Below are 72,089 nucleotides of genomic sequence, written 5' to 3'. Positions count from 1 at the left end.
TCCTAGCAAAGTGGATCCTAGCAAACCAGCAAACTGGATCTAACAACACATCTCAAGAATTATCCACCATGACCAAGTAGGTTTCATATGCAGGATGCAGGGTTGGTTCAACATTTGCAAACCATAAATGTAATTCAATACATTAACAGATGCAACATCAGGAACCACACGGTTATATCATTAGATGCAAAAATAGGCTCTTGACAAAATTCAGCATCCCTTTTTGATAAAACCCTTGAACACATAGACAAAGAAGAAACATTCTTCAAAACAGTAAGAGCCATCTATGATAAAACCACAGCCAACTTATTGCTCAATGGACAGAAGTTAGAAACATTTCCCCTGAAAACGGAAACAAGACAAGGTTGCCCACTCTCATCTCTCTTGTTTAAAATAGTGCTGGAAATCCTAGCCAGATCGGGCAAGAGAAGGAAATCAGGGGTATCCAAACAGGTAAAGAGGAAGTCAAGCTATCCCTCTTTGTGGAATGTATGATCCTATCCTATACCTTGAAAATTCAAGGGAGTTGGTCAACAATTTTCTTACACTGATAAATGACTTTGGTAAAGTCTCAGGGCACAAAATCAATGTGCAAAAGATAGTTGCATTTCTCTACACCAGCAATAAACAGGCAGATAACCAAATAAAAAACATACTCCAATTCACAATGCTCGCAGAAAATGAGATGCTTTGGCATTTTTCTAACCAAAAAAGTGAAAGACCCTTACAACAAGAACTACAAAACACTGCTCAAAGAAATCAAAGGTGACACAATCAAATGGAAAAGCATTCCATGTTGATGGACTAAAAAAAATATCGTCCAGATGTCCATCCTACCCAAGTCAATCTACAGATTCAGCACAATACCCATCAAATTACCAACGTCATTCTTCTCAGACCTGAAAATGACAATACAGAAATTCATATGGAAACAAAAAAGAGTACGAATAGCTAAAACAATTCTCAGGGGAGAAAAAAAGTAGGAGCTATCATACTTTCATAGTTTACTATTAGGATACAATAATCCTAATAGGATACAATAATCAAAATAGCCTGGCACTGGTACAATAAAAAAGATATAGACCAATGGAACAAGACAGAGATTCTGGAAGCAAAAACTTGATCTCTCAACTAACTCATCTTTGGCAATGCCATCAATAACAATCACTGGGAAGATGAGATCTTATTTAGTAAATGGTGCTGGGAAAACTGGCTGACCACATGCATAAGAATGAAACCAGATCCCTAGATGTTTCAGTATACTTTTGTAGACCGTGGTTTAGTAAACTACAGCCCATAGACCAATTTTAACCTACACTGTTTTGTAAATACATTTTGCTGGAAAAAGTTGCAGTCATTTGATTATTTTCTATGACAGATTTCACACTGCATTTGCAGAGTTGAGCAGTTGTAAGAGAGACATATGGTTTGTTATTTAAATATTATAAAATATGATTATAAAACATTTACTATTTGTCTCTTGTAAAAAAAAAAAAAGGTCAATCCCTACTCTAGATGTTAAAAACCCATTAATGGCTAAATCTAGAATGTTTTGTGGTTTATTGTGTTCAGGATATATTATTCAATAATATCACTTTAAAAAAATTAAGCTAAAAAGTTAAGAACAATTTTATATTTGTTTATAGATATTTAAACATAAGTTAAATTATAAATTATAGTTGCATTAGGCAGTGTTTAACTAGAATATTGGAACTATGAAAAATGCTATGTGTTAATACTGTAAGAAAGGGATTGGCAGTAGTCAGAAACTGCCAGGGGAGGGGGGTGGGATTGGCAGCTGAGTAAAACTTCCAGGGAAGGTAGGGGCACACCTCATCAACAAGGGTATCTGCATAATGAACATTTGTATACCTAATCCTGAACTGTACCCACATCTTAAAAAAAAAAAGTTATGTGTTATAAGGTTTTCTTTACTGCAAAAAGCTTTATTTTCCATTTGGTCCAGGGCTTGGGAGAGGGCTCTAGGGTGGTTAAAAAGCTGCCTAGTGACTGGAGGGGGAGTCAGAAGCCCTAATACTTTGAGAGGGGTCCCTCAGAGGCCACCAGGCTTCTAATCGTGCTTGAGGATGAACATTTCAAAGAGATACTTGCCCAGCCCAGGCTTGGCCTGGCCAGCCTACAAAGGTTAGTCAGGTGTTCTCCCATCTTCTTAATAGGTTTCACTTCCTCATCCAAGAAGTGGTTCTCCAGGAAGTCACAGAGATGGGGATCTGTGTTGAAAGATCCCAGGGCATGATGACCCAAAAGGGCTTGGTTCAGGTTCTTCTCCAAGATCATGGCAACTTCCATCATGTCCAGGGTTTTATCCCACTTATAAATGTGGAAGGAATTGGCTAAGAGAAAGTCCGAAAGATGAGAATTGGAAAATAAAGTCAACGACTTTATTGAGTTACTAGAAGATAAATGTCAACAACCACTTGAGTCACTAAAGTAATTGGGCAGATATGAGTTATAAAAATATCTTAAAAGCTGTTCATGATTGGGAACAGTGACTCAGTCTGTAATCCCAGCACTTTAGGAGGTCTAAGCGAGTGGATTACCTGAGCCTGCAAGTTCGGGACCAACCTGAGCAACTTGGCAAGACTTTGTCTCTACAATTAAAAAAAAAAAAAAAAAATTAGCCGGGTGTGATAGTATGCACCTGTAGTTACAGCTGCTTAGAAGGCTGAGACGGAAGGATCATCAGAGCCCAGTTGGTTGATAGATAGTTGGTCGATAGATAGGTTGATGCTGGGGTGGTCGTGAGTGTGCCATGACACTCCAGTCTGGGTGACAGAATGAAACTCCAAATCAAAAAAAAAAAAAAGGAAAAGAGAAAAGTCTTGTTATTTACGTCTTTCAACTCCTGTCTTGTTTCCTATTTTGATTAGACATGGAAGAAGATTATAAGAAAAGATAGTTTCCAGTTTTACCCAAGTTAATGACTGTTATGCTTACAGATTCTGTGAGCAATACATGTAGACAAGCTACAAAAGGGAAGATTTTTCTCTGCTTTACTTAGCATCTTATGTGGCGGCTTGAAGGCCAGTAGAAGGAATCATCTCAAAACAGATTGACTTACAAGCACCAGAAAAAATTAAAGTGTTAAAGACTAGAACAGCTGAAGCTCTTAGCCATCTTTTGTTTATATGATCTCTACATGTGGTCTCTCTAGCAAGGAGGCTTTATAGTTTGAATTTTTTTCATTCTACACAGGGCTCACATGGTTCTTAAGAGAGTAAGAAATTAGGTGGAAGCTCTATCTTTATGTGACCAATCTTTAGAAGTGCCAGCATCCTTCTGCCATTTTCATTAAAATAATCATAAGCTACTGCCAAGATTCAAGAGGAGTAAACAACAACTACACCTATCATGAAGAAAATCAGTCACATTGTTGGAAGAGCATACATTTTTGGTTCAACCACCTTTGGAAAATAAAATCTTCCGCCTTTAAAAATTGTTCCATTCTATTTGTAATTTCATAACAAGTACATTTAAAAGTTTTGTTTCAACTTTTCTAATTTTTGAATATCATCATTCAAGAGTGTATGTTTTCTTCGTGGAATAGCTACAATTATTTTTAAATTTTATTTTTGATTATTGTTTCTTCTTTGAACAATGATATATTTTATTTTTAAAGTATTGAGAAATATAAAGCTCTTTTATAGTACAGTTTATAGAATCTTCCAATTTGATTGTTTTTCTTTACTTAATTCATGCATTGTTTATAATTATGCCTAGAGTTTTTTAAAAATGCAATCATTTCTAAATTGATCATTATTCACTATATATTAAAATTTGTTAATGTCAGTAATTTGAATTTATAAAGTCCTTTAATCAAGTTTGCTTTTAGATTATAAAAATATTTTGTTTGCTTAACAAATGAGTATTCTTCAGTTGATTTTATTTTTTAAAGACACGTTAGATAACTCTTAATTATGCTATTTAATATTAATTATTTTAGAAATATTCATTGATATAGCTTGTATTCTGAGCTTTGATCTATGTGCTTAGGAAACATAAATGAAAAGAATAGACAAAAATTCTGTTTCCAATCAGTAGGTATTTTTAAAGACAGATGAGATATGATCACCATAATCATTAACTAACTAATTAAATGCAAATTTGAAATGATAAATTGCGTGAGAGAAAATGAGGTAATGGGTATCATTTACATTTTCTTGCATAGTGAAGTTGATAGATTGCAACTGAAACTGAGGCACTCTATACATGATTAGGGTTGGCCTCAACGAAAGACAACTTTTCTACTCAAATTTCATAGATGTGAGAGAATGAACCAGACGGATATTCTTTTCAGGCGGAGAAAGGAGCTAATACAAATGCTACTATTTGGGACATCCCTGGCCTTATTGAGATTCATGTGGCTGATGTGAAACAATCATACATGAGTGAAAGTAGTAGCTAATGAAGTCAAAGAATAAATAAATTAGACTGTGTTGTAACATTTTGACTTTTTTGAGTAAAACGGAGGGTCATGAAATGATCTGTCCTCTGTTTTCATGAATTCATGCTCCTGGCTGTGTTGAGAATAGACTTGGAAGAAGAAAACAATTATGAGGCAAGCATGGAAATGTAGGCAGAAACAGCGGTGACTAGGACTAGGATGCTAGAAATGAAGATAGTGAAGAGTGATCAGGTTCTCAATACATATATTTTGATGAGAGAGTGAACTGAATATTTTGGTGTATAGAACTGAGTATGCGAGAAAAATAAATAGAACAATTAAGAAGAACTTTAAAAATCTGACTTGGGGAACTAGAAGGATATCATAATAAATTAAGAAGAAAATGACTGACGACATAGCAATTTTAGAAAATACCAAAGGCTTACTATTGAATATTTTACCTTTTGGATTACATTGGATTTCCAAATGGAGATATTGAATAGAAACAGTCTGGGGATTAGAAGAGAGGTTTGGCCAAGATTTATTCATTAACAAGCACTTCTAGTTGCACAATTTTTTTTCTGGGTCCTCACGTGTTTTTAACAGACATTGGAATGTGCAATTAGATGTGCTTGTTTATGTCAACTGCTGCTTATGGGTAAAGTAAGGTTTATGATGGAAACTAATCAAATATTTTATATTATATCTTCTTGGAAATTTTTATGTGACATACCAATGTGGAAATCTCTATTACTATACAAAATGCATTTATTTTTCTATCAATTTTTAAGATTATCATAAAATATTCAAGCATTAAAATCAAAAGAATTTTACAGTGCCCACATGTACAGTCATCTACCCTCTAAATTTATCATAGACATTTAGAGGTATTCATTTATTTCACACATAAGCATCTTTAGAATTCCATATAAATGAAAACACACAGTCCTCCCTCTATGTAAAGATCTCAGCATAATGTTGCTATAGTCATTCGGTTTGCTGTGTGTTTTCAGTTGATGCAAATATCCATTCAATTGAGGATGCCAACATTTGTTTTTTAGTTTTGGGCTATTAAAATAAAACTTCTATGAACATTCTTGTATAATCTGTTGTTAAATACCTAAGAGTGGAATTGCTGACTCCTAGTTAAGTGCATGTTTAGGTTTATAAGAAATGGCTAAAACTTTTTCTTAAAATGTGGTAATGATTACACTCCCAACAACAAGCAATGACATTTCTAGTTGTTTTACAACCTCACAACTTTAGTAATTCTGGTGGATGTAAGGTGGTATTTATTGTAATTTTTATTTAAATTTCCTGATGTTTGATTATGTTTAGTAATTATGCATGTGTTTAGTGGTCATTTGTTTCTCTTTTTTTACAAAATGTCTTTTAAAATGTTGCTCATGTTTTAAAATTGGATTGTTTCTTATGTTATTCACATCTAGGTATTCTGATTATATACTATAAATCAGTTCTTTGGCATTTATAAGCTCTACATAATTTTATTCTGGAATATGACTTGCATTTTTTTAATGGTGTATCTTCATGGGCCAAAAGATTGTTTTGATAAGATCTAAATTATTATTTACAAAAATGATAATTAGTTATTTCTGTTATTTCTCTAGAAAAAACGGACAAATCATCAAAATCTTATATTTCATTTTAAAAACTTTATGGTTAATTTGTGATTAAATTAATCTCAAAATTTTTTTTTGTAAATAAATCAAGTATAAGTATTCAATTATCCAGCACGCTTGTTGAAAATGTTTCTTTTTCCATGAGATTTAGTGTCTTTGTTAAAATTCAGATGAATATAAAAGTGAGAATCTATTTCTGGGATCTTTGCCTAACCTATTGATCTATTAGTCAATCTTTTAAATAATTGATACTGTTTTATTATAGTAGGACTCTGAGTTGGGTCAGGTAAATCTTCTAAATATGAATACTTTTAAACCATATTATAAACAACGTTTCTCTTTACCTTAGGAACTAATTTTTTGTGTTTGACTTTATTTTATTAGATATTAATAAAACCCCTTAAGCCACTTTTTGGATTATATGATACATAATTTTTCATCTATGTATGTTTAAAATATCTGTTTTTTATTATTAAAATCCATTTCTCATTGTACAGCCGTAACTCAAAAACGAAGATATTTTCTGAAAATTGCATTTTTATGTTATTCTGCCATTGTGTGAACACTAATGGTGTGTGATGCATAAACCTATATGAAGCAGCTATTGACACATCAAGGATGGATGGTATAACTTACTGCTTCCAGGCTACAAAATTGTAGAGCTGCTACTGCTCTAAATGCTGTAGATTGTTACAATTGTAAATTGTAACACAATGACAAGCATTTGTATATTTAAACATATACAGACATTAAGAAAAACAGTAAAATACTATCATATAACCTTAAAAAAATTATCTTTATATGTGTGGTCCTTTGTTGACCAAACATTGTTATGCAATGCATGACTGTAATTGAATTCTACTTTTTAGTATATTTTAATAAATCTTATTTTACCCACATTAAATAATTAATTGATATGGCTAGGTTTACAATCTATTATATTTTAAAAATTATTTTATCTTCTCTATTTCTTGTTTCTCTATTATCATTTTCCTAATTATTATTATTAATATATTTAAAAGTTTCTTTCTAGTTTATTTCCTTTATTAGCTATAGCTATTTGTTTTATAAAAATTATTAGTTGTTCTATTAACTATAGTTTGTATTTTTAACTTCTCATAATGAACTAAGATTTAAATTATTCTACTTTATGTGAAATACAGATAACTAGTCATGGTATAAGTTCTTTTTATAAACTCTCACTGTCTTTTATGCCCACTATATATATTACATAAATACACACACACACAGCCATTAAAATTTCTTTGAAAAAAACATATAAATGTTAATAAAATTAATTGAAGGAAATGATTATTTTATATCTACTAAGATATATACTATTTGTGATATTTAATTTTATTTCTGGAGATTCTAGTTTTCCTCTGGTATGATTTTGTTGTTGTTGTTGTTGTTGTTGTTGTTTTTGAGTTGGAGTCTCACTCGGTCGCCCAGACTGGAGTGCAGTGGCTGCTCCCAGCCACCACAGCCTCGACCTGCTGGGCTCCGGCGATCCTTCCGCCTCAGCCTTCCGAGTAGCCGGAATTACAGGCATGCGCTACCACGCCCAGCTGATTTTTTGATTTATTGTAGAGATGAGGTCTCGCTGCTCATCAGGGTCTCGAACCCGCGGGCTCAGGCAATCCACTCACCTCAGCCTCCCAAAGGCGTGGGATTACAGGCTGAGCCACCGAGCCCGGCTTTGGTATGATTTTTCTTCACCAGAATAATGACTTTAGCATGTCTTCTAGTGCATATTTTCTGGTAATAAATTCTCTTGGTTTCTCTTTTATTAATCTAAAAATGTCGTGATTTCCCTTAATTTTTAGGTCACATTTGTACTAAATTCTCAGTTAATAGTCATATTGCTGCATACTCTATGCTTGTATGTTTCAGAGGTTGGAGACTTGGGTAGTTTATCAGTAAATTTGGGATTCCACATATATGGCTTTTCTTTCCAAAACATATCTACTCATGTTCCATGATCAGTGGTTACCCAAATTCTGTCTTCTACTTTATGTCAGAAAGACTGTAAAATATCAGAGTTTTATCTGCCCTATATGGTACTGATAAAATTGAGGTCTGACTTCAGGCTAAAATAAAAAATAATAAAAATTCACCCATACTGATCCCATCTTTTAATATTTTCTGTACTGCAGTGTTTCTGCAGATAAGTCTGCAGCAATTCTGACTGATCTTTCCCAGTAGGTAGTCTGACCTTTATCCCTTGCTGTCTTTAGAATTTTTTCTTTTATACCTACTTTGTATAGGCGAATTACTATGTGACTAGGGGTTGGTCTTCTCATAAGATATCTTGCAGGGGTTCTCTGAATCACTTGTGTTTGTATAGTTGTCTCTCTGGTCAGACGAGAGATGTTTTCTTGAATAACCTCATAGAATGTTTGTTCCAGGGTATTTTCTGTTTCTCTTTCTATTTCAGTTATTCCTACCAAGTGTAGATTTGGTTTCTTGATAAAATCACACATCTGCTTGACAGTTTCTTCTTTCTTCTTAAGTGTTTACTACATTTTTAATATATTGGATTTATACCATATTTTGGTCTTCCAGCTCTGAGATTTTCTCTGCTTAGTCAATTCTGCTTCCCTTGCTTGTCAGTTTGTCATTTATATCTTGGATGGAGTTCTTTATTTCTATCATTTCTAAGTATGCTTTCCTCAGTTTGTCCAGCTCTGTTACAATTTAATTTAGTTTTAGCCTTTGCATTTCATGATTTTTATTAATTCTACCCAACAATTCTCTGATCCCTGTAAGTACCTCAGGGCCCTGTCAGTCTCAAATATAGTCATTATTTGTGCTCCAGTGGCTTCTGTTTCTAGCACTTATTCTTTGCTGGAGCTCTATTACCAGCAGTTCTTTGTTGGTTTTTCTTCATTTGAAGCAGTTCTCCTACCTTTCTCTTTAATTTCGTTACTCAGTGGAAAATGGAGAAGCACTCACCTCTGATATTTGCTCTACCTTTTGTCCTTCCTTGAGTTGGGTTCCAGGTTTTTTCAGTTATGAAGTAGGGCTGAAGGTGGGGCACTGTGCTGCCTCTTTACAATTTTTAACACTTGCTAGGGATTGAGAGAGGCTGAAAGGATTCAGAACCTATTGGAAGACCGTAATGCTTGCTATCCGTTGAATAGGCCAGCCGGAACTCACTCTCCGTCTTTGCACAATATAACCTTACAGTGGGTATACTTGCATAGTCCCTGAGTCCAAGACAGGATATAAGAGAGAAAAGAGATAGAAGAAGGACAAAAAGGGAAAGGAGGAGAACGAAAAAGTTAAATGAAAATAGAAAAAGAAACACACACACACACACACACAAACACACACACACACACACACACACACACACACACACACACACAAAACAGAGAAAGAACAAACAAAGAGAAATAGAAAGAAAGAAAGGAGAAAACCAACCAACAAACAAAACAACCACAGGAGATAATCAAATAAATAAACCAATACTACCACCAGCTTGGTCAGTTCCACGGTCTGCATCTATCACCTTGCAGCTGGCTGACTCAGGGTGAGGGTGGATTGTCTGTGGTTTCACATCTGCTGTTACCCACCAGGGCTTTGCACTGGGGGCAATGTTCTCTGGGCTTGCAAAGAGCCACCCCAATGCAAAAGCAGAGATCAGTGCCTGGTCTCAAAATACAGTTGTGTTGTTCTGCAGAGGCTGCCTTGGAGCACTTCTCTGCCAAGGCAGAGACTCTAATGAGTCCACTCGGTTTCTCTTCTGGGAGCTATTGTTCCCTTCCCAGCAGTAACCAGTCTCTGGATCTCAAGACCTGGTGGTAAGGCTCTGGTGTGGGTTTTCCTCACTGCTTCCTTGGGAGTCTGCCTCAGATTCCCTCCCTGCATTCCCTCCATGGCCCCCATTGTCAGCATTCAGCTCACTCCAGCAGATTTTCCCTGGAAGAGCTCCCAAATTGTCTACTTCTAGGTCTCCCACTCCAATTGCATGTGGTTGTGTTTGTTACAGTGTGGGAATGTGGTGTCCATCTCTCTGGAATCATGCACTTGGAGTATCCTCTCTGGGCAAACAATGGTCAGTTTCAGATGGGTGCAGAGATCACCCCTTGGTCTCCAGATGCAGCCTGCTCAGGATGCAGGCAGATCAGAATTGGGCAAGACAAAACAGGTATTTGCTCATTCTTGGGACTGAGAAAATGGTAGTGGTCTGTGTTTTTCCCCTCTGGTGGGTCTCAGCTCCAGATTTCTTCCCTGCTCTATCTCCATGGTCCCTGCTGCCCACGCCTGGCACGTTGTTGCAAGAGGTGGTGTTGGCCAGGTGCCAGCTGATCTCTTCTGCCTTTTCTCAAGAGATGCCCTGGAGATGGTGGATCTTTCTGCATGCAGTAGATATCAAATTCAGAGTAGCGACAAATTGTAGCCATTTCTGCAGGGGGCCAAGGTTGCTTGTTCCCATGTCTCCCCTCAGTTGGACATTCTGTCACACACTTGCACACACAAACAGATGCAGATTAGATTTTGGGGCACTTCCCCATGCAGAGACTGTCACACTATGACTGGATCTGATGCGATCTTGCTTCTGATTCATCTTTTTCTTGAGTGAGGCTCTTTCCTTGATATTAATGGTTACTTATTTATGAAGATGGTGGTTACTATAAGTTGCAGTGTCTGTGACAATTTCTTTTTTTATTTTAAAGATGTGGGGTACAGTTCAAAGTTAGATATACAAATATTCATTATGCAGATACCATTGTTGATGAGATGTGCTTCTCCCTCCCATGGTAGTTTCCCAATACTGCCAATCCCTTTCTTGTAGTATTATGATAATTGTTCAAGGTCCGTTTATGAGTGAAAACATATGGTACTCTTTTCTTTGTTTCTATAATAGATCACTGAGTATGATTGACTCTAAATCCATCCAAGTCACTGCTAGTCCATTTGTTTGTCTTTCTTTATGGCTTCATAATAATCCATTGTGTGTATGTGTATATATATATATATATACACCACATTTTTTTTTATCCAGTCCAGCTTCAATGGGCAGCATGATAGGTTCCATGTTTTTGCTATTGTGAATAGAGCTGCAACAAACATACGGGTGCAGCTATCTTTTTGGTAGAATAACTTGAATTCCTTCGGGTATATTCCCAATAGGGGGATTGCTGGGTCATATGAAAGGTGAATTTCTAGTTCTGTCAAAAATGGTCACACTGTCTTCCAAAGAGGTTGCATTCCCTCTAGCAGTGTAGAAGCATTCCTTTATCTCCACATCCTCACAAGCATCTGTTGTCATTTGTTTTATTAATGATGGCCATTATTACTGGGGTTAGATGGTATCTAAATGTGGTTTTGATTTGAATTTCTCTGATGGTTCATGAGGGTGAGCACTTTTTCATGTGTCTATTGGCTGCCCCTTATATCTTCTTTTCAGAAGTGTCTATTAATGTCTTTTGCCGACTTTTTAATGAGACTTTTTTTTCCTTTTCAGCACGTTTGAGTTCCTAGTAGATCCTAGATGTTAGACCTTTGTCATATATGCTGTTGACAAGTTTATTTTTTTTTCCTCCTTCTGTGACTGTCTCCCCACTCTCTTGATGATTTCTTTTGCTTTACAGAAGCTTGTCAGTTTAATAAGGTCCTACTTGTCTTTCTTATCTATTATGGACACTTGGGGTTTTGAACAAGAATTGGTTGTCAGTTACAATTTCCATAAGGATGTCTCATGCATTTTCTATGATTCTTATAGTTTGAGGTTTTATATTTAGGTCTTTGATTCATTTAGGGTTAATTTTTGTGTATGGTGACAGATAGGAGACCTGTTTTAATCTTCTGCTTGTGATCAGTCAGTTTTCCCAGCACTATTTCCTGAATAGGTTCTCCTCTCCCTAGTGGTTGTTTTGGGAGGTTTTGTCAAAGATGAGTTGGCTGAGAAATTGAGGCTTTACTTCCAGAATCTCTAACCTGTTCCGAAGTTCTGTATGACTGTTCTTTTTTTTTTTTTTAGTTGGAGTCTCACTCTGTCACCCAGACTGGAGTACAGTGGCCACTCCCGGCCACCGCAGCCTCGACCTGCTGGGCTCCGGCGATCATTCCAACTCAGCCTTCCAAGTAGCCGGAATTACAGGCATGCGCTACCATGCCTGATTTTTTGATTTATTGTAGAGATGAGGTCTCGCTGCCCAGGCGGGTCTTGAACCCTCGGGCTCAGGCAATCCACTCACCTCAGCCTTCCAAAGGCGCAGGATTACAAGCTGCGCCACCGAGTCCAGCTCTTCTTTTTTTTTTTTGAGTTGGAGTCTCACTCTGTCGCCCAGACTGGAGTGCAGTGGCCGCTCCCAGCCACCGCAGCCTCGCCCTGCTGGGCTCCGGGATCCTTCCGCCTCAGCCTTCCAAGTAGTTGGAACTACAGGCGCGTCCGGCTAATTTTTGATTTATTGTAGAATGAGGTCTTATCAAGTTGCTGTTCTTATACCAATGCCAGATTGTTTTGATCACTGTAGCCTTATAGTAAAGTTTGAAGTCTGGAAGTGTCATACCTCCTGCTTTTTTTATTTTGCTAAGGATTGTTTTAGCTATTCGTGGTCCTTTATGTTTCCATATGAATTTCTGTATTATCATTTCCAGGTCTGAGAAAAATGATGTTGATAATTTAATGGGTATTATGTTTAATCTGTAGATTGCCTTTGGTAGGATGGACAATTTTACAATGTTGATTCTTCCTATCTATGAGCATTGAATATTTTTTCATTTGTTTGTGTCTTCTTGGATTTCTTTGAGCATGTTTTGTGGTTGTCATAGTAAAGGTCTTTCATGCACTGGTTAGAGAGATGTTTAAGTATTTTATTTTTTGTGTGTCTATGTGAATGGGATTATGCTTTTTATTTGACTCTCCACCTGCTTGATGTTGGTGTATAAGAATGCAAATGTCTTTTGCACATTTATTTTTTAGCCCGAGACTTTGCTAAAATCTTGTATCAATACAAGCAGGTTTTTGACAGATTCTCTTAGATTTTCAAGGTATAGAATCATATCGTCAGCAAAGACCATATCCATTTAACTTCCTTTTTTCCTATTTGGAGACACCTGATTTCCCTCTCTTGTCTAATTGCTCTAGTTAGGACTCTAAACACAATGTTGAACAGGAGGGCTAAAAGTTGGCAGCCTTGTCTTGTTTCATTTTTCAGCGGAAATCTTTCCAATTTCTGTCCATTTAGCAATATGCTAACTGTTGGTTTATTGTAGATGGCAGTTACTATTTTGAGGTATGTTCCTTCTATACCTAGTTGTTTGGGGGTTTTTATCAAAAGGAATGTGGGATTTTATCAAAAACTTTTTCTACAACTAATGATATAATCATATTGTTCTTTTTTTTACAACTGTTAGTATATTTAATTACATTTATGGTCTTGTCGATGTTGAACCAGACTCGCATGATGGAGATGAAGCCTATTTGGTGATGGTTGATGACTTTTGAGAAGTGTTTTTGGATCCAATTTGCTAGAACCTTGTTGAAAATTTTTGCATATATGTTCATAAAGAATATTGGCCTGTAATTCTCTTTTTTTTGTTGAATGTTTACCTGGTTTGAGTATCAATATGATGTTAGCTTCATAAAATGATTTGGGGAGAATTCCATCTTTCTTCATTGTCTGCACACTTTTACTAGGATTGGTATCGGTTCCTTCTTGTACGTTTTGTGGAATTCTGCTGGAAAGTCCTTCAGTCTAGGACTTTTTTAATGTAGATAAGTTTCTTATGACAGAGTAAATTTCCTGGGTTGTTATTTGTCTATTTAGTGTCTCAGTGTCTTCTTGTTTCAACTTGGGAAGGTTGTGTGATGACAGAAAGTCTTCCATTTCTTTCAGGTAATCAAGTTTGCTTCCATACAGATGTGCACAGTAATCTCTGAGAATCTTTTGTATTTCTTCGGGGTCAGTTGTGATTTGATCTCTCATATTTCAGATTGTGTTTATTTGGTTTTTTTCTCTCTTTTTCTTGGTCATTCTGGCTAGGGATCAATCAATTTTTAAAATTATTTCAAACAACCAGCTTTTTATTCTATTGATGTTTTCTATAATATTTTTGTCTTCTGTGTCCCGTATTTATGCTCTTATTTTGGTTCTTATTTTGGTGATCTGAATTCTTCTGCTAAAGTGAGGGTTTTGATGATCTTTTCTTTACAGTTCTCTTAGGTGATTTGTTAGGTTGTCAGCTTGTGTTCTTCCAATTTTCTTGATGTGTGCTCGTAGATATAAATTTCCCTCTTAGAATTGTTTTCATGGCATTCAAGAGATTTGATAAGATGGTTTTTCATTTTAATTTGTTTCCAGGAATCTATTAATTTCTGCTTTGATTTCTGTGTTGACCCAGTAGTCGGCCAGCATCATGCTGCTTAGTGTCCATGTCTTTGTAAATTTGGGGGGTTTTTTATTGGTATTGATATTTATTTTTATACAACTGTGGTCTGAGATGGTGCATAGTAGTATGGAATTTGTTTATGCTTGATTTATGGCCAGGGTGTGATCAATCTTGGACTATGTGGTGATAAGTAGAATGTATATTCTGTGGTTGTTGGGGGGAATCATCTGTAGGTGTCTATTAAGTTCATTTGGTCGAGTGTCAAGTTTAGTTTCGAGATTTCCTTGTTGATTTTTTTGCCTTGATGATTTATCTAGGCTGTTAGTGGGGTATTCATGTCCCCAGCTATAGCAGTGTTAGAGTCAATATCTTTTTTTAGTTTATTTAGAAGTTACTTTGTAAATGCTGATGCTTGTGTTTTGGGTGCATATATGTTTAAGATGAATATTTCTTGTTGATGCATTGAACCTTTTATCATTATGTAGTGTCCTTTTGTATCTTTTTAAATTTTTGATAGCTTGCATGTTGTTTTATCTGATATTAAGATCATGACTCCTGCCTTCCTTTGTGATGCATTTGCCTGGAAACTTGATTTCCATCCTTTAACTTTGCGTCGGCATGAGTCGCTTGTGGTGAGATGAGTTTCCTGGATATAGCAAATAATTTGTTCATAGTTTCTTATCCAGTTTGCCATTCTGTGACTTTCCAGTGGTGGATTTAGTCCATTCACGTTCAGGCTGATTATTGATATGTGATAGTTTATCCATGTCATGAAGTTCTTATGAAGTTTTTCTTTCTTTACTTGTTTTCTTTTGGCTTTGGGGTTGATGTATGTGTGTGTTTTCAAGTTTCTTGTTCCTCTGTATTCTCTGTTGTTTCTGTACTCTGCTGTTCTCTTAGGAAATGTGTGGTCATTTTTTCTTTCCTTTCTTCTGTGCTTAATACTTTTTTAAGTGTCGCCTGTAGAGCAGGTCTGGAAGCTGCATAATCTCTTAGGGATTGGATGTCTGGCAAGGATTTTAATTCTCCATAACTGATAAAGCTGAGCCTTGCTGAGTAGGAAATTATTGGTTAAAATGTTTATCTTTTTGGATTTTGAATATTGGACTCCAGCATTGGAGTCCTTCTTGTTAGCAGTATTTCTGTTGATAGGTAGAAACAAATAACAACAACAACAAAAAAAAACAGCAAGAAAACACACATGCCTAGCACAAAATGAGATGAAGAAGAAAAACAGAAAGATTGGGAAAAAATAGAATTCAGATTGAACCCTCACACAAATATTGACACACACCTTAAACTAAAAAAAAAAAAAAAATACTCTAACCCTAACTCTAACCCTAACTCCAACCCTACTACAAAATTCTATTTGTAGTATTTCTGCCAATAGGTCTTCTGCTATTAGGGTGATTTTCCCTAGTGTGTATTCTTACCTTTTTCTCTTGCTACCTTTGGGTTTTTTTCTTTTGTGCCTACTTTGTGTACACAAATTACTGCATGTCTATGGGTTGGTCTTCTCATTTGATGTCTTGTAAGGATTCTCTGTATCTCTTGTGTTTGTCTGATCACTTCTCAGAGATGGGGAAAGTGTCTTGAATTGCCTCCTGAAATACTTGTTCCAAGTTGCTCTCCATTTCCCTTTCTTCTTTTGGGATACAAATCAGGCATAGGTTTGGCCTTTGATATAATCACACATCTTTTGTAGACTTTGTTCTTTCTTTCTGAGTCTTTTTTCTATGTTTTTTACAGACCAGATTAATTTCATGTTCTGGTCTTCAAGTTCTGAGATTCTTTCTTCAGCTAGATTAATCCTGCTTTCCATGCTTGTCATCTTGTTATTTATTTCTTTGAGGAAAAATTTTATTGCCAAAATCTCTGTTACAAGTTCTTTCATTGTTATATCTTGTCTTTCTTGAGTCTTATTCACTCTTTCCATTCATTCCCTAATCCCTGTCATATTCTGGGGCCAGTTGTTGGTAACTTCTATTGTTTGGACTCTAAGGTCTGATTTTTCAGGAGTTTCCTCTTTGTTACACTTGAAATTACCTGTGATGTTCCTTTATTTTTTCCTCATTTGTGACAGATCTCTTGCTTTTTCTTTAGTTCTGTCATTCAGTGTCAAAGGGAGAGGCTTTCCCTTCTGATTTTTGCTCAGCTCTCTCTTCTTCCCTGATCTGGGATCTGGAATTTTTCTATTTTGAAATAGGGCTGTGCATGGGAAGCTTTACTTCTCTTGTAGTCTTGAAAGTTGAATAAAATAGGGGATCAGGAGCTAGGATTTAAAAGCTACTTGCAAATTACAATTTTCACTGATTGTGATATGGTTTCCTGAGACTTACCCCTCACACTCTTTATGATGATGCAGTAGGTATGTATGTGTACCCCCTGAGTCTGAGATACAGTGACAGCAATGGGGAGCACAGAGAAAAATAGAATGAAATAAGATAGAAAAAGAAAAATAGAATGAAATAAGATTTCTTTAAAAAAAAAAAAAAAAAGAAAATAAAAAAACACAGAACAATGAAAGCAGAAACGAAAGCAAAAAAAAATTGTACTAACACAGACACAGACATACATGCACACCCCCAAACAAACTGGAATAACAACAAAGTGAAACAACAACAACAAAAAAAAACAAGAAAATACACATACCTAAGACAAAATGAGATGAAGAAGAAAAACAGAAAGATTGGGAAAAAATATAGACTTCAGATTGAACCCTCACACATATATTGACACACACCTTAAACTAAAAAAATAAATAAATAAAAAATAAAGCCCAGAAGAACAAAAGAACAAAACCAAGCCAACAATAACAAAAAAAAAAACATGAAAAGATGAGCATTCACATACACACATAAAGAGAAAACAACAAACAAAAGAAGAAACAAAAATATAAAGAAAAAAGAAAAAAAGGAGGGGTGTATATCAAGTCCTCACCTACACATTCATGCACAAAGGGAAAATATTTTTTAAATAGGTGAGCTAACAAACAGGCAAAAAAATTTATAAAAATAAAAATAATTAAAATTTGTCAAAAAATATACCCTTTTGTGGCAAGCTCTGGAATTGTTCCTCTAGTCTGCACCCGCCTGCAGAACTTTCAGTTCTTTTACTCTCTCCCCAGTGTCTGGAGTAGTGAGGGAGGAGGGGTGGTGGAGGTGAGTTGAGTTGCAGTCTTCCTCTCCCACTCTAGTATGGTCAGGGAGATCTCCTCTGGTGGGGAGGTGTGGGATCGTCTCTTCCCCAGGTATATACTCTTGGTGGGTGCCCCAGAGAGGTCTAATCTGGCATGGAGTTCTCCTATTGCTAATAATATCCAGGCTCTGCCTGGTTTTGTCCCTCACAGTTGTGGCCCAGCAGTGTGGGTCTGACATCGAGAAGATTGCTGAGGATGAGGGGGATTCAGTCAGCCTCAGACTCACCACTGATCTCTTCGGAGTTCTTCCTCATCCTTTTCTGGCTACACACTTTGTTCTGTGGCTGGATCAGGGTAGGCAGTGGAATGCCTGGGACTCAGTACTCTTCAGGTCCCTCCTAAGTTTGTGTTTTCAGTATATTCCCTCTGAGTCATGATTAACCTCTGAGTAGTTGATCTACCAGTCACAGAGATAGGATTTGTTGCTCTGTGGTGAGCAAGTTGTAGCACTTTCTTGCCCTGACTTTAAGATGGTGGTGGGGTGCCTCTTTTGCCCTCTCCAATGTGAATCTGCCTCTGGGCTTCCTCCATATCCCCTGCTGCCAGTGCCCTGCCAGGCCCTGAAGTGGAGAGGCAAGGCCTGGAGCCAGCAGTCTCTCTTGCTGCAGTAGTGAGGCAGAACCTGGGGCAGTAGTCTCTCCCCATTGCTTCTTCACAGGAAAAATTTTGTCTATTTTAAAAAAAAGAATGGCACTCAGGTTCTGTGACCTGGGAAGTGTCAGGGGTCAAGCAGAGAAACTGCAGCACCAGCTGCTGCACCAGGAGATCCCAGGTCACTTGATCACGAGTCTCCACTTAGTCAGTCTTTCCCAGCATTTTCTTTCCAGGTAGGGTTTTATTTATTTTTTAAAAAAGGTTCTTGGCTTCTACATCCTGGGAGTCACTGGATCCCAACCCTAGAAGCTGTGACACCAGTTGCTGCACCAGGAGATCCCTGGCCCTCGCTCCTTAGCCCTCACTTAGTCAGCTACTCACATGCCCACTCACTCACCAGCAGGTACACAAAATTTTCCATACACTCATTTTCTCACACTGGGACTCCCATAGTCTGACTGGTTCAGCTGCCATCTTCCCGCCAGCATTATACTGATGTTAATTGGAGATTAAAGTTCATTGATTTATTCCAGAATATATCTAATTAACTTAGTTCTATATATTAAATATAGCATTATTTTCTTCCCTCAATTGAACAATTTTTAGTAGAGAAAATGATCAGATATGTGTGAGCATGCATGTGTGTTTGTGTGTTTTTGTTCACGGACTCACTATTCTTTAGCATTGGTCTATTAGTTTGTTCCTGTGACAATAGTTACTGTCACTTAAGGGGATAATTAAACATATTAGATATAACGTATGATGGGAACCTGCTTCCTCACTGTCTGAGAAGAGAGTTACAACTATGTATGTATGTTATTTATTTTCTAGCTCTGTTCACTGAATAGTCCTAGAGATGATGACATTCCAGTTAATGAATTCAATTAGTATCTATATTGTTGTTTGCATAGGAAACCAAGGATACTTGGAAAAATAACTGACATTGGAACTAAGGCTGAGAATGTGAAATGCAAGCCTGAAATATTTTGTGTTATAAGGTAAGGAACTGCCAAACGGATGATGAAAGCCATGTTGAAATGGCACAGTATCTAACCGGCCAAATCTGGGATAGTGTGAAAATCAAAATCAGTCATAATAATTATAACTATTTATTTATTTATTTATTTATTTATTTATTGAGTTGGAGTCTCACTCCATCATCCAGACTGGAGTGCAATGGCACGCTCCCAGTCACTCCACCCTCAAAATGCTGGGCTCTGGTGATTTTTCCACCTCAGCCTTCCAAGTAGCCAGAACTACAGGTATGCGCTACCACGCCCAGCTAATTTTTGGTTTATTGTAGAGATGAGGGCTCACCAAGTTGCCTAGGCGGGTCTCGAACCCGCGGGCTCAGGCAATCCACTCACCTTGGCCTCCCAAAGTGCTGGGATTACAGGCTTAGCCACAGAGCCCAGTCTGATTATAGCTCATTTAATAAATCATAGTCCATTAAACAAAATTTAGGAAAGAGAAGAAAGGATTATTTTGATGACTAACACTGTAATAATTCAGAAAAGAATTATCGTTCCTCCACTGCAATGCACTAAGGTTTAATATTTTTCTTAAATAATTGTATTAATGTGAAGATAATAGTTCTAATGATATTAATATGACAATAATGATTTATTTATCTTATTAAAATATCTTTGTTATTAAAATAATGCATTTGACACCAAAGTAAGAACTGTTGTATAATACACAGACTGTTGGCATCTAAACTTAGGCAGTACTTTTGATTTTTTTTTCTGTATAAACTTCTACTCATTCTTAATAGAAATAAGAAAGAAAATGTACCTAATTTTTAAATGCTTAATTTCATATAATTATATCAACACTTTATCATTTATTTTTCATTTGGATCAATCTCATGGTTTCTGATATTGCCCATAATGAATATTGTTCATGCAAATAGTCTTCATTTGACAATTACTAAACAAAACACGTAAGAGCAACAGCAGCAGCAAAATGGTGTGTAGGTTTGTGTCTTTGCATGATTATAAAATTTCTTTGAAAGTATTGGAGTATTACTATAGAAAACAACATTTACAAATTTTAGGTACAGGAGCAGAGACATGACATATCCATATAAGTGAATACAGCATATCAGGTCACATTTCCTCAGTTAATTATAAAAGCATAGCAGATTGAAAACGTGACCTTTTCAGAAACTCAGTGTTCTGTAGAAACAAAAACTATATTGCAATCAGCACAGAGGAAGATTCCTAGTGAAACCAGAGAATTTAGGTAGGAATCCTACAAGACATCATCTTCACACTAGGGATAAATGTAAATTAACTGAATTTCAACATTCAATTATCTCCTTATCTGATTGTATTAAGCTGATCTGATCTTGCTAGGCACCAGCCAGGAGCAAAGGTGCACATATATTTCAATGTTCAATTATGTCAGAATCAGAAACTCACAATAAGAAAAAACTTATGAGTTCCTATAAAAAAATAAGTTCTCATTGAATGTGACAGAAACTCCTGGGATTTGTGCATGCTCTTTGCAACCTGGCTTGGGTCTACATGCAAGTAACCACATTTTAGGTGCCTGAAACTAGCATTGATCTTGGCATCACCTACACCTGTGTGGGTAATTTCAAACATGGAAAAGTAGAGACAATTGTCAATGATCAGGGAAATCAAACCTCTCCAAGAAATATTGACTTTACTGATAACAAATGATTGATTGGCAATGCTGCAAAGAATCAGGTTGCAATGAACTCCACCAACAAAATTTTCAATGCCAAACATGTGATTGAACACAGATTTGATGATGCTGTTGTCCAGTCTGATAGGAAGCATTGGCCAGTCATTGTGACTGATGCAGGCAGACCCAAGGTTCAGGTAGAATATCAGAAAGCAACACAAATCTCCTATCCAGAGGAGGTGTCAGCTGTGGCTCTGATGGAGTTGAATGAAGGAATTCAAAGAAGCATACTTCAGAATCACTGCTACCAATGCTGTGACCACAGAGCCAGCTTACCTTAATGACTCTCAGTGTTAGGCTACCAATGATGTTGGGACTATTGGTGGTCTCAATGGACTTAGAAATATCAATGAGTCAACTTCTGGGGCAATTGCTTATGGCTTAGACAAAAAGTTTGGAACTGAAAGAAATGTGCTGATCTTTGACCTAGGAGGTGACACTTTGATGTGTTAATCCTCACTGTTGAGGATGGAATTTTTGATGTCAAGTTTACAGCTGGACACACCACTTAGGTGGAGAAGACTTTGACAACCAATGGTCAGTCTTTTCATTGCTGAGTTTAGATGTAAGCATGAGAAGGATATCAGTGAAAACAAGAGAGCTGTTTGGAGACTCTGTACAGCTTGTGACCATGCTAAGCATATTCTCTCTTCAAGTACCCAGGCCAATATTAAGATTCATTCTATCAGGTTGTTAACTTTTATACTTCCATTACCCATGCCTAATTTGAAGAATTGAATGCTGACCTGTTTCATGGCAGTCTGGACCCCCAGAGAAAGTCCTCAGAGATGCCAAACTAGATAAGTCACAGATCCATGATATTGCCCTGATTGGTGGTTTTATTCATATCCCCAAGATTCAGAAGCTTCTATAAGACTTTTTAAATGGAAAAAACTGAGCAAAAGCATCAGCCCTGATGAGGATGTTGCTTATGGTGCAGCTGTCCCTGGCAACCACCCTATCTGGAGACAAATCTGAAAATGTGCAAGGTTTGCTGCTGTTGGATTTCACTCTTCTTTCCTTAGGTATTGAAGCTGCCAGTGAAGTCATGACTGTCTTCATTAAGCACAATAATACCACTTTTACCAAGCAGATACAAACCTTCACTATCTCTTCTGACAACCAGCCTACTGTGCTCATTAAAACTTATGAAGGTGAGTGTGCCATGACCAAGGATAACCTGCCTGGCAAGTTTAAACTCACAAGCATACCTCCTACATCATTTGTTATTCCTAAAATTGCAGTAACTTTTGATATTGATGCAAATGGCATCCAGAACATCGCTACTGTGGATAAGAGTGCAGAAAAAGATAATAAGATTACTATCACTAATGGCAAGGGTTGCTTGAGCAGGGAAGACATTGAATGTATGGTTCAGGAAGCTGAGAAATAAAAAGTTGATGATAAGAAACAGAGGGACAAGGTATCATCCAAAAATTTACTTGAATCCTATGCATTCAATATGAAAGCAACTGTTAAAAATGAGAAACTTCAAGGCAAGATCAAAGATGAGGAGAAACACAAGATTATTGACAAGTGTAATGAAATTATCAACTGGATTAATAAGAATCAGACTACAGAGAAGGGAGAATTTGAACTCCAGCAGAAATAGCTGGAAAAAATCTGCAATCCCATTGTTATCAAGCTGTACCAGAGTGCAGGAGGCATACCAGGAGGAATGCCTGAGGGATTCCCCAGTGGTGAAGCTGGTGCTTTCTCAAGGCCCACCATTGAAGAGGCTGATTAAGGCAGCTTAAATATAGATGTAGCATTGTTCCATGCAATTAAATCATTGAAGGAGCCAAATTAGTAGCAAATTATGTGTCAGTTTTAAAATTGAATTTTTATAGTAAATTACTGGGCATTTTTCATACTTGAATATAAAACGTGCAGGGGAAAGGAAATAACATTGCACTTAGTAAGAACTATATTGTAAATGGAAAGTGTAATGTCTTAAATAAAACTATCCAAAAATTGGCAAAAATTAAGAAATAAAAAACAGATTAATATAATTATACATTGTTTTTTATTCTTTCTTTTTAAAAAGCATATTTTAGAGTTGTGGGGTACAAGTGAAGATTTGATACATAAGTAGGCTGCATACAGGTGAAGTTCGGGCTTCTATCTTACTTCACTCCCCGTAGTAGTTAATCAGGTATCCATTGTGTTGTTATGTGACCCCCTTTCTCCTCCCTCTCTTCCCTAGCAGTGCCCAGAGACTGCTGATCCCACCCTTGTGTTAATGTGACTAGAGTTTGGGACCCAATTATGATTGAGAACATCCGGTATTCAGTTCTTTGTTTCTGTGATAGTTCACTTATTACAATGGTTTGTTTCCAACTGCATTCAAGTTGCTGCAAAGTCCATGATTGTGTGCCTTTATGGCTGTGTAATATTCCATAATTTATAAGTACCACATTTTCTTTATCCAGTCCACTTATGATGGGCAACAGAGTTGGTTCCATGTTTTTTCTATTGTGAATAGTGTGGCATCCACATGCATATACAGGTACCCTTGGAAGAAATGTAAGCTAGTTCAACCTTTATGGAAGCAGTGTAGTGATTCCTAAAAGAACTAAAAATTAATTTTCCATATGATTCAGCAATTCCACTCATGGGAATGTTCCTGGAGGAACATAAATTGCTGTACCAAAAGACTTTTTATTTCTCAGTTTCCTGGGCCATACACTCAATGTCTTCCCTGCTCAAGCAACCCTTGTTATTAGTGATTGTAATCTTATTATCTTTGTATTATTATACAATACAATAAAATAATTCAAAATTATTATCTTTTTCTGCACTCTTATCCACAGTGGTGATGTTGAGGATGCCATTGGCATCGATATCAAAAGTGACTTCAATTTTAGGAACAGCAAACGACGCAGGAGGTATGCTTGTGAGTTCAAACTTGCCAGGTGGGTTGTTATCCTTGGTCATAACCTTGGTCATATACACCTTTTTGGTACAGCAATTTATATATAATACACACATATATACACACATATATATAGTGGTTACAGGAATATCTTATTTGCTAATTTCTTTTGTTTTTTTTTTGTTTTTTTTTTTTAGTTGGAGTCTCACTCTGTCACCCAGACTGTAGTGATCTTTTGATTTATTGTAGAGATGAGGTCTCGCTGCCCAGGCGGGTCTCGAACCCGTGGGCTCAGGCAATCCACTCACCTCAACCTCCAAAAGCGCTGGAATTACAGGCTGAGCTACCAATACTGGCTTTATCCGCTAATTTCTAGAAGGTGAGTGTGCATGAGTGTGTGTACATATAATCTTTTGTCATCCTAGTTGCTCTGCTATTGAATATGAGCAGGGTTCTAGAGATTTAATACTATACCTCATGATCTAGTTTCTCAGAAATTTCTCTAAGTACATTTTTAGTGTTTTCGTGATCAAGAAAAAAAATGCATAATTGTAAAGTTTGTCAAACTAGTGGCCAAGAACAGGGTGAGGGAAAAGAGGTGTGTATAAAGGTAGAATGAAAAATAAAATAAAATATAAAGAACAAAAGAAAATATCTCTGAATCAAATGATATATGACTAAGTTCTTAGTATTTTAGAATTTTTTATTGAGATAACAAAGTTAGAATAAAATTTTTAAAAAATGTACATAAAGCCATTAATTAACTTGGAATAAAATCATCAAATTTCCACAGAAATTGTAGAATGTTACATTTCAATATCAGAAAATATAAAACTTGTAATAGAGTCTCCAAGGATATTATCATTGAAAAAGTTAAGGACTTATGCAAATGTGCATTTTTTCCACCCAAAAATCTTCATTATGTGAGTAGAAAAACATTGGATTTGTTTCCTTTTCTGTGTTCAGATGTGGAGTTTTTATTACTTCAAATTGGCAGTATCTGTAAGACTTTTGATAGGTGAAATACTTACAGTTTTCATATCATCACCTGAGTATGTGTGTATACACCTTCAAAACCTAAATAAAGCATTTAAAAAGAAATATCAGAATATCAGAATCAGGTCAATAAATTGAATTCAGATAAAAATTTAAAAAGTCAAAATCTGAGAAGAGTGTATTTTATGACTATTTTAACTTGCAACATAATGTTAGAATTTTTTTCTCAACTTAAATACCCCTGGTGCTTAAAATAATATAACAGTTTTACAAAAAGAAAACTAAAGTTCTATGTTATTACCAAATAAACCGGAATACTGAACAAAGGCAATTGCTACTGAGGAAAAAAAAAAAAAATCCGCATTTTATAAAGATAAATCTCTAAATTAATCAAAGAACCTAGCAATGTATAGAGCTTCCATATGCATAATGCCAAAACTGAAAAACCAATAAATAGAAAAAGAAATTTCAAAATTAAGATTAAATAATTCAATATCACTTTCTTTGTAATTTATAGAATAAGTAAGCAATATATTATGAAGAAATGGAAAACATAAATGCTTCTTGCCAATTTGAGGTTTGACACTTACCAGACATTCCACTTAACAATAGTAACAGAATCAATCTACTCAAGTGCACATGGAACATTTTTAAGATACACCATCTTCTGGACCCTAAAATAGGTTTGGATAAATATAAAAGTATTTAATAATACAAAATTCATTCTGTGACCACAACACAGTTAAAGAGAAATAAGTAAAACAATGTAAGCTACACTCAAATGTTGAAAGCAAAAGAACACAGTTTTGAATCACACATGGATCAAAATAAAAGTGAAATAAGTGAATGAAAATATAAACAAAGTAGATCAGTATTTGTAGCTTGCCACTAAGCAGTAGTTAAAATAAAATGATAGCATTAAGCACTTATATTAGAAACGAAGATCTCAAGTTCCACTATTAGAAACTAGAAAAGGAAAGCCATTATTCCCTAAGTTAAATTAAGTAAGACAACAATAAAAATTAGAACACATGAATGAAATAAAAACATAGACACAATTTTAAAAAAAAATCTATAAAACCCATTTGGCTTTGTTGTAAATTTGTGACTAGAGTTTTATATCTCTTAGAACAAAACAGAAAACATAAATGCAAGGCTAGAAGTACCAGAGGATGGGACAGGCCTCAACAAGATGGCTCCAACCCGGACCAGGAGAACAATGGTTGAGAGTGAGCCAGCAAAAATGAGTAACTGGAACTAAGACTCCAGCCGCAAAGCCAGCCAGTACCTGTTATAGCAACTCTAGCAACCCCGTTCAGCCAATCACCAGCAGACGTGACAGCTGTCCCAGCCAGTGATTGCTCTCCCCGACCCCCTCACAGTTTTCTCAATGTGCCCTTTATAAACCTATCACCCATCTTGCTGGGCGCAACTTCTCTGGCCCACAGCTACATGGACCGGACCAGTGAACCTCACCCGGGATTGCGCTAATAAATTTTTCTTGGCTCCTTTGTTGCCGTTTCATCTTGTCTGGTTTCGTTTATCTTACATTTGGTGTCAAAACCTGGGAGGATGGTGCGGGGCCCCAGTGGGCTCCCCCCTTCTCTCCCGATCCGGGACCTCTCTCAGGAACAGGACCTGGCCCTAGGACCTCAGACAACGTGTTGAGTCCCTCACTTTCCCTGACTTCTCCTCCTACCCTCCGGGGTGCCCAGTCTGAAATCCCAGCTGGGTCTGGGTTCACCCCCCCAGCACAGTGCCTTTGGCTCCGGTGTAGTGGAGACGTCCCTATTTCCAGATCGCCAACCCTATAAAGGAAGCAGATCTTCTTTTCCATCCCTATTCTGAGAGGGTCTGGGACGCCGGGCTCGCTTGTTTAGGGACCCGGAAACAGAGGCTGTGGCCATGGGAAACCAGTCTTCTAAAACTGAGGCTTAGACCCCCTTGCAGTGTCTCATATCTAATCTGGCTACTCTGGGGTTGTCCAAGGATATCCGTAAATGAAAGCTGATCTTCCTTTCCTCCCAGGCCTGGCCCCAATATCCTCTGGACGATCAGTCTCGCTGGCCCCCGGAGGGAACTTTCAATTTCGGCCTCCTCACCTATCTCAGTAATTATTGTCACCGGACTGGGAAATGGTCCGAGGTCCCCTATATCCAGGCCTTTTGGCCATTGCGCTCCGGCCCAGACCTCTGCATCAGATGTTCCTCAGCCCAGGTCCTCCTGACCAAATCCCTTGATAGGGGCAATCAGCCTCTCCCAGTGTCAGAATCTTCCTTTACAGATCCTCTGGAGGACCTTGGCCTTCTCCCTCCAGCTCTTACCCCTCCTTCTCCTTCCCTCCCATCCACTTCTCAAATGTCTGCTCTTTCCCAGCCCCCTCCTTATCCGACCTTCTATGCCCAGACCTCCTCCACTCAGGCCCCTCTAGTGTCTGCTTCTGCCTTACCTCCCATCTCAACCCTCCTATATCCAGTTCTTCCCCCCAGCCCACCATCTCTAATTCCTTTGTCCTCAGCTCCAGTCATTCTGGGTTCGGTCGACTCCCCTCACCCATCCACTTCTGTCCCTATTGCCACGGAGGCACCGCCTCCCTCCTCCGGTCCTGTTGACATCATACCTGACTCCTCTGTTTCTGGCTCTGCCCCAGCCACCCACAAGCTGTACCCTCCTCTTCTGTCATCACCGCCATCTTGCCCTCTTTCCACCTCATTCTCTACTCTCACCCTGCCACCATCTTACAATCCTACGCTGCCCTCTAAATGGACCAGCCCTCCGGTTACCAGGTCCTGGTCCCAGTTACTGGCCCCTCTCTGGGAGGTGGCAGGTGCTGAGAGACTGGTTTGGGTACATGCTCCCTTCTCCCTGGGGGACCTGTCCCAGACTGAAAAGCGCCTAGGTTCCTACTCTGCCAACCTGACTGCCTACACCAAAGAGTTTCAATACCTCACTCAGGCATATAAACTAACGTGGCATGACTTCCACGTGATTTTTAACCTCCACCCTCAATCCCAAAGACCGTGATCATGTCACCTCAGCAGCTCGGGACTATGCTGATCAGGTACACAACTCCGACCATTCTTTGCCGGTCAGGGTCACAGCAATGCCTGCCAAGGATGCACAATGGAACTAAGGATGGTGCCACAGGGAGGACTAGGAGGGATCAGGTCATCTGCTACCTTATTGCAGGGATGAAAAAGGTGGCTCAAAAAGTCGTTAACTATGATAAACTGAGGGAGATTACACAGGAGCCTAACAAAAACCCAGCCTCTTTCCTTAATTGTTTAACAGGGGCTCTTACCCTTCACACTCGTTTAGACCCTTCCTCACCACCAGGGTCCACAGTCTTAGTTACCCACTTTATCACCCAGTCCGCTCTGGACATCTGGCGCAAGTTTAAAAAGGCAGAAGAGGGCCCCCAGACTCCACTCCGAGATCTGGTGAATATGGCCTTTAAAGTTTATAATGCCCGAGAGGAGGAAGCCGAGGCCGTATGGGCCCAGAGGCTAAAACAGAAAGTGGCCCTTCAAACCCAAGCCCTAGTCGCTGCCCTTCAGCTGGCACAACAGGGGCCTCAGAGCCCCCATATCAGGAAATAGTCTGAAACCCAAATACCTCTGGGAGCCTGCTTCAGGTGTGGTCAGGAAGGCCACTGGGCAAAGCAATGCCCCAACCCCAGGCCACTGACTCAACCTTGCCCGGTCTGCAGACAAAAGGGACATTGGAAGTTTGGCGCCACCTGGGGGAGAATCATCCCCCAGCGACAAAGTTTCATGGGGGGCCGGTTCCCCCAACGGGCCCCTTGCCAGAGTTCCTGGGCCTCCTGGATGACAGAAGCCGCCTGGACTCGAACACCCCAATCACCCTTGCCCAGCCCAGGGCCACACTATGAGTAATGGGTAAGTCCATCTTCCTTTTGGTGAACATGGGGGCTACCTATTCTGTTTTACTCTCCTTCCATGGGCCTTTGCATCCTTCTCAGGTCTCGGTTGTGGGCGTCTCGGGAGTACCCTCCAAGTAACTGGAGACGGGTCTGGTGTCCTGCCTTTTTGAAGGCCGTCCCTTCACCCATTCATTCTTAGTTATCCCCTCCTGCCCAGCCCCTTTGCTGGGACAAGACCTTCTGTATAAGCTCTGGGCATCTATCTGTCTCACCTCACACCGAGTTCCCCCAACTCCACTCCTGGCCCTCGCCTGTGCTGTCTTCTCCCTGGAGCATTCGTCCGATTTCCCCATTCCCCCCCAAAAAGTTAATCCAGTAGTCTGGGACACTTCCACTCTTGTGGTGGCCAATCACCACACTCTAGTCCTCATTCACCTTAAGGATCCCTCTTGCTTCCCTTCCAGGAACAATTTCCTATCTTACACGCCCATCGCAAGGGCCTCCAACCCATTGTTAATCGGCTGCTCATCCAGGGTCTTCTGGTTCCTACCAATTCCCCTTGTAATACTCCCATCCTCCTGGTAAAGAAGCCATCTGGTGCTTATCGACTGGTGCAGGATCTGCAGATAATCAACTCTGCCATAGTACCGCTGCATCTAGTGGTCCCTAACCCATAAACTCTCCTATCTCAGATACCCCCCACTACCACTCATTTCACAGTCCTGGACCTTAAAGATGCCTTCTTCACCATCCCCCTACATCGACTCCCAGCCACTCTTTGCCTTTACTTGGGAGGATCCAGACACCCATAGGACCCAACAATTAACCTGGATGGTTTTGCCTCAGGGATTCCATGATAGTCCCCACCTTTTCGGCCAGGTGTTGGCAGAGGACCTGTCCTCTTATGACTCTGAGTGTAGCACTCTCATCCAGAATATAGATAACCTCCTCCTGTACAACCCTTCCAGGGAGGTCTCTCTCTGAGATACGGCGTCCCTCCTTAACTTTTGAGCACAGTGGAGATACAGGGTCTCCCCTTCCAAAGCTCAACTCTCTACCCCACAAGTCACCTACCTAGGGGTGGCCCTGACCCCCACCTCCAAGGCCCTCATGGTGGACTGTACCACCTCCATCAGGGAACTCCTAACCCCCACCTCAGGTGCTGAAATCTTGTCACTCCTTGGGCTGGTGGGCTTCTTTAGGCATTGGGTCCCCAATTTTGCTATACTTGCTAAACTGCTGATTGCTGCAGCTAAGGAAACTCCCCCCGGCCCCCTCACTTCTCCCTCAGCTGTAACCTACACCTTCGAGACCTTGCGAGACACGCTCCTAGCCTCCTCCCCGCTTATGCTTCCTGACTTCCGCAAGCCTTTCCTCCTGTTCACCAAGGAAAGAACTGGGATGGCAACCGGGGTTCTGACCCAACCACTGGGACCCTCTCACCGACGGGTCGCCTTCCTGTCCAAACAGTTGGACCCCACTGTCCAGGGATGGCAGCCTTGCCTCCCGGCGCTGGCAGCGGTGGCTTGTTTAACCAAGGAGGCTCTAAAGCTTACCCTTCAACAACCGGTTACAGTCTACTGCCCCCACAGACTCCAGGACCTCTTGGGTCATAAGTCATTATCCTTATTAATCCCTTCTAGGGTCCAGGAGGTCCACATTTTATTCATAGAACACCCCCAAGTGTCTCTTTGCTTATCACCACTTTTAAATCCAACTACTCTCTTTCCCTCTGCTAGCTCCTCAGTTTTGCCTGAGCATTCCTGTGTGGAGCTGGTAGAGGCCCTTAGCCCTCCTCACACAGGACTCTCTGACCAACCTCTGTCTAACTCTGATCTCACATTCTTCGTAGATGGAAGCTCAACTAGGGGGCTGAATAGAGGCTGCAGGGAAGCCTATGCAGTAGTCTCTCCTCCCACTGTGGTGGAAGCTGCCTCACTACCACGAGGGACTTCTTCCCAAAAGGCAGAGCTGGTGGCACTCACCCGAGCATTATAACTGGCAAAGGGCTGCAGGGCCACTGTATATCCCAATTCTAAGTATCCTTTCCTTATTGCTCATAGTCATGTGGCGATCTGGAAAGAAAGGGGGTTCTTAACCACCTGGGGAACTCCCGTGGTCAATGGTAAGGCCATTCAACATTTACTCCAGGCCCTACAAGAACCCAAGGAGGTAGCCATTGCCCATTGTTGAGGCCATCAGATGGGCACAGACCTTGTCATCCAAGGAAACGCCCTAGCCAACCCACGGCCCACCAACTTACCTCCACCCAGGATGCCACCTCTGTCCTGTTTCTTTCTCCCTCCCTATCTCCCAGGTACTCGGAGGATGAACAACAGCGACTCCGCAGCCAGGGCGCCATGACTGGGCAACAGGGGTGGATGTACCTCAGAGACAGAATAATCCTTCCCCAGACACAGGCAAAGGAAATCGTGGCCACAATCTACCAGTCTTTACACATTGGTCCCGAGGCCATGCACAGGTTTCTTTCCCCAATTTTCTCACCGCAGGGCCTCTGAGAAACCATCAACCAGGTCCATATGGCCTGTCAGACCTGTGAATATGTTCCCTCTCAAGGAGCCCTCTGGTGCTGGATGGCAGCCCACCAGCTGCAAGGGTGTCTCCCTGGACAGGACTGGCAGGTGGACTTCACTCATATGCCAAGAAACAAAAAGTACTGATACCTTTTCAGGTTGGATTGAGGCCTTTCCCATGAGCCAGGAGATAGCCTTAGTGGTGGCTGAGACCTTCATGGAGCACATCATCCCCCGCTTCGGCCTCCCTACGTCCATGCAGTCAGACAACGGCCTGGCATTCATTTCCAAAATCACTCAGCTGGTGGCTGAAGCCCTCAACATCATCTGGAAATTTCACATCCCCTATTGCCCTCAGTCCTTGGGTAAGGTGGAATGGGCAAATGGCCTCCTGAAGGACCAACTAACCAAGCTTTCCCTGGAGGTAAAACCTTCCTAGCCTCCTCTGCTCCCTGTTGCCCTCACTAGGGTGCGTGCAGCTCCCCGGGGGCAAGTCGGCCTTAGCCCATTTGAATTGATGTATGGTAGGCCTTTTCTCATTAACACCAGCCTTCCTACAACTCCTCCCCCACTAGCCTCCTACCTGCCCTACCTCTCACTCCTCAGACACTTCCTACGAGAGCACGCCGACCAAACACTGCCCCAGGCCAATTCCACGTCTGACCCGCGGGCAGCTTTCATTCTACAGCCTGGTGACAAGATTCTCCTTTGAGAGCTCCAACCCCGGTCCCTTCAACCTCGCTGGATGGGACCTTACACAGTAGTCCTTACAACTCCTCCCATGGCTAAACTGTTAGGGCACCCCTCGTGGTACCACATTTCTCGGCTCAAGCGGGCCCCTCCCAACTATGAAGTGTGGAAATCTAATGAGGTGGGACCCCTCCGGTTATGGTTTAGCCATATTGATGCTAGTAAGCCTAACCAATAACTTTACGATGACATGGGGAATTGCTGATTGGACTTGCAACTGATGCATCTCTGCAGGAAAACCCCAAATCTATCAGCTGGTTCCGTGTATGTGCTATCATTAAAAATTTTCGTGCCAACTAGGAAAACAAAAGTACTGGGCTGCAGTAATGTTAAGAGATTTCCAAGTGGGCTGCCCAGGCAGCAGTAGCACAGTCCGCTGCTGGGAGCAAGAACCCCCACCAAATCTCCAAGGAATGATACCCCCTTGCCCCCCCTGAGTGTTCAACCTTCCATTTTTTTGTCCAGGCACCTTGCTAGGAGTAAGCCTCAGTCTGCCTCAGACCAACCAAACAACAGGCCTGGATGGGATGCCTCCTCCCCACCATTGTAATAGCACCCGTTAACCAAAGCCTGCCTGTCCCCCTAGTCGGTTCCTCAATGTTACAGCTCTTCTCCCAACTAATCGAGGACATACAACAAGTGGCGGGTATAGTCCTAGACTTACAAACACAACTGGATTCCCTGGCTGAGATGGTCCTCCAGAATCGACGAGGACTAAACCTGCTAACAGCTAAAGAAAGAGGGATATGCCTATTTCTTAGGGAAGAATGCTGCTTCTATGCCAATAGATCAGGGATAGTCAAGGACAGAATTAAACAATTACAAAAAAAACCTCCAAAAACAGAGAGAAGACCTGACTGGAGACCCATTCTCAGGGTGGTGGCAACCCCAGCTCCTAATGTGGCTTCTCCCTGTTCTGACTCCACTGATTGTTGTATTTATCCTCTCGTCAATGGCCCTGTGTGTTTTTAGTTTTCTCCAACAGCGCCTGGCAGAGCTCTCTCAAATAACAGTCAACAACCTACTGTTACATTCATACTCGTCCCTTCTGTCTGAACCACCTCTGGCTCCATACCAGCCTTAAGACCTTCCCCATGCTGCCCTCCCCAGCAGGAAGTAGCTAGAATGAGCCAGTGCCCCTATGACCAAAAGGCTGGAATGTAAGGCCGGAGGTACTGGAGGGTGGGGCGGGCCTCAGCAAGATGGCTCCAACCCGACCAGGAGAACAATGGGCGAGAGTGAGTCAGCAAAAATGAGTAACCGGAACTAAGACTCCAGCTGCAAAGCCAGCCAGTACCTGTTACAGCGACTATGGCAACCCCATTCAGCCAATTGCCAGCAGATGTGACAGCTGTCCCAACCAGTGATTGCTCTCCCTGACCCCCTCACAGCTTTCTCAGTGTGCCCTTTATAAGCCCGTCACCCATCTTGCTGGGCGTAACTTTTCTGGCCCACAGCTACATGGACCAGTGAACCTCACCTGGGATTGCGTTAATAAATTTTTCTTGGCTCCTTTGTTGCCATTTCACCTGGTCTGGTTTTGTTTACCTTACAATAAATGCCAACTAAAATTATTTTTTCTTATAAGAAATGGTTAAACATGTTATAAAGAACTCATAAAATATTTTATGAAATCTCTCTCTCTCTCTGACTCTTGTTTCTTGAAGAGCTTATGGAAGATTGACAACACTTACTGTTTGAGAGTCATAATATTCCACAGTAAATTCATTTAAACTTACATTTTCCTTTGTGGAAAATATTTCCATTATGATATTAATGACTTCAATACTTAGGAGTATTTTAATTATTTTTTATTTTGAAATTTTATTTTCTCCAAAATAAATTTTTATTTGATTTGGAGTCTCACTTCATGGTCCAGGCACGCTCACAGCCACTCAACGTAGACCTGCTATGCTCTAGTGAGCCTTCCGCCTCAGCCTTCCATATAGCTGGAACTATAGATTTGAACTATCATGTCCAGCTAATTTTTGATTTGTTGCAATGACAAGATCTTGCCAAGTTGCCAGGGCTGGTCATGAACCTGCAGGTTTAGGCAATCTATTCGCCTCAGCCTCCAAAATTGCTGGCATTACAGGCAGAGTCACCAAGCCTGGCCTTCTCAAACTTGATCTATCCATTCATTTAAACTGAACATATAGAGAAAGGTCATCCATAATATAATATAATTATAAGTTTAGAAAAAAATTTTAGACATGAAAGCACTACAAAATTAGTTGATTTTTATATGTAACAATAATAAAATGCAGCCGGGCTTGGTGACTCAGTCTGTAATCCCGTGCCTTAGGAGGCTGAGGTGAGTGGATTGCCTGAGCCTGTGGGTTTGAGACTCGCCTGGACAACTTGGCGAGACCTCATCTCTACAATAAAATAAAATAAAAAAATCAGCCAGGCATGGTAGTGCGTGCCTGTAATTCCAGCTACTCGGAAGACTGAGGTGGAAGGATTGACGGAGCCCAGCAGGTCAAGGCTGCGGTGGCCGGGAGCGGCCACTGCACTCCAGTCTGGGCAACAGGGTGAGACTCCAACTAAATAATAATAATAATAATAATAATAATAATAAAATGCAATTTAAAAAAGTGTATTATTGAAATATCTTCAAAAATTTTAAATATTAATAGGTAAAATATATATCTTCCGTGGGGGGGGGAACACTATTTAAATCAATTGACTATTAATATTCTCAGGTTATATAGGAAAATCATCTTTTATCACTACTCTGGATATTTTCATCATCTCTATTTTATCTTGATTACATTTTTCAGAGGTTCATATATCTTAATAGTATTTAAAAGTATAGTTTGACTTTGTTGATTTTTCTTTAATGAATAATTTTTATTTTATTGTATTCTGGTCATTATAATTTTTATCATTTTAGTTTATTTGGGTTTAATTAATTGTTATTTAATTTATGCAAGTGGATTTATGAATAATTTATTATAACATTTTTTCCATAATATTGTTTAAATCGTAAATATTTTCATCTGAGCATAACTTTACTTCCATTTCACAAGTTTCTTTCAGTAATATTCTTACCATTAAGTTCAAATAACTTTCTAATGTTTAATTTGGTGGCCTTTGTGCATAATGGCTTTTTTGTCATATATTTCTTGATTCACTATTATATGAGGGATTTACTATTTGCTACAATAGCTATGTGCTATTGATTTTCACTAAGATTTCTAGAGATAATGTATTCAGCATAACTTCAATGTTCTGAAATTTTAAGTCCTCCAAATTGGGAAATTTTTAAACGGTTTTGTGAATGTGAAAATAATGTAAGCTCAGTAGGACTTGGGTGTTAACTTCTGCGTATGTGCTTTTAGTCAGTTTTGTACACAGTTTTGTAGACAGTTTGTTTAAACTAGTTACACACTATTTTTAAAATGTGCTTGTCTGATTAAAAGAATTATTATCAAATTGCCCATAATATTATAGATTTATTTATTTTACAACTTTTAATTTTAACTTCATATAATTTTAGACTTCATTGTTTTGTCTATGCAGCATAGATTTATAAAATTTCCCTGAGAATAAAAATATTTACGGTTTTCATTTGTCTTCAGTAATGTTTGCTTCTTCATTTTTTTTAACATTAAAATCTCCTTTTATTTTGTTCTCTTTTTTTAATTTTATGGATATGGGATACAATTCAGGATTCGATATACAAATGATCATTTTACAAGTAAAAATTGAGCCTCACTTTTGTCCCCCTTCACCTGGTTTGAGATCAGGTGTCTTTATTTATGAAGTGTGCCCTCCCTCTCCTGGCAATCCCACTACTTCTAATCCCTTTCTTATACTATTATAGAAAATGTTCAGAGTCTGAAAATGAGTAGGAATATGTGGTACTCAGTTCTTTGTTTCTGTGATAGATCACTGAGTATGTGTGAAGTTCATAATTTTATCCTTCTTGGTGTATATTTATCACATTTTAAAATTCAGTCCACTTTTGATGGACAGTACAGTTGGTTTCAGGATTTGTGATTGTAAATAACGTTGCAATAAACACGCATATGCACATATTGTTTTATTAGAGTAATTTGAGTTTTTCCAGGTATATTCCAGAAGGGGGCTAACTGGGTTGTATGGCAGGCTGATGTTTAGGGCTTTTAGGAATCACCACACTGTTTTCCACAGAGGTTATACTAGTTCACACTCCTACCAAACATGTACAAGTGTTCCCTTTTCTCCACATCCTCTCCAATACCCATTGTTTTTTGAGTTATTGATGATGGCCATTCTAACTGGAGTTAGGTGATAACTCAGTGTGGATTTAATTTGCATTTCTTTGATGATTAGTGAGGCTGAGCATTTTTTCATGTATCTCTTGGTGGCTTGTATGTCTTCTTTTGAGAAGTGTCTATTTATATCTCTTGCCCACTTTTTAATAGGCCTTTTTTTTTTTCAGCATGTTTGAATTACTTGTAGATCCTAGATGTTAGGCTTTTGTCAGATCCACAGTTCACAATTGTTTTTTCATATTCTATGGGCTGTCTTCCCACTCTCTTGATGATTTATTTTGCTTTGCAGAAGCTTTTCAGTTTGATGAGGTTCCACCTGTCTATCTTCTCTCTTATGGCATGGGCATTTAAAGTTTTGATCAGGAATTGGTTTCCTGTTCCTCTTTCCATAAGGGTACCTCCTACATTTTCTAAGGTTTTTTTTGTTTTTGTTTTTGTTTTTGTTTTTTTTTTGAGTTGGAGTCTCACTCTGTCACACAGACTGGAGTGCAGTGGCTGCTCCCGGCCACTGCAGCCTCGACCTGCTGGGCTCCGGTGATCCTTCCACCTCAGCCTTCCGAGTAGCCGGAATTACAGGCATGTGCTACCATGCCCGGTTGATTTTTTTATTTATTGTAGAGGTGAAGTCTCGTTGCCCAGGTGAGTCTCGAACCCGCGGGCTCAGGCAATCCACTCACCTCAGCCTCCCAAAGGCGTGTGATTACAGGCTGAGCCACTGAGCCCGGCTGCCAGACACAACTGATCCCCATCTAAAATTATTATTATTTTTAAGGTAAGAAGCGGTAAGTTAAATGAAGAAAGAGTTGAAGCCTTGGACTATGGAACATTATTACATTTTAGCCTCCTGACTGAGACAATGCAAAGTCTCAGGTTGTGGCCTAGCCAGTTGGTCACAGCAGGGCATAAACCAGTCTTAGTAGGCCTTCTCCATGGATTCTCTGCAACACATGACACATTACTGGTACACTCTCAAAGTCAGAGTCATCTCCATGACAGAGTGCTTCAATAATGTGTGTGTGTGTGTGTGTGTGTGTGTGTGTGTGTGTGTGTGTGTACTATAACTTCTAAGTAGTTCAATTTTAGTTTTACTGTTTTTAATTTGCCTACTTTTCCTATTCAAATCTCTCAGATTTCCTTCATCCATGTGTAATATGCAATCAAATGTGATAAGTCTTCTTTAGTAATCTACAGGGCAACATGGCTCATGGGAATACCAGCCTCTTCATGCAGCTCTGCATTCAATAGTCAGGGGATTCCATATCTCATGTCATGGGGCTGTCTACCTTCCAGTTCTCTGAAATGTCTTGATCAGTTACAAGTTTCCTGAAAACTGCTTCTGCAATGAGTGACTGACACATGTCACCTAGACACACAAACAGCCCCAACCTGATCACCTGCTTTGCCATCTTCTTGTGTGCAAAAGTGTCAAAAGTTAATGTCTGTAATCTTAAGAACTTCAGCTGATGATTATAAAGAACACTAGAAATTGAGTTTTGTGATGCTAGTAGATTGCTTTGTTTTGAATTTATTAAGAATGTTACATGTTGGATATAAATGGTCAAAACAAAAATTTCAAGATTTCCAAACCTTTAATTTATATTGTATATGCAAAGTTTTAACACCTATTTTGTCTCATCAATAATTAGTTATTTCTTAACCTACTTAAAATAATTATCTGATTTATCAAGATGACTTGTGACTGCATTATTTGAATTTTAGCAATAATATTTGCTGAGAGTATGAAAACATTTGGCAAATACTAAAAATATCTTAAAGCGGTATTATGTAAACAATATGACTACACAAATATGATCTATCTATATTTATTTATCTATCTACTATCTGTCATACATTTATCTACCTTGTCCTTTATTTTGGGGCTTGATGAAAAATGGATTTTAACAAGAAAGTGAATCCTCTGAGTATATCAATAGTTAACAAATTATGGTTAGAAATTATTCTAATATTACTTATATATCAGATTGGTGGTAAAGAAAAATTATCATATTTATTTGTGTGTGAAAAATTCATGCATTTTATTACATAAATGTAAGATTTTCAGTGTTGCTTTTTTTCTCCTGATAGCTAGCTTTAGATGATACACATAGAAAATTAAAATACATGATGTTATTTAGCATATTGTTTTTACATATTTTTCTTACAAATATTGCTTAAAACTATATTTGCCGTTCATAGATTAAACTGTGCAAACATAATTAAAATATGAAAGTAATAGATGTAGATTCAGTCTGTAAATATAAAATTTCTATGCAGGAAAGCGTGTTTATTTATTTAATATTTAATTAAATATTTTCTAAACTAATATTTTATCTAATTGAATATTTCCATAAGAATTAACAGTTTTTTAAAAAGAAATATGCGCATTTTAAAAGAAATATGTAAGTGAAAATGTTAGTGAGAATTATTCATTTTTGTATTGTAAATTTAAAAATTGCCTTATAATTTTAGAGCTTGGACATGCTTATTAATTTAAATCAGTTTATAAAAGAGGAGAAGTATAGTAACAGGAGAAAAAGAAGGTCATGGTAAACAACAAATGAAGCTGTCATTGCTAAGTTGCGTCAATGAAGAAATGCCATGAGACATTATTCAACTAATCAAGGATAACAGGAATGTCCTCATTCTGTCAGAATATATGTACAAAAATGACCTCTGCTTTTATCAGTAACCGTAGGATAAAATAGCATGGCTATTATTTATGTACAGATAAAGAATTTTATTTTTTTCTTTATTTTGCAGTGATATATCCTCACAGCTTTTTCTTATCATTCAAGATTCTTCATGTCTGAACATTTTGAATAAAATATTAATAGGAAATACAAGTGCATCTATTTTATTTTACAAACTTTGTTCACAAGTAGGTTTAGCTATTAGAGTTTAAGGCAATGGAAATACATAAAACTATGCAAAAAGTTACTCTCCTTATTAGTTTTAATAGCAAACATTAATGTATAAAGCGAAAATGTTTAATGGCAAAATTACCTCATTTAAGCATTGAGTTTTAAAATCATGTCCTGGAAGAACATGTGAGCATATGAATAACAGTAACCAGCTTACCTATTTGATAAATAATACTAAGAAAGATATAGAATTGTCTTTATTTACAAGTTATATAGAATATCGCATTGTAAAATGCAGTTGTCCCCTTTGAAATGTGGCAGATATATTTCAAGACACTCAGTGAATGCCTGAAACCAGGAATAGTACTGAACTCTATATGTACTATATATTTCTTCCACATACACAGCTAGGATAAAGTTTAATTTATCAATTAATCATGCCAAAAGTCATGTCAACAATAACTGACAATAAAATAGAGGGATTTTAATCATACATGCGATAAAAAGTTATATGAATATGGCCTTTCTCCCAAAAATCTTTTATTGGACAGTACTCACCTTTCTTTTTGTGGTGATGTGAGATGATAGAATGTCTATGATCAGATGAAATAAAGGAGTCACGCTACTATACACATTTTGACAATATGTCAAAGGAAGCATCATCTGCTTTAGGTGAGCCCGGATCATTAGGTCATGATGATGTCAATGGTTGGATGTCAGGTGCAGATGTTGTTGATGGCTAAAGAGTGGGTAGCACATATAGTGTGGATATGCTAGACAAAGGCACATTTTTTGTCCTTGTCTGATTGAAGTAAAATGATGTGGAACATTATGATATGTCATCATGTTACTCAGAATGGTGCACAATTTAAAACTTATTGTTTATTTTCAGAATTTTCTGTTTAATAGTTTTGGACCAAAGTTGACTGTGGAAACCCAGAGAGCAAAGTCACAGATAATCTGAGGCTAAGGTACCCTTTTAATGTACATTTTTTTTGTTTTATTGATACATAAGATTTCTAAAACTTTAACAATTTCTTAAAATGTTTTCTGTCACTTTTTAAACTTGTAAAATAATAAAAATATAAAGTAATGGTCACTAAGTATTTGAAAATTGCTGTGCTATATATCATTATGACTTCTCCTTTGTATAATTATATATGTTGTATTTAAAAGGCATGGTAAGACAATTGACATGTCACTAGGACAAGGTAAATAAATGTATTATACTTCTTTATTTGTATTAACTCCTTCCCAAGTACATAAAGCAAATAAATATTTCTCCATTGTTCTCCTGAGTCTTTAGAAAGAAAATAAGCCCATGAGAGATAAATTATTTTTTTCAACTGTAGCTGCCTTTGCCCAAGACTGCAAGAGAAAATTTACATTAAAGAATAGAATTACAGGAGCGGGAAAAGCAGAATTTCAGTCAAAGGTGGGTAATTTATTTTTTAAACTGTGTGCTTAGATTATTTTTGTAATTAAATTTTACATCACCAAATAACAAGGTAAATATTCAAAGATGGAGGCCTAGCACAGCTTAGTATTCTTTGAAGGGAAGCCATTAGTTTCCTCTTATACTTATCTTTATGAATAATCTTATTGCAAATGGTTATAAAGGATATGGAAGATTGAATCTTAGTGCTGTGATTCTGCAAATGTAGTGGGAATGACACATTGCTATTTTACTCCTTTTATTGTTCTCACTTGATCTTTAATAGCTTATATCTTATTGGGTCTTATTGTATTTGGAAAAAGAAAACAGATATTATCTAGGCATAACATACATTTAGCATTCCTGTAAAGGTTTCTAGTTTTTCTCAGTGTTCAGAAGATTATTTCCAGAGTAAAGAAGACCTTTCCTTTTCAGTTTTCTTAAATTTACAATTTATAATCAAAAGTAATTAATAGCCAATGAGAACAATGAAAAGGGAGATGAATTTCTTTTTTTTAAATGCAGTAAGATGAAATTTTGTTTGTGTAATAGAACTACATGGGATTAGTAGTGGTAATATTAGAATGAAAGAGCCAAATAAGCAAGAAATACTTTTCTATTTTGTTTACTATAATATTCCCAGTGTCTCAATTTAGAATAGTGTCTGCAAGGAGACCATAAATGAGTATGTGTTGATTGAAATGTTGCTGAATGAATGAATTCACATGTGCCCTGAAAGAAACAATTCTTGGTTGAAAAAAAGTAAAAAAGAAAAATAAAAGATAAAGAACACTCTTGTGACCAATATTAACTATTTTTCAAAATTTTACCACATTTGTCTTAGTTTACTGTTATCTTTAAACTCAATACATTAGCTATATTACATATGATTTAATCACTCCTAAATCTTCATTTAAAAATTTTAAAATTGTTATATTTAAATATGCCGATTTATACTTGTGTATAGTAGTGCATATGTTAATTTTTACTCTTTATTTGTATTTTTTATATTTTTGATGAGGCAAGGGTAAGACCTTGTTTTATTTTTAAATTTTTTTTGCAATTTATAAAAAATACAATTATAAAATATACTATTCAACACATATTTTTATATAATGCAGGAGTAGGGTTTTATTACAATTACATATTTTGCAAATATGAACTCAATAACATCAGAAGCATGCATGCAAATTAGAAGGAATCTAGAATTCACAATTGAATAAAAAGTATGATTTTCTTGTTATTAGTTATATAAGTACATCAACTCCATAAAAAGAGCTTAGTATATTGACATTTACCAATAAAAATACCAATATATATTTTTGCTATAAATTTCTTAGTTGTGTTGGTAAGTCACCTAAAAATATATTGACGTGACATTTATAATTTCACTTTATTGATGTCTTATGTTTTTTCTTGCAATTTTTTTTTTCTTTTTTTTAAAAGCAGGACTTATTTAGGGGGCTGCCTCTTGCATATTTTTCTAAATAATTTTCTAATCTTGTAAAATATCTTCTGTTTGGAATCTGTTGACAACTGTAGTAATAAAATACAAACTGATATGTATTTAATATTGTTTATCACACAGAAATGTTTTCACTTTAAGACATTAATTTCTCAGGGTAGATAATAAACTTAGGTTGTCACAAATTTCTTAAATATTGTTATTTCTTGATAACCATTTTTCAAATCCAGTTTTTCATCTTATATTATATTCACTACCATGGTGTAGTGTTTAAGAGCTCCTGAATTGGAAGATACGGATCAGAATTCAAGCCCTTATTTCCAGTTTTGGCTCTGGGGCAATTATATAAATTCTCTATCCTCAGATTTCTTACCTGCAACATTAACTACTTTTACTTCATAGTATGTTATTAAATATTAAATAAGATGATATATGTAAAATACTTAATAATATTATGCTATAAAAAATCATTGATTTAGTAGTAATTATTGGCAGAATCTTTCTGAAAAATTAGTTGTTTTTGACTCTCAAATATTGAAAAAAGTCAAATGTTAAAACATTTTATGTTCATCAACCTATATATTTAAATAATAATAATGTGATTTAAGTCCTTATACTCAGACATATTAAAACATGTGCTAATTTTGGAATAGATCTCTAATACTGGTGCTTTGGATCTCCTGTTGTCCAATATCATTTAAAGCTTATCTTCAGATATATTAAAATAAAATATTTTCCATTACAATTTAGCAACTATGACAGTCAGTTTTGATCTCTATTTTTTAATCTGTGTTCCACGACATTCTGTTATATTTATTTGAAAGATTTACATTAAGTATCACTCCACAGAGCAGATTCTTTTTCTTTCACATGTATGTTTATGTTATTAAACAATATTTTACTGATCAGGAGAGATATTTATTGAATAATAAGGAGTTGTACAGTGTTAACCTACTCAAAACAATTAAATTAATTTCTCAACAAGACAATATATTATCAAATCTATCGTATTCATAGTCAAATCATTTTGTATATTTGTAATCTACTGTTTGAAATTTTATTAAAAATGTCACTACTAGCCGGGCTCGGTGGCTCAGCCTGTAATCCCGCGCCTTTGGGAGGCTGAGATCAGTGGATTGCCTGAGCCAGCGGGTTCGAGACCCGCCTGGGCAGGGAGACCTCATCTCTACCATAAATCAAAAGATCAGTCGGGCGTGGTAGCGCATGCCTGTAATTCCGGCTACTCGGAAGGTTGAGGCGGAAGGATCGCGGAGTCCAGCAGGTCGAGGCTGCGGTGGCCGGGAGCGGCCACTGCACTCCAGTCTGGGCGACAGAGTGAGACTCCAACTAAAAAAAAAAAAAAAAAGTCACTACTTAAATATGTCAGGTATATTATTGTTATTATTATTATAAATCGCTTAAGAGCAAAGCAGATTCTAATTGATTTTGAACATTTTATATTGCCTCCCAAACTCTTTGAACCTTTTAAAAGATATTTTGTCATTAAAAAATAAACAGGAAAAACAAGTTTAAAATGGTTCAAAGCAATATTTAACATAACAATAAGAGGGATAAATTATCTGGATAATATAAGCAATGTAAATGAGGAAACTTCTTAAAACAAAGTAGATTTGAACAAATTGAAAAAAAAAAAGTATTATATCTTTGTATAGAACTACTGAGTTATCAGAAACAAGTCAATGTTCCTCAAATTAATATACATTCTTAGTTTAATTTTTGTGCTCTCTGGAAAGAAAAATAAAAGTCCCAACTAATGCCACATGTCACATAATTCTTCATGGAGGGAGAATTATACTTCCACATTTTGTTAGTGAGACATGGCCATCTTTGGACAAAAAAGTAAGGAAATTTGAGCTATAGTGGTTTACAGCAGAAGCTTGAAGAGCTTTCCCATAGTTTAGCCATGCTCTTCTCCAAACTACAAACTTCTGTCTCAAAAGTGAGATAGAAACACTATCACTCAATTTAGTTTCAGAATGAATAACACATGGAGCAGATTGAAAGCTTATATTGACATGTGGGTGAGATTAGGGGATCATCTATTACTGTAGCAGAAAAATAACTAACAAATTTGGGTGAATGGTTCCTGGGAATTTGTTGTAATTGCTACTTAATATGAATATTTGGACATTTAAAAAAATGTAAAAATGTTATTCTAGCACAAAAAAGTACTTCCTTAAAATTAAGAAAATAATTGTCTTATTTTCAAACTTGAACCTATTTTTGGAGAATATATAAAATATATCTTTACATGACAATTATTTGAGCAAGGGTATTATACGTGCACATTTTAAGTATTAAATATATCCTACGCTACATAACAAAATGCCTCATTTAATATTTTTGCTTTGTCAGTTATATATAACTTTTTCTATGTTCTAAGAAATCAAATTCCTAAATAGAGTTAGGCTTAAAAACAATCTTATCTGTCTATTTTGATTTGGCTAGAAATGCTTAATCATTACTACAGAACAATCCAGAAATTTAAGTTGGGTAATTGATTTTTTTCATCAGTTGGCTCTCTACATGTTTACTCCTATTAATTGTTTTTAGAAAATTATTTCTGTATTTTAGGTTTGAAAAAAGTTTTTTCAAAACAATATTAAAATAAATAACAGCTGTAAAGTTTCTTTTTTAAAACAAAATCTTCATATAATATCATGTTTTAATTAGCATTATATTTTAAAAATTTGTATTAATAAAAACAAAGTTTTACAGGGACATGAGCATTTAAGTCAACATTTTCCGTAATTGTTTTCATATACTATATTTCTTCCTTTTTTTTTTGAGTTGGAGTCTCACTCTGTCACCCAGGTTTAAGTGCAGTGACATGCTCACGGTCACCGCAGCCTCCACCTGCTGGACTCAGTCAGTCTTTTCGTCTTAGCCTTCCAAGTAGCTGGAACTACAGACGTACGCACGCACCACCACGCCCAGCTAGTTTTTGTGATTTAATGTAGAGAAGAGGTCTCACCATGTTGCCCAGGCTGGTCTCCAACCCCTGGGATCAGGCAATTTTCTTGTTTGTCTCCCAAAGTACTGGAATTACAGGCTGAGCCACCGTGCCTGGCCATATACTATATTTCATGCAAATGCATGTAGAGTTAGTTGCTCAATAGATTAAATTTACTTTTATGCAAATTAGAACTTAAAGAAAAGCAGGTGCTGTTTCATAATGAAACACTAAGAGCCTACGTCTATAATGAGTTTTACAGACACATAAATCTTCAACTCACATTCTGCATTGTATCAAACCTGCCTACTACTAAGATCTTCAAGAGAACTACAAATTTTAAATTGGTTCTTAATTGAAGGTCTTTGACTATTTAAGCTATAAAAAGACCATTTTAAATTCCATGGCATTTCCTTTGAAGCATCGGTGTCATTCAAACATTTTTATTACTGGTGAAAAATGTTACTATGTTATATAATGGTTAATTTCAATAATGTACCTTGAAAACATTGAGGGATTCTAATAGAGTGCCTAGGTATTTATCATTAAGTAGAGTTGTTGATGGGCATGAACATTGCAGATAATCTTTATAAAACACCTTAAAGCTCTTATTTTTATGTTTAAGACTTATTGTTGAAGGAAAATTAATATTTGATAATATTTGGGTCATCCTATTAGTAGTTTTGCACAGCATAGTGAGTCCTTGTCTTTTGTATTGTTACTCCATGGCTTTCAGCATCCCACTCTTTTGTGGCACAGTAAATTACAGAGGGCTGCTGTTTTGTATCTTAGCATTATGATACATAGAGGGTTGATTAAAAGTAGTATCAAGAATAACAGTGAATGTCATTTTTAAAAGTTGGTGTATATCACACATACTTAGAGCAGTATTCTGACCAATTCTGGGTGATGAGTGAAGGATGATGATTAAATCTCTCTGGAGTTTACAAAGTAAAACAAGACACAGATCTGCAAGGGAGTGAGCAAAACTGTTATAAGATATGCAACAGAAGGAAGTGCACAGTGTTTGTATTTGCTTAACAATTGAAATGAGAATGAAAAGCTTGCAGATAGAGAAATATTTCTTTAGGGGAGAAGTAGAGAAAATCTGACACTAAATATATATAGGAATTCCTTTATATATATATTTGAGTCAGAGTCTCACTCCTTTGCCCAGACTGCATACTGTATTTATACATTATTTATTATTTTAGTTTAACAATTTAGAAATCAGACGGAAAAATGGAAATGGTATGAAAAATGTAAATTTTTAGAAAACTTTTTTTTGGAGGTTTTGAAGAAAATAAAGTGAGACAATAAAATTATTGCTGTGAAGACTAGCACAACTGTGTCAATTACTGTATTATAGCACCAGGGAAAAAAAGGAAGCTTAGAGACATTTTAGGTAGTGAAAAAATTCTAAGAGAATGTGGAAGCAAAACTGTTGAACAAAAAACAAAACAAAAACATTATATGATAAAAGATAAGCCAGTTGTGTTTAGTGACCAAATAGCTATGGGAAATAATATGAAACCTTGTTATTTTTAGGTTTCAGGGGACAGAAAAATGTCAACAAAGTAAGAAAAATAAACCAGAAAAAAATCTAGAGGTAATATGGTATGTTATATTTGTATACTATTTTGGAAATGTCAGCAGTTACAGGGACGATAGTAAGAAAAAATTAAGTACAGGAAATTATACAAAAGAAGATCGGATCTAAGAATGTGTATTTTGGAATCAGTCATTGAATGATGAGATGGGGAAATGCAGAACTATAAACACTGAATTTGGAGCAAATCCTCACATTTAATGATTATTAATGTTTTTAGATAATAGTTATTAGATTTTTAAAAATCAATTGAATTAAATGAGTCATAATAAATGATTTAACTCCAAAGTAGATATTTATTGTAGAAAATAAATAATATAGTTACAACTTCTAAAAAACTGACTTCTTCACAATCTTAAAAATTCAGATTTTTATATGTATATATTTAACTGTTTATCTTCTTAAAATATTTTATTTTTAAAATATGGGGTATAAATGAGGGTTAGGTACATATGTGGTCATCGTACAGGTAAAGTGTAGGTACCCTTATTGAAGTTGTTTGCCCCCCAGCAGTGTCCACTACAACCAATTCCTTTCTTACGGTAGTGATAAATGTTCAAGGTTCACTTATGAGTGAACACATGTGGTACTCAGATCTTTATCTTTAATGTGTAAAAATATATAAAGAAGTATCTTTTCAGTGTTGAAACTATCTATATTCTCTTTGGAGTGATGTATTTGTAAAGCAGATGTGACAGCAGATGGTAGCAAACAATGAATTTTTCTGTAACTGATTAACAACTTTTGCCAAATGCTAGTAATAATAATGAAATCTACTTTATTTTTGACTGCAAATAATTAAATATTCAGTGATAATAAAGCCAGTTATTTTGGTTTACCTGAATGTCACTTGTTGTGTTTTGAGTGGTGTTGAATATTAGCAACTTGGTCTAAAATTAGCTCTGCTTTTACATTGCCATGTTTTAGCTAGGTAAGGCAGCTATTTTATTTCATAAAGGCAAGATAAATCTTTAATCAATTTTGTCATGTCTTGATTATTTGCAAAACATGATGACAAATAGAAAAGAAGAAGTAAAATCTGTCCAGCATAAGGTGAAATTTATTGCTGTAATTTTACAGAAGGGTCTCTTTGATGTCATAAACTACAAGAATGAAGCATGAACAGTTTATTAAAAAATATAAGAATAGTGAGATGAGATTGCAGCCGTTATAGTGCTCCACATTTTGTATTGGATAATTCATTCTTTCTCCATTGTAGAAAATAGTAAATTGATTTTTATTTTATATGTAGCTGTCCCATTAATTTTCAAAGCATAACCTTATGAAGATCAAAGTAGTAGAGTTTGCTGACATCAGCTTCACAGCTGAGAACTTATCACTTCCTGAAGGAGAAAAAAATGTAGTTATCAAGAAACACATTTGCAAGTCCAGCTATTGTCAAGAATCATGACATAGATATTATAGATGTGGCAAAGTTGATGTATCTAATTCACTAAAACTTTTAACAGATCTTTTAAACCTCAGAAAATGAGAGCCATACCTTTAATTGCATTATATGCTTCACGGCTTTCCTTTTTTTAATTTAAGTAAGGTTTTATTATTTCCATCATAACTCTTTGTGCATTTTTACTATTTCTGTGAAAGAGATGTCTAATGGCAAAAAGCTAATTTAGAGGAAGGAGTTGAAATTCAAATGATTAACTGAAGCAATAAAATCATCTATTTGATTGTGATTCTTTTGTTTGGGTAAAAAATGTACCATATATATACAGTCTAATGGTATTCTTAAGATGTTTTGCTCTTAACGTTGATTTTGTATATGTGATTTAAAAAATAGTATTCATATAATTTATTAACTCTCTAGCAAAGAGCGTGCATCCTTATATTAGTGGAGGTGTTAATTTAACTTCTAGTTCAGAATTTATTTAAACTTACACTTGAGGGAAAGTAAAAACCACTTGCCACTTTAATCATTTATTATTTTATCCTCGTATAAAATCCAGAAAAAAATACCCACAGTGTCCAGTACTCAATAAAAATGTTGTATACCCTTCACATTTTTATTTACTTTTATTATCTAAAAGTTTTAAACATTACAATTGTGTATGCATATTTAACTGATAAAAAATACATACCAAGCACATCTACCAGGAGAAATTATTTTTTTAATTGTTTATCATTTGAATCTGTGTTTAAGACAGAGATAAATCTAAGGTAAGCACATTGCAAAACTGAAAGTCTCATTTAAGTACATTCATTTGCTGTGGACCTTAACTTGCCTTATGTTAAGACAAATGTTTGAATGCATTTTCTTTTTATGTCATGTTTAAGATTCATAAAACACCATTTTATATATATATATATGTAAACTAGGAAACTATTTAAAAGGTAACTCCTCACACCAGCCTCTCCCAGTGATTCTCTTTCTGTTTTATATATTTGGTGATGTCACCATTATTCATTGTCACCTAAACCTGTATATAATACTTGACTCCTTAACATCGCACCATTATACCCAAATCAATAATTATTCATTTTTTATCTAATTCCCAAATTTCTGAAAAAATTTTACGAGTTTTTTTTTTTTGTATCCTTATTGACATTTTCCTAGGATAGGTCACATTGTTTGGAACATAGATTATTACAACAGCATTCTAACTCTTACCTGCTCTTTGTCCATGCTCAAATTCATTCTCTATATTAAAAATCAACATAAGTTTAAATTTCTTTTAGATAAAATTTATTTTCAGTACATTTTATACTGGCAGAAAAAATTAAGATAGAGTTTTTAATGTACTCTGTGTCTAGCTTCTCTTATCATTAACATCTGACATTTTTATAGAACAATGAATAAACTTATTCATAATTATAACTTAAAATGTTTAATTTATTCAGATGTCTTTATTTGATGCTTATTTCTATGCCAAAATCTCCTCTAACATAGCACATTATATTTACTTGTCATGTTTCCTTAGACTTTTCTATGTTCTGACAATTTTGGGGGTCTTTCTTTACTTTTGTTTTTTAATAGTCTCAATAGTTGTGAAAATCACTAGTTAGATATTTCGGAGAAAGTTCTTCCAAATATTGGTGATTTGTTTATTCTCCACATTTATTTACAAATTGCAAGTTGTCTTAGGTTTTTTCATGCTTAGACTGAAGTGACATGTTTTTGGTGGAACAGAGAGAGGTGTTATTTTCATTGCATTCTCCTCATTATTATTTATTATTATTGATTTTCTGTGAGTTATTTGATTATGTTTAAGACTTTAGCTTGATTTATTAATGGTGTTTTAAAGTATATAACTTATATAGGTATTAGTGATGCTCTAGGTATTAAAATATATATCTGTAACTTATCACTTTCTACTGAAAATAGATGAAACCAACAAAAATCAAATACTAAAATGACAGACTTGAGCTTTAACTTATCAATAATTACCTAAAAGTAGTAATATAAATATTAAAATAAACCAATATAAAGTACAAATATTGTCAGAGTGGACTTTTTTTTTCTAAATAAGTCAATAAAAAAATTACTTCAAATGTAATGACATTGATAATTTGAAAGTAAAAGAATAAAAAAATTGCCATCAAGCATTAATTTATAAAAAAGCATGGTTATATGAATTTAAGATAAAGTAGATTAAGAACAAAAAAATAACTAGAGACAAATAAGGATATTACACTATGATAAAAGGAATAAATCAAAGAGAAAACACATAATGATTCTAAAAGGGTATGCCTCAAACAACAGAGCCTCAAAATATATGAAACAGAATCTTGCAGAAGTGGAAAGAGAAATAGACAATTACACAATTTTTATTAAGTTTGATCATCATCCACTCAGCATCCTATAGAAGTAATAGCAAAAAAATCAGCAAGAATATAGGCTATCCAAATTCAATCAAATAATGACATTCAAATCATGACCCTCAAAATAAGCACTAGCATTTAAAACTATGAAATTTATACAGAGCATGTTGTTTTATCATAATAAAATCAAACAGAAAATCAATTGTAGAAAGATAAAATAAAAATCTCATACCAATTGGCAATTAAATTAAACATTTATAAATACCATGGGACAAAAGAATGTTTGAAATAAAAAACATAAAAGTGCATAAATAGGAAAATATAATGTTTAATTTATATACATCTGAATTAATGCTGAAAAGTAAATTTATAACGCAAAATGCCTAAATTAGAAATAAGAAATGGTCTAACATAAATGATCAAAATGACTAGCTCAAAAAATTAGAAAATCAAAAGCACTCAAAGAAATCAGAAGGAATTAATAATAAAGATATTAATGAAATTGAAAATAATTTACAAAAAAGAGAAAATCAATAAGAGTACTTTTCTTCAAAAATATCAACAAAATTGATACATTTCTAACAAGGGAATAATGAACAAATGTGAAGAATAAACAAATCACTAGCATCAGAAATGAGAGTACTATATATCACTAAAGATTTTACAGTCATTGAAGGGTAACAGTACTAGAAAAAACATTGCATTCATAAATTCAACAGTTTTCAATGTGTAGACAAATTTCTTAAAAACCACAATCAAAATGCATAATCTTTATTCTTATTAAAATTAATGAATTTAAATTCACAATTAAAAATCTCCAACCACTGGAGAAATCAAACAGACATTAGCAAAACAGTCAACACCAATTTTACACCATATTTTCCGGGAAAACAGAAGATAAAGAAATATTTTTCAACTTATTAGGTGAGGTTAGGATTACCCTGATACTGAAATTAGATTAAAAAATTTGTAAAGCTAAAAATTAATATTTCCTATGAACTTAATCTCAAAAATTTTTAGCAACCTAGTAGCACATCAAGCCCAGCAATCTAAATAATATATTATATGCCATCACCAAGTGAGTTTTATTTCATTTAGTGAAATGCATGTTAGTAACCCTACTGTGGTGACTCCAAGCATAATGAATCCCCCATTTTGCCTCTTAGTTTCCCCTCTCACTCCTTCTCCATGTGACTGACCCAACCTTCCAGTAAGAAATTAACCACATCCTGCTTGACGGAAAACCCAGATAAGCTATTCTGCAACTTTTCAAGATAAACTATTCTGTAATTGTTACTGTTCTGTAAACTGTTCTATAACTGAACAGACCAGATAAGCTGTTCTGTAGCTGCTTGAGATGAACTGTTCTGTAATTATTGCTGTTCTGTTAACTGTTCTGTAACCAAAATTTCCTGCTTGCACCTCACCAGTGTCCTGGCAACTCCTTACTCATGGTGAGGCTACAACAATATTCAAAGCTGTTGCAACATTTAAAAGCCTATCTATGCAACCTACTAAATCAACAGGCTTCATAAGAAAAACTGTATAATTATATAAGTTGATACAGAAAAATTTGCAAAACCTGGTACATACTTATGATTGAAATGCTCAGAAAACTAGAGCTAGTGGTAAATGTTCTTAATTTTTGAAGAAACTTTGCAAAAACCCTATAGCTAATGTAATAGTTAACAATAAAATGAAATGCTATCTGCCTAAGATCAAGGACATGAAGAGGGTCTCTCCTCCTAAGACTGTTATCAACATAATACTAGAAGTTCTAACCACTGCAATAAGGCAAGAAAATAACATTAAGGTCAAAATAAATAGAAAGATAAAATGAAACCATCCCTAAGTATAAATGACATGATTATTTATGTAGAGAATCCCAAGACATCAGCATAAAAGTTCTTCTATTTCTGAATATGTTCAGAAATATCAAGCAATATAAGATTAATATAGTATGAATTCAACTGTATTTTATACACTAACCTATATGGACATTAAAATTCAAAATGGAATGTAATTCACAATCACTCAAAAATAAAACAAATTCAACACAGCATTTACATGACCTGGAGACAGCAAATTGCAAAACAATAATGAGAGAAATAAAGAGATGAAGAGGCATAATGTGTTTATAGATTGAAAGATTCAACAAGTAAATATGTCAATTCTCTCTCTAAAAAAATATACATATCATTTATCCCAACTTCTGCCAGTTTCAGATTCTTAACAAATCTCCATACTGTTTTACATAGAGGCTGAATTAAGCATCCAATCATCTATAAAGAAACCAAGTAAACTGTTTTTCCATAGAGGTTGAACTAAACATCTAATCACATATAAAATAAATCCCATCAGCCAATCAGTGCACTTCTCAGCAAAAAGTATACAAGTCAGAAAAGATTAGGGGTCTAAAAATAGAATAATTTTGGTGTTCTTAAAAAAAAAATCAGCCAAACTTTTCATATCCTGCTAATCTAAGCTTCATAAATGAAGGAAAAATAAAGTTTTTTTCCAGATAAACACCCCTAAGGGAATTTGCTAAAACTAAACTACCCTAAAATAAATGCTTAAAAAAGTTCTAAACATAGAAATAAAATTAAGATACTCATCATCAAAAAAGATCACATAAGGTACAAAGTTCATAAATCCTATAAAACATTTACAAGGTTGAAACTCAGACAATTAACCATCAACAATATGTCAGGAACAAAACCTCACATATCAATATTAACCATTAATGTAAATGACTTAACATTTCCATCTAAAACATAGAGCAAAAAATTGAATTAGAACAAAAAGACAAGATATCTACTGCCTACAAGAGACCTGTCTACTGGCTAAAGATAGCTACAGACTCAAAGTAAAATGATAGAAAAAATATATCATGCAAGTGAAATAACTAAACAGGAATAGCCATTATCATATAAGATAAAACAATCTTTACACCCAAAATAGTTTTTTTAAAAAAACATTACATTATGATAAGTTTTTAATACAACAGGAAGACTCCAATGAATCAGATATTTTAAAATTAAATGACCATAATGATTTTTAAGAACGTAAGTTTTATAAAAATTCTTTCTTCACCCATCTCAGATGATGCTACATTCTATGTTTCTTAAATACAAGTGATCTTATGAATCTTCTTTCAGGAGTAAGAATGAACGTAGGAGAAGTTTGTAGTTTATGATATATATTGTATTTAACTTGTGCTATAAATTGATATTCCCCATAAGATTTGTTTTAAATATAGTGTATAACGATGCATCAATTACTGAATAAATAAATGAATCATTTCTGATAGGCTAAGTTGTAACAAATTAAACTCTAATGTACACATAATAATTTATGTTTCTTTACTGACTATAACAATTTAAAAATTTAGTTTTATAAAAATTTGCATCTTTGGGATCTCTTTCTTACTTTTTTATATTATCCAGATCAGTTTTGAAATGCATTGCTTCCATCAAACAATTTTTCCCTAGATTTCTTAAATTTTGAAAGAAATTAAATTTTGGTGTCATTAACATTTTATCACAATATATATCATCCTTTCTTTTCTTATGAACAAATACCTGATACAGTAGATAATGAACTAATAGTGTGAAACTAATAACATATTAATTAGTGGCATATTAGTGGCATTAATAACGTATTCTAAATAGTGCAAATATTTGTAGCAACAAAACAGGAGAGATAAATAATTTATAGTCGTCAAAGTGATTAGTTATGCTGTAATTGTTAGAATAAAGCAAAATAGATAAATTAATTTAACATGAGTAGAATGATGTATTTGTACTTTTTATAATAGGATCTTACCTTAATGAAATTATTGTTAAAACTAGGAATAAATTGACTATAATATATAATTTAGAGGATTCTCAGTGCAAATCAACAGGTATTCAAACACCTGTCTGCTTCTAAATACAGTACCTCAACCAAGAATTTGCAATAACTCAAATTGCAAAACATCATTGGATGAAATTAATTTACTTATCGAGAAATTTCTAAAAAAGAAAATGCAAGCCTGCATTTGAAATCAACTGTGAAATAATCCTTTTCACCACTGTGATGAATTAGTAGCTACTCACCCTACAAGATTTTTGTGTTATAGTCACTGAAACTCGCCATAAACAAATGTTAGAAAAGGAAAAATATATAAATAAATGAATTCAACAAATGAATGGTTGCACTGAATTGTTGCAACAGTAATGTCTCTGCTGATGTCTCTCATTGTCTTTATTGTTACAATGCATCCATATGTAATTCCAATCTTGCTAATAAATTATATCATCGCTTTTGGAAGAAGGTGGTTGTCCCATTCTCCTCCATTCAATTTGAATAAAAACCAGGGTAAGATTTGGCAAAATAAAATTCAACAGCTGCCAAAGTCGAGAGCAACACAGTAGATAATAACCTCAAGTGACAGTGATGACTCTTAGTCACTGTCAAGTTCCTCAAATTTCTGTTATTACTACTATTAAAAACAAACAAACAAAAAAAACCTCTTTGGAAGTATTTCTTCCCTTTTGGTTAGAAAAAAATTGTAAAACTTACAGTAAAAGTATCTTTGGAGAAAATTTGAAATAATATCTAATAGATTATATCCACTCTTCTTTGTTCTAGTCTTGCTTAACTTTCTTTGTATAAAGCAGTATTAAGCAAAAAAATGTATCTACTACTACTACCAAGAAGAAATATTGTGTTGAGGTATCAAAAAAAGCTAGTGTATATGATGTTACTACATAATTTGGCTGTTCTGTATATCTGTAGTACAGATTATCCAAAGTAAATGCTATGGATTAGGTAATCCAAAACTACTTTTTATTTTATTTTACTAACATGCTAATAAATGTAATATTATGAAAATAGCTATGACAAAGAAATTTGGAAGTAAATGCCTGCAATACCATTATGAATTTGGATATTTTTGCCCAATTATTTAAAAATTGAAATGAAGAAGTGTTTTCAAATTAAAGCATAAAATTATAGCATGAAATGCATTTCTGAAATTACAAAGCATTGAATATCAATAGAAAAAAATAACAGCTTGAGGTTTAAATTTGCTTTCAAACAAAAACAATTAATACATAGATGGTTGTTTTTATTAATTAGTCAGTTTTAAGAGTAAAACACTCTTCATTATTTGTATTATGATTGGTAAATGTTGTGAGTAAATAGATTTACCCTATCCACAACTTTTTCTTGGTAGTATAAACATAATTACTTAAAATAGAAAGTATGTAAATTTTAAAGCTGTTAAAAGTCCACAGCATAAAAGAAAAAAACAAAACAATTTTCTTTCACTTGCATACCTATTTTCTTTGTGTCTATAAAAAAATATTATTTTATTTTAGCTACTTTTTATTTTTGAGCTTTGAATTAGGCAAAAATGTATTAAAAATAATAATAAAATAGAAATTCATATTAGAAGTATCTAAAGCAGAAACATGTTTTATATCTAATTTTTAAAGGTAAATAGTATATAAGATTTACATAAATCTGTAAATCAATTGACCAGTAAGGCAGCATTCAATGTGGTTAACTCATACAGTAATATTTTATTAATTACACTTTTGGACAGTTTATCACCTTCCAGGATGAAATGCCGACTGAACATATTTTGAAAAATATACTCATCTTTTTTTATTTTAAAATAATAACTTGATGAAAGACATGAATTATTTTCTTAAACATATGCATGACTATTTTGAAATTTTCATTCTGTTGCATTAACTCTGTTTTAAAATTTAGTGACAATACTTAGCTTTTATTTATATTTTATTCCTTGCATAATTTGAGCAGACATTGCTGGTGCCCTAGTTTGTATTACCTCTGCAAATATTCCATTTTTTTGTTTAAAGTTGTGGGATACAATGTAGGGTTAGGTATACAGATGTTCATTGTGTAGGTAAAATTTGGGTCTCACTTTGGACCCACTTCACCTGATTTGAGATCAGTTACCTTTATTGATGAGGTGTGCCCCACCTCACTCCCCTGGCAGTTTCTCACTACTGTCAACCCCTTTCTTATAGGATTATGATAATTGTTCAGGGTCTATTTATGAGTGAGAACATATGGTACTCAGTTCCTTGTTTTTGTGATAGATCACTGAGTAATATAGACTCTAAGTCCGTCAAAGTTGCTGCAGAGTTCATAATTTCGTCCTTCTTTAGGTCCATTGTGCATATGTACTTCAATTTTTTAATCCATTCCTCATTCAATGGGCAGCACATTTGGTTCCATGTTTTTGCTATTGTGGATAATACTGCAATAAATATGCATGTGCAGGTATCTTTTTCATAGAGTGATTTGAGTCCCTTCTGGTATGTTTCCAGAAGGAGGATTGAGGGGGTCATAAGAAAGGTCGATTTTTAGATCTTTTAAAAATTACCATACTGTTTTCCAGAGAGATTTTACTAATTTACACTTCCACCAACAGTGTAGAAGTGTTCCCTTTTTCCTGTATCCTCTCCAGCATCTTTTTTTTTTTTTTTTGAGTTATTGATGATGACCATCTTGACTTGAGTTAGGTGGTATCTCAGTGTGATTTTAATTTGCGTTGCTTTGATGATTAGTGAGACTGAGCATTTTTAATGTATTCATTGGCTGCTCATATATCTTCTTTTGAGAAGTGTCTATTCATATTTTTTGACCACTTTGTAATAGAGCTATTTGCTTTTTTTCTTTTGGGCATGTTTGAGTTCTTTGTAGATCCTGGATGTTAGGTCTTTGTCAGAAATACAACTGGCAAATATATTTTTCCATTCTGTGGACTGTCTCCTTGCTTTCTTGATGGTTTCTTTTACTTTGCAGAAGTTTTTCAGTTTGATATAATCCCACTTGTTTATCTTATCTTTTATGGCATGGGTATTTGGTGTTTTGATAAGGAATTGATTGCCAGTTCCAATTTCCATAAGGGCATCTCCTGCATTTTCTAAGGTTCTTACAGTTTGAGGTTTTACATTTAGGTCTTTGATCCATTTAGAGTTGATTTTTGTGTATGGGGATAGGCAGAGATCTTATTTTAATTTTCTGCATGTGGTTAACCAGTTTTCCCAGCACCACTTACTGAATAACTTCTCCTCTCCCCAGTGATTGTTAGTGGAGGTTTTGTTAGATATGAGTTGATGAGAAATTGAGGTTTGCTTTCAGATCTCTATCCTGTTCCATTGGTCTATACATCTGTTCTTGTACCAATACCAGGCCATTATGATTATTGTTGCCTTATAATAAAGTTTAAAATCTGTAAGTGTGATACTTCTCATTTTGTTTCTTTTGCTGGGCATTGTTATAGCTAATTGTGGTCCTTTATGTTTCTATATAAATCTTTCTATTGTTACTTCTCAGTCTGAAAAAGATTGATGCTGATAATTTAATGGGTATTGCATTAAATCTATAGACTACCTTAGGTATGATGAAGATCTTAACAATATTGATTCTTCCAATCCATAAGCATGGAGTATTTTTCCAAATGTTTGGGTCATCTTTGATTTACTTGAGTGGTGTTTTGTAGTTTTTATTGTAAAGGTCTTTCACTTCTCTGGTTATGCAGATGCCAAGGTATTTTATTTTTTCATGGCTATTGTGAATGGGATTGTGCTTTTTATTTGAATTTCTGTTTGTTCATTTCCAGTGTATAGGAATGCAGCTGTCTTTTGAACATCTTTTTTATACCCAGAGACTTTGCCAAAGTCCTTTATCAGTGCAAGGAGATTTTTGACAGATTCTCTTGGGTTTTCAAGGTGTAAGATCATGTCGTCTGCAAAGAAGGATAACTTAACTTCTTTTCCTATTTGAATATCCCCGATTTTCTTTTGTCTGATTGCTCTAGGTAGGAATTTCAATACTATGTTGAACAGGAGATGTGAAAGTGGGCATCCTTGTCTTTTTCCTGATTTTCAGGGGAAATGGTTCCGATTCTGCCTGTTTAGCAGTATTTTGGCTGTGGATTTATCATAGATGGCTCTTACTTTTTTGAGGTGTGTTCCATCTACGCTTAGGTGTTCAAGGTTTTTTATCAAGAAGGGATGCTAGATTTTATCAAAAGATTTTTCTGCATCTAATGATACAATTATGTGCTCTTGTTTTTACATCTTTTGATGTATTTAATTACATTTGTGCTCTTGCAGATATTGAACCACCCTGGAACCCAGTGATGAAGGCTATATCATCATGGTGGATGGTTTTGATATGCATTGTTAAATCAAGTTTGCTAGAATCTTTTTGAGAATTTTAGCAACTATGTTCATCAAGGATATTGGCCTGTAGTTCTCATTCTTTGTTGAATCTTCAACCAGTTTGCGTATCAATGTGATCTTAGCTTTACAAAATGCTGTGGCGAGAGTTTCATCTTTCTCAGTTGCCTGGAGTATATCCAATTCTATTAGTCTCAGATCCTCGTTGTATGTTTTATAGAATTCTGCTGTAAAGCTATTTGGTAAAGGGTTTTTTTTTTGTAGGTAGTTTATTTATGACAAAGTCAATTTCCTGGGTTGTTATTGGTCTATTTAGGGTCTCAAATTCTTCTTGTTTTAATCTAGGGAGATTGTGTGGTGTAAAAAAGTACTCCATTTTATTTAGATATTCAATATTGTTCCATAGAAGTGTGCATAGTAATCTTTGATCATCTTTTATATTTCTTTGGGATCAGTTGTGACTTTATCTTTTGCATTTCTGATTCTGTTTATTTGGGCTTTTTCTTTTTCTTGGTCAGTCTAGAGAGGGGTTCATCAATCTTGTTTATCCTTTCAAAGTACCAGCTTTTTGTTTTGTTGTTTTTTTCCAATATGTTTGTCTTCTATGTCCTGTATTTAGGCTAATCAGGCTTTTATTTTGGTGAACTGGATTCTTCTGCTGAAGTTATGTTTTTGGTGACCTTCCTTTCCAGTTCCCTTTGGTAATTTGTTAGGCTTTTAACTTGTGATCGTTCCATTTTATTCATGTGAGTTCATAGAGATATGAATTCCCTTTTCAGTACAACTTTATAGCATCCCAGAAGTTTTGGTAAGAGGTTTTGTCATTTTCATTTGTTTCCAGGAATATTTTAGTTTCTGTTTTGATTGCTATGTTGATCTAGTAGTTGTTGAGAGTCATGCTGTCTAGTGTCCACGTCTTTGTGGGTTTTTTGGGAATTTTGTTGGTGTTGATATTTATTTTTATTCTACTGTGATCTAAGAAGGTGCATAGAAGTATTTTAATCTTATGAAATTTGTTTATGCTTTATACTGAGGATGTGGTTGATCTTAAAGTTACATGTGGTGATGAGTAGAATATGCATTCTGTGGTTGTTGGGTGAAGAGTTCTGTAGGTACTTGTTATGTCTATTTGGTCAGGTGTCAAGATGCGGTTCTGGGTCTCCTGATTGATTTTTTACCTCAAGGATTTGTCTAGGGTTGTTAGCTGTGTTTTTAAGTCCTCATCTATGATCATGTTAAGGTCAATATCTTTTTTCAGCTTACCTAGAAGCTGCTTTATGAGAGTTAGTGCTCCTATGTTGGGTGCATATGTTTAGGATGGATACTTCTTGTTGATGTATTGAATTGTTTATCATTATTTAGTGACCTTCTGTATGTTTTCTTAATTTTTGATAGCTCAAAACATATTTTGTCTGATATTAAGATCACAAAACATGTTTCTTTTGTTTTCTGTTTGCCTGAAAATTTGTTTTTCATCCTTTTACATGAGTCTGTGATTTTTTTTTTTTTTTGGTGAAATGAATATTCTGGGGATAGCATATTGCTGCATCATAGTTTTATTTATTTATTTTTTAATACAGTTTGCCATTCTTTGTCTTTTCAGTGGTGCATTTATTCCATTCACATTCAAGCTAATTATTGAGATGTGAGAATTTATTCTTGTCATGAGGTTCTTATACAATTTATTGTTGCTGTTTGTTTGCTTGTTTATTTGTTTTTTGGATTTCTTTTGATTTTGGGGATGATTTATGTGTGTTTTCAATCTTTTGCCTTCATTCCTGGGAAGGAAGTGGTAGTTATTTTTTTCTTTCTTCTGTCTTTAATACTTTTTAAAGTGTTTCTTATGGAACTGGTCTGAAGCCAATGTACACTCTTAGAGATTGAATGTCTGGGAAGGATTTTAATTCTCCATTGCTGATGAAGTTTAGCCTAGCCTGTTAGGACATTCTTGGTTGAAATTGTTTATCTTTAAGAACTTTGAAGGTAACCGGGTTCCTTGATTCAGCCTGTAATCCTGAGCCTTTGGGAGGCTGAGGTGAGTGGATTGCCTGAGCCCACGGGTTCGAGACCCACCTGGGCAGCGAGACCTCATCTCTACAGTAAATCAAAAAATCAGCTGGGCATGGTAGCACATGCCTGTAATTCCGGCTACTTGGAAGGCTGAGGTGGAAGGATCGCTGGAGCCCAGCAGGTTGAGGCTGCAGTGGCCAGGAGCGGCCACTGCACTCCAGTCTGGGTGACAGAGTGAGATTCCAACTCAAAAAAAAAAGGAAAAAAAAAAGAACTTTAAAGGTTGGACTCCAGTGTCTTCTAGCCTACAGTGTTTCTGTAGACAAGTCTGCTGCTATTCTAATTGGTCTTCCTCATTGGGTAGTCTGACCTTTCCCTCTGGCTGTCTTTAAAATTTTTTCTTTTATTCCTACTTTGTGTAAGTGAATTATTATGTGCCTAAGAGTTGGTCTTCTCATTTGATGTCTTGCAGGGGTTCTTTGAATCTCTTGTGTTGAATGGTCACATTTCTGATGAGATGAGGGAAGTTTCATGGAATGCTTGTTCCAGGGTGATCCCTGTCTCTCTATTTGCCTCTGGAATTCCCATTAATCTTAGGTTAAGCTTCTTGATATAATTGTTCATCTCTTGCAATCTTTGTTCCATCTTTTTAAGCTTCTTTTCTATGTTTTTATCAGTGTGTGTTAGTTCCATATTTTGGTCCTCAAGCTCTGAGATTCTTTCTTCTGCTTGGTTAGTTCTTCTTTCCATGCTTGTTGGTTTGCTATTTATTTTGTTCGCTGAATTCTGCCATCTCAGTTTTCAACTCCTTCATTCTTTCTTATTGTCTCATTGTCATTTATTCTTTCTATTAATACCTTGATTTGTGGTTTGAGTCCAGTAGTTCTGGGGATTATTCATTGTTTCAGTTCCAAAGTCTATATTCTCAGTTGCTGTCTTCCCAGGAGTATGTATGGGACCTGTATTCTTCTACTGGTTCTTCTTCATTTGTGAAGGTTTTTCTCTCCTTTTTTCCCCCTTGGTTACTTCTGTTGTTCAGTGATGGGGGATAGCTTTCACTTTTGTTTGTTCAATTTTTTATTCTTTCTTATGTAGATCTTTTGAATTTGCTAAATTTTGAGGTTGAACTAGGGTTGGGAAACTGTGATTTTTACAGATTTGAGATTTAATTAAGGGGGAAGTTGTGGTTCAGAAGCTATCTGCAGATTCCAGTATCTGCTGACAGTTGTGTAGGCCCCCTGGAACACACCTCCCACTGCCTTACAATCTGTTCATGAAGTAGAAATGCATGTTTGCCCCCTGAAAGCAAAATTAGAAAAGAAAAAATAAAAGACACAGAAAAAGAAAGGCAGGAGTTGAAAGAAAGGTAAAGAGAGAGAAGAAGAAGGAAAAAAACAGACAGGCAAACCAACTTACTTGTCTGCTGCTGCTGCTACCAAGTCTCACACCCAGATCAAATGTTTCTGTGCCTGGTCCAGCATGAGAAAGGGGTGTCTGTCTCTATGTGTTCAGTGGTATATCCCAGAGGGGTATGGAGATAACCTCTGGGTCTGAGTCTTAGTTTGGAGACTGGACAGAGTAGGATGGGGCAATGCAGATCTCTGCCCAGTCCCAGTACAGAGAAAATGGTGGCAGTTGGCATCGCCTCACTGACAGTGGTACTCAGTTCCAGATTTTCTCACTGCCTTCTCCACTTTTCCTGCTGCTAGCTCCCATCCTGCTGTCACAGGCGGCAGATTCTAGACAATGAGGAACGGATGATCTCTGCTGGCTCCTCCCAAGAGATCCCTGAGAATGGCAGATGATCCTGTGCATTGGGGTCCTGATTTCAGGGCAGTGGTGGGTTGTAGTTATCTTTGGAGGAGAGTCCCAGGTGTTTTAAAACAAGTCTTCCATCAGATGGACTTGCACTCACCCACTGACTGACACCAACTCATGCAGACAGTCTTTATGGACACTCAACTTTGCAGAAACTCTCACACTCTGACCAGTTTCATCAACATCTTGCCTCACCAGTCAATATCCCATTTTAAAACTGACCATTTAAAAAATAATTCTGTAGGGTTTTCAAGAAGTCCTGGAGGTATCAAGCTTCCATGGACCACAGTCACATTGATAGTGGATTCTTATTATGGCATTTTCTTCTTACCTACTTTTCTTTCCCTATTCTCTCAACCTTACTTCCAGGAATAGCTTCACAAATAAAATACTTGGAATCAAGTCCTTGTGTGGGGGAGACAATAAAAATAAAACACTCTATCTAATTATAGAAACTAAGGAACTAACATATTTTAAGCCCAGTTAAATATAATATTATTTATTTTTTTACAATAGATTTTTCTCTTTTCATTGTCCTTAATGTTTTTTGTATCATTACTCTTTCTAACTTTTCAACTTTGGTGGCTTCTTTTCTTGTTCTTTTGAATGATTCCTTTTCCTACCTGTGACTGTTGGTGTCTCTATGTGTTACTAAATTTATCAATATTTATTTTTGATCCTTCAGCTCTTTTTCATTCAATCACTTGCTTTAAGAAACTAATTTTAGTTCATAAACAATTACATAAGAAAAAAAGGAAAGAGAGAGAAGACAAAGGAGGAGAAAGAAGAGCAAAGGAAAGACAATAACATTAAACATCATACTTCCCATTAGAATATTTTCTTTACCTAATAGTATTCTAAAGTCTTATAAGAGGTTTTTGAATAAATGCTTGCCATTCATTTTATAGATTTCTCAATAGATCTTCTTGATGAGAACGTTTTTTATTACTCGGATTTTATTTCTCTAATTTCTTCTCAATTTTGTCTATTCTTCTTTTTTTGTAGAACTCATTATTCACATAATATAAGATGTATATTATTCTATTTTATCTAATTGTTGTATTATTTACCTTTTGCTTCTATTGTCTATAATTCTTCCTCAATTTCCAATTTCTTTATACTCTTCTATTATTTCTTTATACTCTTCTATTATACTCTTCTATTATTTCTTTATACTCTTCTTTATACTCTTCTATTATTTTGATAATTTTTCTTTTAAATTCCTGAGATAAATTTTTGGCTATTTTTGTTTGATTCTGCTGCCCCACCCCAGCAGGGTTAATTTATGAAGGAAATTCCTCCCCTCCCCCTGGGGTTAATTAATGAAGGAAACTTCCCTTATCCTTTTATTATATTAATGCTATTTTTTGAAATCATACTTTTGATTCTCTCTGAATTATACTTTATTAAAATTTTAGAACGACACAGGTAAAGATAAGATCCTAATGAAAGTACAATGTTTAATGTATGTATCGACTTAACTGAGCTAAGAAATTACTAAATAGCTGTTAAAACATTTCTGGATATATCTGTAAGGGTGTTATCATTTTAATAGGTAGGATGAGTAAGATCATTTCCCTCACTAACATGTGTAGCAATCATCTAATTCATTGAGAACCATAATAGAATAAAAATATGGAGAAGGGATGAATCCTTCTAGACCCGGGACATCTCCTTTTCCTGTCCTCAGACATTGACACTTCCAGTTCTTGAGCTCTGCGACTTGTTCTGGGACTTATATAATTAACTCTCTTGGTTGCCAGGTTTTTAAACGTGGACTGTAATTTCACTGGCTTTCCTGAGCTTCTGGCTTGAAAATTGTTCGTGGTCTTCTCAGCCTCCATATTTGTATGATTCCATTCGTCATCAAAAAAATCAATACCTATACTTATGCCTATACCTATTTACATATCTTATTAATTCTGTTTTTCTGTAGTACCCTAATACAGAAAGTAGGAGGAAAAGTCTAACTTTTTTTGCACTCACAGCACAAATTTTTGTTATAACTTTGAAAAGTAAAAGAAAGTGGAGAAATGCTACTACATTTATTTCAAACTATCGATTTATAGTTAAAATAGAATAAAAATCTTCTAAATTATAAAATGCTTTCAAAATATTTTAGCTTTATACACGTTTTCTCAAGAATTTAGTAAATTATATGTGTTTACAAAACTAAGGAGCATAAATAATAGATATTAGAGAAAATAAAAGACCAACCATGAAAAGAAAATATTTGATGCAATGGTAAAGATAAATGACAATAAGACATAATTTTAAAAATAATAACAGTAGTGAATTAGTACAGAAAGATATAAAATAAAGAAGGAAACAAGAAAGAAAGGAAGAAAAGGAGAGAAGAGTAGAGAAATAATAAACAAAAGACGGCCTAATACATTTACTGTGTTAAGAGATGACTCGGCTGGGCTCGGTGGCTGAGCCTGTAATCCCACGCTTTGGGAGGCCGAGGTGAGTGAATTGCCTGAGCCCATGGGTTCGAGACCCTCCTGGGCAACTTGGCGAGACCCCATCTCTACAATATATTAAAAAAAAAAAACTAGCCGGGTGTGGTAGCGCGGGCCTGTAGTCCCGGCTACTCGGAAGGCTGAAGCGGAAGGATCGCTAGAGCCCAGCAGGTTGAGGCTGCGGTGGCCGGGAGCGGCCACTGCACTCCAGTCTGGGTGACAGAGTGAGACTCCAACTCAAAAAAAAAAAAAAAAAAAAGAGAGAGAGATGACTTATACTGATAAAAAAAAGTTTGCAATGAATTAAAAATAGATCACATATTAACTAAGCACCTACAAATAGTGAATCCTTTATGTTAAAGGAAAACATTAAATTTTAACAACCCAATTGGAATAATATGAGTTATAGTCATATGATATTATAAAAATAATAGAATTTAAGGTATTTTACAATGAGACATTAACCACGGAGTTGAAGGAGAAATGCACATGACTTTTTCACAAATGCATCACACTGCTTTGTGAAATTTCTTTTTCTTTTTGTTTTAAAGATTCCACTATTTTAAAAGTTACTAGGTCACCACTTTTTCCCTAACCCTTTTCCATGAGGTCATTGTATATATTTGCAATACGGCTATTTTTGTTGTCACAGTCTGTTTGAATAACTTCAAATTTATTTATATATAGTATTTACTTTTAAGTTTCAAATACATTTTTTTTTACATTGTTCAGTTTTTGTGTCATAGAGTTCTTTAGGCAACTGCATTGTATTATATATTCACTAATATGATACTGCATAATTCACAGCTCCAAAAGGTGCCCCCTATTCCTCAGGTATGTAGGATACATATGTAAAAAGGATCATGTTTGATCTTTCCTCTCTGTACTAAACTCTATCAAGCATTGATCTGTTCATCTTGTGTGTGATTTCTTTTCTTTTTAAGAAAATCATATAAATATATTCATACAATCTGTAACCGTATTTGACTGATTTCTTGCTTTTGTGAATATGTCTTAAGATTCCTCTATGTGTTGCATGGCTTGAGTGTTCTTTCTTTTTTATTGTTGAATAGTATTTCAATGTATAATTATACTACAATTTGTTTATTCATTCACTCATTGAAGAGCATCTGGGTTGGATTACTTCCAGTTTTCAGTAATTAAAAATAAAGCCTCTATAAACATGTGTAAGTTTTTGTGTGGACATGACTTCATATCTGTTGGGTAAACACAGAAGCATGATTGCTGAATCACTTGGAAATACCGTGTTTACCTTTGTAAATAACTGCTAAATTATTTTTCTAAGAAACTATCCCATTTCTAATTCCCAATATGAATGAAGAAGACATTCTATTACTCCTTATTCTTATAAGCAATTAGCATTTCCAGGTTATTTTTGGATTCAAGTTGATGTGCAAATAATGGTAGTCATTTATTCACATGCTTAGTTAGCACGTGTATTTCTTTTGGGATGAGGTAATTTGCCTATTCATATTTGAATTGCTTGTTTCTTAATTTTTGAGTATAAACAATCTTTCCATATATTAGATATATTATTTATCAGATATTTGTCTTACAATTATCTTATCTAGCTTGTAGCTTTTTTAATAACATCTTTCACAAAGTAGATTTATTTAATTTCACCAAAATCTAATGTAATTTTGTTTTCATAGCTTGAGCTTATGGTGTTTTTTTAATTTAAATTTGTCACCAATCAATGGTTATGTACATTTTCCCTTATAATTTTTTACAAATTTTATAATTTTCTGCTTTTCATTATTATCCCTATAATTATTCACTAAATAATTACACATTTTGTATTAATTTTTTTAGGTGTGTTGTCTATGACTAGGCTCATAGGGTTTTTTTGGATATTGTAATTAATATTTATAAACATCCAATTGTTTATTGCTGGGAGGTAAAACTGAGTTTTTTGTTCTGATTTTGTATCCTGTAAACTTGCCATTTTTTAGATAACTTGAAGTTTTCCTTATAAACAATCTTTTCATCTGTTTAAACAGTTTTATCTCTAAATTTATTATCTGCATAAGTATTTTTTCTCTTGTTTTATTGCCCTATTTAGATCTTTTAGTAAGATATTAAATAAGTGAGGAAAAAGAGAACATCTTTTCCTTTATTACTTTATACCCAGTCTCCATTTTTACTTGCTATGTTAGTTACAAGTATTTTGTCGATGTTTGTTTGATGTTGATGAAGTTTCCCTCAATTCTGACTTTGATAACAGTATTTATTTTATCATAAATAGATATTGAATTTTGGTAAGTGGTTTTTATTTGTCAATTGATAAGATAGCTTTTTGTTTGTTTTAGCCTAATAATAATATAGATTACATTGATTTGTCTCAAATGCTGTAATCTTTGACAGTTTTGCATACATGGACTATATCTCATTTAGTCATGGAATATAATCATTTTTATATATTATTGAACTAAAATTGATAGTATTTTATTGAGGATTTTTGTGTCTGTGTTCATGAGATGTGTTGGTCTGTAGTTTTTGTTTTGTTTTGTTCTCTTGCAATATCTTTGTTTGGTTTTTGTATTAGGGTATATCTACTCTCATAGAATGTTACCTTTTTTTCTGTTATTGTCTAGAAGAAATTACTGAGTAATGGTTGTCCTATAGTTTACAATATATATTTTTAATTAATCTATGTATATGTTAAGTAAACAGCATAGTTTTTACCATGTAGTACATGTACCTTATAGGAAAATATTTCCACATTCTTTCTCCTGTCCCGTGTAATTGTGCTGTCATTCATTTTTTATCTATATACTATAATAAGCAACTATATTATCATTTTATTTCTTTTAAATAACTGTCTTTTGAATCACATAAGAATAAAATAAAGAATTTGGCTTTATTTTTATTTCTTTCTTCTCTGACCTTTTAAAATATAACTTAATTTTTAATATATTACTTTTCTTCTGCTGGAAGAACTTAACATTCCTGCATTGAAGCTTGGTGATAAATTCCTTCATTTTTAAAATTTATCTGAATAAGTCTTAAACTTCTGTTCTCATCTCAAAAATAACTTTTGAATCATGCTTTATTTTTTCTCTTAACATTTTAAAATGTTTACTTTATTCTTTTCTTCTGACATATTTTTTGACTAGATGTTTGCAGGAATTACTGGACTTGTTTCTTTCTTTCTTTCTTTCTTTTTTTTTTTGAGTTGGAGTCTCACTTTCTCACCCAGACTGGAGTGCAGTGGCGGATCCCAGCTACCACAGTCTTGACCTGCTGGGCTCTGGCGATCCTTGTGCCTTAGCCTTCCAAGTAGCTGGAACTACAGGCACGCTACCACACACGGCCAATTTCTGATTTATTGTAAAGATGAGGTCTCACCAAATTGCCCGGATAGGCCTCGAACCTGCGGGCTCAGGCAATTCACTCACCTCGGCCTCCCAAGGCGCGGGATTACAGGCTGAGCCACCAAGCCCGGCTTGGACTTGTTTCTGTATGAGTGATAGTAGTTACTCACTCTACCAATTTCTTTTGATATTTTATCTTTGTTTCTGGCTTTCTGCAGTTAGAACATGATACACTTGATGTATATGCGCTTCTGTACTTGTGTTTGTGTATCTCACTTAGTGTTGTTTGAATTTCCTTAATTTGTGGCTTGGTGTCGTTTATAAATTTTGATACGTTGTTTGCCATTATTACTTCCAGAATTCTTCAGCGGTTTTCTTCCCACTTTTTGGTATTCCCAAAATACAGATGTTAATGTCTTCACAGGTTCTCACACAAATTGTAAATGCTCTATTTTTTGTATTCATTCTTTTTTTCTGTTTTATTTTACTTTAGGTAGTGTCTGTTAATTTGTTTTCATGTCCGCTCATTCTTTCTTTGACTATGCTCAGAATGCTACAAAAATCTATCAAGCTTTTAAAATTTATTTTTATTTGGAGCATTTTTCTTTTGATTCTTTCTTATAAGAGTTTTTACTATCCATCTGCTTTTACATAAGTTTTACTTTTCTCCATAGAACTGCTAACATATTAATCTTAGTTAATTTAAATACTTTGGCCTCATCATTTCAACATCTGTTTCATTTGTAAGTATGGTTTCTGATGCTTCATTTGTTTTTTTCAGATTTTTTTTTTTCTGGTTTATTTGCCTTGTGATATGTCTTCTAATATTTTTGTTGCTGCTGTTGAAAGTTGGACTTCTTGTATTGGGCATAAAAACTGAATTAGATAGAACCTTTGTGTCTCTACGTCGCTATGATTATAAGTTGGACTGCATTTATTGTTTTCTGAAGCTTTGATGAAAAGGCTATATATTTCTTTAGTGTGTTTTTGTCTTATCTCTATACTTTGAGCATCTGTAAGTGCTATCTTCGAAAAGAGCTTGTGCCCTGCTATCATTTAGCTGTAATCCACTTGAGCACTTATATTTTTCAACAAGTGGTGTCTGAGGATGAGTAGTTTATAATCTTCAAATTAAACCTAACCGTATTATTAAGTCTGCCTTTTGGGACTTTGACTTTTTGTGTTTCTCTGGCGGAAAAGTCTACTTTCTTTCTCTGCAATCTTACTTTTTCTCTGGTTGAAAAATTTCCATTCAATTTTTAAAATATGACTACTGTAAACTATTGCCTTCCCTGTCTCTGGAAAATTACTTTAGTTTTAAAATAGGCTTTTTGTTTGTTTGTTTGTTTTTATGGAAAAGACTTTGAATGTATTTTATAATGATTACCTTTCCTCTCTCTTGCCAGAATCACTAGAGAATCTTTTTTAGATTATATTCTTTGACAACTTGGAAGAATTTTCTGAAGGTGACCCCTATGAAAGAGTAGGGGTCTCCTTACATTGTTACCTTCAGAAGTTTTCTATTTTCATGAGAGTCTCTACTTAGTCTCATATAATTCATCAAAATTACCACTTAATTGTTACTGCAGCTTTATGCTTCCAACAAATTAATCTGTGTTTCTCTCATTATGATGCTCTCATCAAATTTTAGGGTGACACTTTGTCCTCCAACCTCAATCTTCTAATGAGTTAAAAAAATGTCATTGATATTCAGTTTGTTTATTTGTTGTTGTTGTTCTTTTTGGTATGTGATTAGATTTGGGTCTTGACTTCTAAGCTCTTTAAATATTAGAAATAAAACTAAATTTTTTCTTTACTGATATTTTAAAATTTAAATCATGCATATATTTTTACTTAGAAAATTAGTACAATAAGTTAAATTAGCATCTTGTTCAATATTATATAAAGCATAATAGATTTTTATTTTTTTAATTTAATTTTATAATAGAGATGTCGTTTACAAGTAAGAATTAACTACATACATAGGCTGTATATAGGTAGAGTTTGGGCCTCAAACTGGCCCTCACTTCCCTTGTTTGGGACAAGGTATCCTTTGTGTTACCTTTGCTCTCCTCCCTCCATCCCTTCCTCTCTCCCCTGGCAGTGCCCAGTGACTTCTGATCCCTTCCTTGTGCTAATGTGATTAATGTTCAGATCCCACTTATGAGTGAGAACATGTGGTATTCAGTTTTTTGTCTCTGTGATTGATCACTAAGTAGACTTTATATTTTACTTTCTTGAATATTTTATATCGTATTTTCATGGATAACTAATTAGATAATAAAATAAATTTACTAAAAAATTAATAAGGTAAATGTAATTGCCTCTATTATTTTATTATAATGATTTTATTGTCAAAATTAATTGCCAAACAAATCTAAAATATAAATAATGGAAAAATTCTCTGAGTCTTATATGTTGCCAATATGAATGGAAAAATGCAAGAATATTTTAGTTCTTGGTTCTTAAATCATGAATGGAACATATGTAAAATGCCCACATTAATTGTAGTCAAATATAAATTAGTAAATGATACCATTAGTTAAAGTTGTTCAATTTAGCCGGGCTCGATGGCTCAGTCTGTAATCCCACACCTTTGGGCGACTGAGGTGAGTGGATTGCCTGAGCCCGCGGGTTCGAGACCCACCTGGGCAGCGAGACTTCCTCTCTACAATAAATCAAAAAATCAGCCGGGCGTGGTAGCGCATGCCTGTAATTCCAGCTACTTGGAAGGTTGAGGCGGAAGGATCGCCGGAGCCCAGCAGTTCGAGGCTGCGGTGGCCGGGAGCGGCCACTGCACTCCAGTCTGGATGACAGAGTGAGACTCCAGCTCAAAAAAAAACAAAACAAAAAAACTGTTTAATTTAACTTTGTAAAATACTAAGACAATCTTAAAAGCTGATTAATTCAGTAAATCTAAACAATGAACAGCACTTATTACCTAAATACCACTCAAAATTATTCATTGCCATGAAAACTCATTATCTTATTTTCAAATTAAGTGTAAAAAGAAATGCTGTTAAATCAATGCTTTTTAATTTTTATTTAAATATTCATAACAAACAGGAGATGATTTAAAAATATGGCATTGCTATTCAGTCCACTTACAAGTGTTGTATGTTATCTCACTACATCACATACACACCCATTTGATTATATTTAGTCAAAAGAATATTGGAACAAACTAACAAAAATCTGTGTATTTCAACAGGAAACATTCATGAGGAATGTTTCAAAGATGGTGAAACTTTAGCTGTTCTCGCTATTGACAGTGCGGTTCCAACTAATGAGCGTATTAGAGAACTCAGGACTTTGCTAACTTTAGATGAGAGCAATTAAATATTAAAATAAAATTATACATTTTGGAGCAGAAACTTTTTAAAATTAAGTGTTTTTTTTTTACTTATCTTGAATTTTTTTAGTCTTGTTATAAGAAGACTGTGGAATCCAATTTTTTAAGCTGTGTGCTCAAAGAAAATATTTAAAAGTGTTGAACTATAGTATTTTTTTATATTGTGCTCAAATTAAATTTGTGTGGTACACAGCAAGTTAGTAGTATCTTTTAATTAAAAATCTAATAAAATAGCTTATTTATTTGACATTTAGACTAAAGTTTTTCCAATATGATGCATAATCATATAAGAAATGTCTCAATTTATCTTACTGATTTCAGAATTTTTATAAGATTGTATCATTACTAACCACAAACTCTTCATACCAAGAATGCCCAAAAATATATATAAAAATTTTAAGAGACATTTTCTATGTATTACTTTATACAATTGAATTGAATTACAATAGCATTGTGCAGTATGACATTCACTCAGAATATGTTATTAATTAATTGAATGCTAACACTACCATGCAATAGACAAGAGAGACAAAGAAAATGGAGGAAGTACAGTTGTCATTTGAGGAGAAAAAGACCATTTTGAAGTGGTATTTG

General features: G+C 35.3%; 2 pseudogenes; one reads left to right on the top strand and one right to left on the bottom strand.

The window, feature by feature from the left end:
- The first annotated feature begins 20,070 nt into the window (after window positions 1–20,070).
- On the top strand, window positions 20,071–22,640 carry LOC103265095 (annotated as a pseudogene).
- A 14,466-nt stretch (window positions 22,641–37,106) lies between these two features.
- LOC103265092 lies at window positions 37,107–37,599 on the bottom strand (annotated as a pseudogene).
- Window positions 37,600–72,089: the final 34,490 nt, after the last annotated feature.

Source organism: Carlito syrichta, unplaced genomic scaffold, assembly GCF_000164805.1.
Source record: "Carlito syrichta isolate Samal-C Ts95f unplaced genomic scaffold, Tarsius_syrichta-2.0.1 Scaffold305832, whole genome shotgun sequence".
NCBI classification, from domain to species: Eukaryota; Metazoa; Chordata; class Mammalia; order Primates; family Tarsiidae; genus Carlito; species Carlito syrichta.
This window is presented reverse-complemented; position numbering and strand designations above follow the sequence as displayed.